The following is a 72,089-nucleotide window of genomic DNA, read 5'->3' on the forward strand; positions in this document are numbered from 1 at the left end:
AAACCTGTTATAGGAAGATTTGAACTAATTAGGAGATCAAAAATGGCTTCTTTTTTGAGCAGAAGCTGAAGGAGAGGTAGACTTGATAGGTTAAGAAGAGAAAGAAATGTCTCAGGACATGTGCAGTGGGAGTCGCAGGAGAAAACCTGATGAAAGTCTGAGGGATGGAAGGAAGTCCAGTATGAATGGAGCAAAGAACCGTGGAGTCTGAAGGAGGTGAGGTGAGCCAGAGACATAGAAGGCGCCAGAATGTGCAGGATCGTCAAAACCATGTTTTATCTTTAGCCTAACACAACAAATGGAAAAACTACTGAGGAACTTTAAATAGGAAAGAGACAAGTTTTTAATTTTTAAATATTATTATGAAGAGGGGATCACGATTGAAGAGACACCAGAGCGTATACACATAGATTAGTACGAAAGGTTATTGTAGGAGCCTGAGTAAGAGATAATGGCAGGGTCATTGGTGGAGCCAGCAGGGAGAGAATGCATTTGATAAATATTTAGGAGGGAAGTTGATAAGACTTGGTAATGGATCATCTAAGATGGGAGAAGAGTGGACAGGGGTGAGGAAGGATTCCTGGACTTTTGGTTTCTGTCTCATGTGACTGGATAGGTGGTGTGCTATTCACTGAGGTGGGAAACATTGAAGAGTGCCAGATTTGGAAGGAAAAATTATGAGTGCAGATTTGTATGAAGAGTCACTGAAAAGTCCATGAGAAAATATCATTAGGAAGTTGGATTATGTGTGTGGAATGCAGAAGAACATTTAAGGTAGTGATATAAATTTCCGAGTCTTCTTCTGCATATAGATGGTAATCCAAATCATGTGGGAAAAAAAAGGAAAGAGGAAAGTCCAGAAGACTGAACCGAAAGAAACTCAACAATTAATAGCCCTTTGGAAGAGGATACAAAGAAAGGCAGATAAAGGAGCAGGTAGCAGGATAGGAGGAAAACCTGGAGGATGTTGGGCCACAGAAGCAAAAGGAATTGAATGTTTCTATTAGGAAAGGGGGCTGGCAGTTAAATATTGCTGAGAAGTCAAGGATAGAAAGTGTCTTTCTAGTTGATTCATATAAATTTACTGCCAACTAAAATCCTTAAACGTATTTCAGAAGTAAACAAAAAACCTCAAAATCTTAATGGCTTGATAGAATCACGACTTATTCTTGCTCACATCCCAGCCTGATGAGATTTAGGTTGCTCACTTCAAAGAGGTGACTGAGGAATCACGCTGCTTTAAACTAGTGACTCCACCATCTCGCCACTTCACAGTCTCCTGGCATCATCCTGCTGGCAGAAAGGAGGAAGAGGAACATGGAGAAAGGCACACCTGATCTTTAACCACTTCATCTCAGAAGTGACACATGTCACTTCCACTCACATTCCACTGTTAGAACCAGTGCGAACTTAACTGCAAGGGAGCCTGGAAAATATAAAAGAAGAAAGACTTACCAGTGAGCATGTACAGTCTCCATATATCCCTGCTCTGCCTTTATGTAGTTGAAGTCTGAAGTCCAGGTAAAGGATCTGGAATATACAATCAATAGATCTCTCAGTGTTAGATTCAGCTGATCCATTTCAGCCCACAAGACCTTTGCTCTGCTTGCTAGCTGAAGTGACAAGCAGATCAAGTGAAAATAGACTTGCCTGAGTTCGAGATGTCGTTCTCACCAGTGCTTACACATGGACGTACTTTTGTAGTCTGGCATAGTGAAGGGCTCTCATACGTCAAGCCAATGATAATTCAAATAATCTAGCTCACTCCTTTTGCTTTTGTCATATGTATTTTGACTTCCTGTAAATTTATTCCACACATACAAAATTTATGTCAGTCAAAATAAGAAGACTGCTCCACCTTTATCATTCTCATTATAAATTAATAATATTGGTAATCTGATCTAAACATTACACTTGTCAGTAGGATTATATTTAGTCTGTCTTTGAGAGAACTGTACTTTCAGATGTGCCAGCCATCTGATGTTTCTGGACATAAGCGCTGAGGATCAGGCCAAGGCCCCTGTAAGGGGCTGCTAAGTGTCCAGCTAACCTCCCCAAAGGCTATCCTTGTTCTTTAACTACAACACTTTCCAATCATTGTCTCTCTATCAGTCTACTTGACATTGTTGGCAAATGTTTTCTTGAAGTTTGGACATATCATATCTCCTAAATTCCTGTAATCTAAGAGTTTGTGACATATACATTTAGAGCAGCTAAATGCTTCCTTACAACCTTTTTATTCTTCTTTGGCCTCAACTGCCTTTTTCTAATCTGTCTACTCTTTGCTCACATTTCCCAAGAGCCTTGTGGTTAGGCAAGGCCAATTGACTATTTTCATCCAACGAAACATGAGTGGAAGTGAAATATGAGACTTCTGTGCTAAGGCATTTTTTAAGAGTTGATGTGCCACTTCCACATCCTCTCTTCTGCCAAAAAAAAAAAAAAAACCTGAGGCACAGACCCACCTTGGACGTGTAATATTATTGTGCCATTTTATTTTCACAGCTTAGCCAAGCCTATCCTGACCGGTAATACTGTTGCTTGGAAAGTTTCTCTTCCAAGGTGACAGTTTTCTCATACTACATAACATAAAAACCTGAAATAGTCTACATTTGTTTTATGAACAATAGTATACAATGTGACAGTTTAGTCAAATGCAGATTCTGGAGTCAGAATGCTGGTATTTGAATCTTGGTAACACCATTTATTAGCTGTGTGATGTTGGGCAAGTTAATGACCTTTCTAAAATTTGTAAAAGTGAGAATAGCACCTCCTCTTAAAGTAGTTGTGAGGATCAAATGAGTTTAAAACATTTAGAGTGAAGCCTGATACATAAGGTAAGCATTTGGTAAGTGTTTGCTATCATTACTGTGTGTAATAGGATCTTCATGAATATGGCTATGATTAAAGTGTGAAACATTTTGATAATCTGATATAAGTGAGTGTTTTTGTTGCAAATAACATATATTTTTAAATTATGTTCATGAATGCTTAATTTTATTTATCCCAAAGAAAAATATTAGACCTAATCATGAAGTAGGTTATAAATAATTTCAAAGATAGATTCCCTCTTCTGATATGGATAATGAGCAGCTGTTCCACATCTGCCATCCTGTTTGGAGGTATATATGTGTTCAGCGACTGCACACAATAAACAGTTTTCAGTTTTTTCTCTGACTCTTATCTTTGCTAGATCATATTATGGGCAGTCTATTGAGCTTGTGCACACATTTCAAACATGCATGATTCCATTGTGACTTTAAAAGTTGACTTGATTTATAATTTAATTTCTATTGTTTTTCAAGGGATGCACAGCTAGTAACCAGCATCTTGTCGGTAAGATTTTAATATTCAATTTTATATTTGCTTTATGAAATGATTAATGAGAAAATGTATAAAAGTTGGGCTTTAATCATCATGAATATGAATATGTGAATACTTTTACCTCTGGGGTGGAGTAGGGTGGCCATGACTTCTGTGAAGGCTTCCATTCTAAGAATGGAGAAGTGTTATTAAAAAATATAAATGTGCAGTTTTTTTTCCCATGGAAAAGGGCTGAGAGTTCATGTAATTTAGTTCCCTGAATAGCCAAAAATGGTCTCTGCCAGTTTTTACCGTCCAACACTACAAGGCTATTTTTCATAAAGTAAACATTCAGCAACAGTTTTCCCAGATGGGATCACACAGCTATCACTCTGTCCTCTCCACACATGGCAAAGAGCTCCATGAAGAATTGACCTTCACATCCAATGTGGAAAGCAGGTGGGGCATGAATGTGCAAAAGCTCTCCCATAGGCCTAGTGACCAGGATAGTATGTCCTGCAAATGGAAAGCAGTGGCAGGAAAGGGCAAAAGACAATTCAGATAACAATGATGAGCAGCAGAATTTCTGGTTGGTTTTCTCCCAAGATTAGTATTCAGAAACTACCTCATTTCTACATATCTATTGTGCTTGGAAATGTGAGCATAATACTAGCCAGCTGCTGTCTACAAATCTTGGCTCTTGGATGTCAAAAAACTCTCCAACTTTGCTTTTGCAAACTCACCAACTTACCATAAAAAATAACTTTTGCCCTAACTATGTTTCTCATGTTCAAAAGATTCCCAAATTGGATCTACAAAATTATATGCATTTTAAAAATTCATCCTTTTTGCTTTTGCTTTCCTTTTTGTAAAGCGTTGAGCTCATTTTAACAAGTATTTTGTGGTATGTATTTCTGGCTTGTTCCAAGCCCTGAAAACTAAAAAATAGTTACTCAAGCCTAGGTTATACTAAACAAATTTTTCTATAAAATTGTCTATCATGAGATTAAACTATTTTGCAAAATGAAGTAATCAAAGATGAGAATCTACAACATACGTTTATTATGTGTCTGATTCTTTCTTTTATATCTCTGATCAGACTCAAGGATATATGTTGACAGAGTTTGTTCTCCCTAGAGAGATCTGTCCACCAGAATTATCCGTACCCTTAAATGTGTGTGTTGGGAGCTGGGGAAAAACAAGATACATTCATTTAGTGCCTTCTATGTATAGTCACTATGGTTTACCTATGTAATCGTATTTAATACCCTCAACGAATTACTGAGATAGCTGTAAGTATTCTCCTTTTACAGATGAGGAAATTGACATTTAGAAAGCTGAAGTAATTTCCTGAAGTTTGTGTTCAGTTTGGTGTGAATAAAAGCCTAAGAACTTTTTTACTGCTCCACACCCTAAGCCTTTTACCATTTCATTTTATTCTCTCTTTTAGACACCGCAGCTACATGAAGTTACCAGAATATTTATAATACAAATATAATACAATAATATAACTACTTTAATTGGGGTAGAGAGTACCAAAAAGTGCAATGGATTCTTGGGGCATAGGGAGGAATACCTAAACTCTGCATGAGAGTTTTCCAATCTGAGATGCGATAGTCTGGGAAACAAATTATAGAATGAGATAGTCTTTGGGCAACATCCTTGCTTTGCCATTTACTCTCAGTTTGCAAATTTAGGCAAAGTACTTTATGTATTTAACTTTCAGTTTGATATCACTGCAATAAGCACAATAAAACAAAATTAAATGCAGTAACAGTGTTGATATTCAAAATGTATGAAGACTGGTGCAGAATAAGGCATCCAATGATCAGAACCAGCCAAAATCACCAGAATAGCCCTATATATGTATATAGGGACCACTTTGCTCACTGCCCACAGACCCTCTCCTACTGCTGATAGCAGTGTGTAAAGTCAGAGGTGCAGCTGATACTGAGATAGATTACTTTCTAGGAATGCAGTGGTTGCAGCCTAAAGCATTTGAGAGGAGACATAGTTGAAAGCTATGTTAGTCTACTTTGGCACTATCAATTTCCAAATGGTAAATATAACATAGCCATAAAGTGAATGTCTTCACATTTTCTGGTATATCCTAGGTAAGACTTGTTCAATTAGACACAGGATGAAGAATCTTCATAGGGCCAAGTGAGATCCAGTGATTTGTCAATGAAGATTTAATTATGGTAGAGAAAAGGAACTTACGTATTTGTGTATTGCCCAAGCAGTATAAAAGACTTCATCCTTTCTCTGACTGAGTGAGAGTCAGCCACAATAAGCATGTAAGCCTCATTCTTATAACCCAGTCTCATATCCTTTTAGGAAAGAATTCTGCTTCAGCCCGTGGGAGGACTCAGTTTATCAGGGTGGACCACTGGAACCAGGGTGGCTACCAGCCCTTGGGATGACTGATATGAGTTCCAGAGCTTCCCAAGGCATATGGTCAATACCACACAAAGGGTAGAGGTCAGAGAGTACCCTAAATAAAAGAAACAAGAACCAGGGCCTACATGATTCTAATTAGGGCTTGGAGTACTCTGTCCGGGTGGCATTGCCAGCCCTGGTTGATTCTAAGCCCCACAGAAGGACTTATAAACTACATTAGCCTTAGCCAGGTATGGTGACACTTGCCTGTAGTCCCAGCTACTCAGGAGGCTGAGGCGGGAGAATCGCTTGAACCTGGGAGGCAGAGGTTGCAATGCGCCAAGATCATGCCACTGCACTCCAGCCTGGGAGACAGAGCAAGACTCCATCTCAAGAAAAAAAAAAAAAAAGGGAAAAGAAATTATGTTAGCCAGGGTTCTCTAGAGAAACAGAACCAATAGGATAGATAGATAGATAGATAGATAGATAGATAGATAGATAGATAGACAGACAGACAGACAGACAGATGGATAGATAGATAGATAGACAGACAGATAGATAGATAGGATAAGATAGTTTACTATGGCAATTGGCTCACCTGATTATTGAGGCCATGACGTTCCATGATGTGCCACCTGCAAGCCAAAGAACCAGGAAAGCATGATTTTGCCTTTGTTCAAGGGCCTGAAAACCAGAGGAACCAATGGTATAACTCTCAGTTTGAAGTTAAAGGCCTTAGAACTGGGGGAGTGCTGATGTCCAAAAGCAGAAGAAGATGGATATCTCAGCTCCAGAAGAGGGAATTAATTTGCTATTCCTCCACCATTTTGTTCTACTTGGGCCCTCAATGGATTGGATACTGCCTGCCCACATTGGTGCAGGTGGATTTTCTTTACTCAGTCTGCTGATTCAAATGCTAATGTCTTCCAGAAACACCCTCATAGACATGCCCAGAAACTGTGTTTTACTGGGCATCCCTTAACCCAGTCAAGTTGACACATAAAAAGTAACCACCATAGAAATGGTTCAAGTAGGCATTCCCAAAGTGCAAGACCCCTTGAGCTTGGGACTTTGTGTGAGAGTCTCATGTGCCTGGATCTAAAAGCACATATAAATGGTGTGCCCTGAAAATTAAAAAAAAAAAAAAAACAGTATACCTATTGCAGCACTATCATAATAACAAAGATATGGAATCAGTCTAAGTGTCAATCACTAAATGATTAAAGAAAATGTAGTATATATACACAATGGACTACTATTTAGCCATAAAAAAGAATTATATCACGTCTTTTGCAGCAATGTGGCTGAAACTGGAGTCCATTATTTTAAGTGAAACAATTCAGAAACAGAAAGTCAAATACTACATATTCTCACTTATAAGTGGGAGTGAAACAAGAGGTACATATAGACATAGAGTGTGGAATAATAGACATTGGAGAACTAGAAGGGTGGAAGAGAGGATAGTGATGAGTAATTAACAGATATAGTGTATGTTATTTGGGTAATGCATACACTAAAAGCCAAGACTTCACCATTATATGCATGTAACAATTGCATTCATACCCCTTAAGTTTATACAAAACAACAACAAAGTAAGAACTAAGTGCATTTGACTATTATGATCATCACCATCATGATCATTACATCAATATTGTGTTTGCCATTGGAAATGTGTTCCAACAATAAAAGAAGTGAGGTGCTGAGGCAAAAAGTATTAAAAAACAATTCAGAGTTTGAATTAAAGATGATGGGTTGACCTATTTATTTCTCTCTATAGCTTCTCACTAAAACAAATGCAAGAGGATTTTTAAAAAATCAGAACTCATCAGGACTAATAGAACTGGTGAGGAGCCAACAAAAACAAAATCTTGGAAGCTATAAAGCAGATGAATGAATGGTTAATCACTTAGGAGACTTAAAAAATTGGAATCCCAAGTCAAGGAGTGGGAAACTCTGAGAAGCAATCCAATTTCTACTGTCCTTAGGAATTAGGAGCAACTACTTCTGGAACTAGGATGGACTGAATACACAAGGACTGGTTGAATGTTAGATTCTCAGACCTCCTCCCCACTCCAGAAACATCACTGTTCAACATTTCAATCAACTTGCTCTCCACTCCCAACAGAAAACCGAGTTACGGCCGGGCATGGTGGCTCACACCTGTAATCCCAGCACTTTGGGAGGCTGAGGCGGGTGGATCACGAAGTCAGGAGATCGAGACCATCCTGGCTAACATGGTGAAACCCCGTCTCTACTAAAAAAAAACACAAAAAATTAGCTGGGCGTGGTGGGGGGGGCGCCTGTAGTCCCAGCTACTCAGAAGACTGAGGCAGGAGAATAGTGTGAACCCGGGAGGCGGAACTTGCAGTGAGCAGAGACTGTGAGCCATTGCACTCCAGCCTGGGCAACAGAGCAAGACTCCATCTCAAAAAAAAAGAAAGAAAAAAAAAAAACTGAGTTATTTCTGGAGAGCTAGTCTTTGGACTAGAGAACACGTGGCATGATAAAGTAAAAGTATTCAAGTAAACAATGAAACACAGTCCCCACTATTAGCACTACCACTAATTCAGCTTTTTTGTCCCATTTAATTCCCAGAATTCTGGCATTCAGACTTATAGCTTTCCAGGCAGGGTTTTGGAAGAATATTTTCTGGGGGATGTAACCAGACTGAGAGAAATCCCCTAAAGGTGTGACTCAGAGTTTTCTAGGTGTCTCCGAATATCTATTTTTCCCTTCTTCTACAATCATATAATTTTTTATTAAGCAAATGGCTATATGCATATTTAAAAAAAAATTGACACATTTCCCAACCTCCCTTGCCATGACCTGTGGCCAGTATTTCTGGCCAATGGGATGTAAGCAAATGCTGTATGTATAACTTCAAAAGGTGGGATATATATCCTTCCTTCCTTCTTCTTATTAGCTAGAGTGTAGACACGATGCAAAGGCTTCTTGGAACACAGAATGCACAGAAACATCCTAGAGACGGTGGAGCAGCAAGACAAAAGATGTCTGAATCCTGGACACTCTATAGCACTCTACTAGCCCAGATTTACATTGAATGGAAATAAGCGTCTTTCTTGTTTAAGCTTCTCTTCTTTTAATTCTCTGTTACCCAAAACTGAACACACATTTTAACCAGTACAATAATGTAAGATGTTTTCCACATGAAACAGCATAGCCTAATAACCATACAAAGAGGCATACATGTGCTTGAAGACCTCTGGCCAAGCACATGGAGTTAACAAATAGCTTTTCAGTGCCTCACTCTTAAAGTTAAGAAGTCAACCAAGGATTCCCAAAAACCTGAGGGATTCTTGAACTATCATAAGGACAGAGACCACAACAACTGTAATCATAACAACAGAAGAGAATATCTTTTATAAAAAAGATAACAACAAGAAAGCAACTTGGAGAAAATAGAAACTATGCAAGAAAAAAATCCAAGAATTATTCAATCTTTAAATAAATAAGATAAAATATTGGGTCCATGAAACAAGATAAAGATACCATAAAAATGGAACTGAGATAATTATTGGTTTTGAAAAGTTTATATAAATTTTTGTGGAGTGGATCATGCCTCTAATCCCAGCACTTTGGGAGGCCAAAGTGGGTGGATCATGAGGCCAGGAGTTCAAAACCAGTCTGGCCAACATGGTGAAACCCTGTCTATACTAAAAATACAAAAATTAGCTGGGCATGGTGGCGGGTGCATGTAATCCCAGCTACTCAGGAGGTTGAGGTAGGAGAATCGCTTGAACCTGGGAGGCGGAGATTGCAGTGAGCTGACATAGTGCCATTGCCCTCCAGCCTGAACAACAAGAGCAAAACTCCATCTCAAAAAAAATATATATTAATTTTTGTGAGTTGTTACAGGTTAAAAATATGCTTACAGAAATGAAAAATTTAGTGAGGATTTGAGAATAAAATGGAAAAATATCTTCCAGAAAGTAGAGGAAAACACAAAGAAGTGATAAATCAGAGAAAAATATTTTTAAAAATAATTAATTCAAGAATTCCAACATCCAAATAATAGGGATTGTAAAAACAGAGAACAGACAAAACTAAGGGTGGAAAGTCTTCAAAGAAATAATTTCTTAAAATTTCCCAGAATTGAAGTACATAAGTTGCCAGATTCAAGCCCATTTTGTGCTCAATGCAATACATCAAAATAGGCTCATATGAATTCATATCACTGATAAATTTCAGAACACTAGAGAAGAAAACAGACCCTAAGAATGTATAGTGAGGGGAAAAAAAAGGATAACACAAAGTTCAGGAGTCAGAAATTCACTAGACTTCTCAACAACAGCAGTGAATACTTGAAGTAATGAAGTCCTATCTCCAAAATTCTGATGCAAAATTATTTCCAATATAAAATTCTACACAAAGCAAAATGATTTATCCTGTGTGAGGGTAGAATAAAAATGCTTTATGTCATTTACTAACTAAAATTTTAATTTCCCACCTGCTCAGGAAGTTACAAAAGGTGTCTTTTACCCAGGAAAATACACCAAGAAAGACGAAGACCTAGATCCAGAAAAATAGAGAATCAACTCAAAAGATGTGAAAATAAACCTTAGGGTCATGGTTGTCTTAGGTCAGGTATCCTAGAAGCGGAGACTGAAACAGGAATTCATGTGCTTGTAATTTACAGAGGGATCACTTTCAGCAGAGAGAGAGAGACAATGGGGAGCAGAATAGGAAAGGGGAAGGAAGCAAGCAAAGATGTCAACTCAGCTGGAGGATATCTCAGCCTGGTCCCAAGGGCAGCTTTGGGGGCATAAATTGCACCACAGAGGTGGTACCACCTAGAGGCAAAGAGACCCAACTTTTGTATTTTTGTGTCAATCCACCATCGACTGTGGAGAGGTCCCAGCGGGAAAGGTGTAACCTTCTGGTTAAGGTTACTCTCATTGGGCTGAAAGTCATTCCTGAAGAAGAAGGCATCTTTGAGGCATTAGCATTCACATCAGTGGGAGGGCATGTGCCCCAACCCTATAAGGGGATCTAGGTAGGTTACCAAGAGAAACCACTTCAACAGTGAGAAAGCAGAGTACAAGTGCGCAACAGCCATTGAGGGCAAGATATTCAGACAGAGCAGTTCTGAGGACTCTGGAAAAGGTATTTCAGGAAAATAAAACTGTGGGAATGCTTAATGTGTTTGAACATATTAAGAAGAGGTCTGTATAATTGATAGAGAGTTTGTGTATAAATTAGTGACAGGTACATAGAGAACTTTGCAAACATAAAACAATAAAATAATTCCAGGGAAAATAAAAAGTAGTACTGAAGGATAAATTAATCAAGGATACTATATGGTTCAACCATGAATAGCATTTCAAGTGGTCATAATACTGAGCAACTGAATACTAATCTAATCAAACGTACCAAAAAAAAAAAAAAAAAAAAAAAACAAAAAAACAAAAACAAAAAAAACAAAAAACAAAAAACCAACTCTACTTGGAGGATAGGGCATTGGAAGTGGGGGTAGTGGAGTTAAAGAGTCCTAGAGGATTGTCCACTGGTGAGCCAGCACTTCTCTTCTCTGGTTACCTGGTAACATGCCAATGGGACCAGTGCTCCTCTCCCTACGGGGTCTATCAGAACTGGTTTGCCACTCCCCTAGGCAGCTGGTATCAAGCTGCAAGGTGTTGGTCTCCACTGGCAACAGCCCTCTTATGTACGTAAAAGCCCTATTGTCACATTGCCTGCCTTCCCCAACCCCATATGCAAAGAAAGCAACAGAGCTTACAGAGGCATTCCTCTCCTAGAGTACAAACCTGGCCCAAGTATACCTCTCCATGTGATGCCAAGGGTCTGCAGACTGAGGTTTCCATGTATTCTGCCAGTTCTTTTGCCTGTGAGTTCCAGCCTGCAGTGTTTGATGCTTGTGACATTGCCTGAGCCCTTCTCCAAATAGAAGTCAATATATAGAAGCCAAATAGAAGAAAATAAAAAAAAAAGTGGGAGTATAAGCAATTGTTTACAGCTATTTAGAGGCATTGAAATAAATGACAACAGAATCAATCAGTGCCTTGGGGAAGAAGGAAATGAGAAGCTGGGGTAAAGGATTGCTATTTTTCATAACACATAATGTAGAACTATTGTGTACACAAAACATTCATAAAGATAAAACCATGTTTTCAAAAAGGTTAAGCAAGTTGCTTTACTGTTGTACTTCTCAAATACTTAGTTAAGTAGAAAAATTCTAAGGGTGGAATAGTGTAATCAGCATTCACCAATCTTACTTGATTCCAGAATCTTTAAAAAATGTATTTCTTAAAACAATTACTTATTAACATCTACAAAGGCAGAAATGCTACCATTTGGTAAATTATCACTGTACAGTAAAGTACACAACTTTATAGAAAGCAGAAAATACCAAGGTCTATAGGAAAGACATCATCTAGCACTTGCTGTGTGCCCACCTGCTCTTGTCCTGGCCATTGTGCTAGAGGTCATAGTGTGTGCTTGCTCATTTAATTGGCTTCTGAACAGATCTGATGCTTTAATTTTGAGTCAGCCTCACAGCTCATTCATTCAAGGGAAATTGAGTGAGTGTCTGCTATGTGCCAGGCACTTCTAGGGGAAATTACACAAAATACATGTGGTCCCTGACCTCACCAGAAGATTCCACTGTACTGAAGAAGAAAAGGAGAATGGATATATACATATTCAGACAATCCATCACCGTGCATCATTTTACATTTCGTTTATGCAATCCATTTTTGTAGGCTCTGAAGTAACTTTTACATTAGCTTTCAGCTACTGCATGATTTGCTACAAGCCAGCTCAGTCCAGGTAGGTTAGAGCCAAACACTAGTCTCTTAATTCAAGAGGCATGCCCATTTGCATCCTACAGTCATAGCTTCAAGGATGGAGGGCGTCTACAACTTAAGTTGTATACTCCTTCTTTAGTTCTCTGACAGTAACATGACTGACTTGATTTTACCATGAAAGCTCACAAAGGTAACAATGAGATATCTTCAGGACATTTCAGCTTTAGCTTTTCTCAGTGATGGGCCTGAGTCCTGTTTTCCTTAGACTTTGGTAATAAGCTTAAGACATAAACTCAGATTTTACTGAGATCCTGAAACCTACTGAAAGGCAAGGACTCAAATTATAAAAACATCAACATTCCTTTTTCTTTGTTAGATAAAGTTTACTCAATTATTTTACCTACAGAAGTTATATTTCTTTACTAGAACATATTTTTAAAATTATAGCAAATACAATTAAAATAATCAACTATAATGCCTCATCTAAAAATATCCATCTTCATGCATTTTCTTGCAAGATTAAAAATAAAAAGTCTTTCCCATATAGATACTTGTCTTAATTTCTAACGAATTAAGAGAACAATGGCTGTGTGGGAAGCCACTGGTGGAAAAGCTGCAGGTACACACTGGGCCACTTTTCCAGGCCATGACTTACACTGCACTTGATTTCCAGGGAGCAATGCATGCCTCATCACTGTGTTGTTAGAGGCTATGGACCACTTTATGACTGTGAGCATCTTCCTTTTGGATGTAAGTACTGGAGAGAAACAAATCATTAGAGAAAGAGAGAAGCAGATGTGAGTTTTGATTGCTAAAACACACGAAAGACATAGACTGCTGGAGTTGTGCTTTGCTGCATGGAGAGCTGCTCTATCCCAAGAGTTAATAGAGTACAGGGGCAGAGGCGCGCCTAGGACATCAGCTGTCTGTCAGGTGGGGGAAGGGTGCAGAGCTATATGGATTCCTCAGCTAGGGGTCACTAGGCGCCCTTCATATGCTACAGGAGAAAAACGTTTAGCAATTGAAAACAGCTATGCTGGAAAACATGCCTTTCAATATAGTACTTTGGCTTTTCTCCTTTGTTTAATTTTTCTCCTTTGTTTAATGCTTCTAACATGTCATTTAATGTATTGATTTTCTTATTCAAACTACAGGTTAAGCATGTTCATCACAATCTGTGTCCATTTCTTCTTGGCTAATATTTTTAAAATAATAAATGAAGGCAATGTTTTGGGTTATTTTTTTTCACCTTTCACATTTCAAATCATTACAAATGGCTTGTGCCTTTTTCTAGATTACATTTTAAAATAATCATAGATAGCCAGGGATGGGAATAAAGTTATTGTTCTGAGAACTGCTTTACCATTTTTAAAACATCAGCACCAATTTTAATTTGACTACTTGCTAAACAATTACAGTTTATACTATCATTATAGCTCTAGTGTAATATCATTCAATGAAATCTTACTCCTCCAACAGGCATCACTACACCTAATGGTGGCAAGAAAGCCAAGACTGAGAAAGGACAAATAATTTTACCTTGATTGCCATAGAAGGATACCTATGAAATCCCTTTTGGGATACTATGCAGGAGGCCCTAAAACAAATGCCTCTTTGTTATAAAACTTATTTATTTGGTCAGTGAACTATGCCTTAAATTAGACGAAGCCAGCAGGCCTTAAATATAATCCAGCTAATGTAACCGGATTACAATGCAGCAGTTTGAATGTAGTCATCAATGCCATGCTTAAAATATGAGTGGCTTCCATCAACATAATATAAAAGGATTACCTCTTCCTCAGTGGTCCAGTTCCAGAAGGCATGGCCACATTTCCTACACCAATTTGACACCATAAACAAAAAAAGACCCAAAGGCCATGTCTCCAGCAAAGCTCAAGACAACAGGACAAACACTGGGACAGTGCTGCTATTACCGCACATACAAAGAGCTACTGGCAAAAGTGATGTTCTACTATCCTGATGAGGCAACGGTTTCCACAGGGACCACAGGTTGCTGGAACAATGCTGACACCTCTTTTCTAAAGGAAGTGGATCGAGTCCTTCTCAGGTAGAATTGCCAGTTAAAATATAGGGTATCCAAATATTTCATAGGACATTCTTATACTAAAAAATTATTCATTCTTTATCTAAAATTCAAATGTAAATGGGTGTCCTATGTTTTTCTTTGCTAAATCTGACAATCTTATTCCTGTGGTAGGGAGAAATTACTTCCCTTTTTGGATAGAAATCCTCCATTTTTCTCTTTGCTGAGTTAAGGGAAGACAGGAAGGGATATAAAAATTTTGCTCACAAGTCTGTGTTCTCCACTTGAAGACCCACTTATTCAGAGGAAAAAGAACTTAGAAAAATAGAGTTTAGTCGAACTTGTCCAGAAGTCTGAGAACTCAAAGTGATTGTATAGTCTGAAATCTGAGAGTTACATATTCTCAGCATCTACTCTCATCCATAAAATCTAACATTAAATAAATCAGCATAATGGGTCATGCAAATGGGAATTAGAAAGGTTCCACATTAGCTTTGATTTCACTGTTGGAAAATAACTTCTCCATGCTTCCATTTTATCTCCAGGGATTTGAATAAGGGAAAGGCCACCATACTGGATAACGGTCTAAGATGGAGTTGGGTTTTTAAAAAATCAGACCATGGTGGGGCATCTCAAAAGTGGGTAGTCTTTAAGCAAATGTATTATATTATTCATATTGTAAATGCTCTTTAGAAAAAAGTATTACCTTTTAAGGGTCAGGCATATTTATAAACAGGTGTAAAAGTTAGTTTTTACATAATCTGAATTGAAGAATGCTGGGAAACTCCTCTTAGGTCAAAGTGTTTCCTCTCCCTAAATACTACACTGCTTAAAAGATCAGCATCCAATATTCATTTTATCAGTTTCTTTGAATCTCTAGGAAGGGATTATTATAGCACTAATACTTTTAAATGAATGATTTTATAGGGAGACTGGAGTTCAGACAGCATAAACATAATTAATTTTAATTCAGGTCACCAGATAGTGCAAAAAAAAAGAAGGGAAGGTAATGGTAGGAGGTGAGGATCACACCCAAGAAAAACATCAGTTGCCCCATAAATGTGCCTGCAGTGGTCCTGACTCATGCTCTTTATTCCACTCCCAAATGTGTCACGCTTTTAGTTGAAGAGACAATCATTTTTATTTAACCATTCTCCTTTTGTCCCGCTCTCTGAGTACAATTCATTCACTCCTGGCCTTACTCTTGTCCAGTGTAGGCTGCCAAACTGGCCCAACTCAGATAACATTGTAGGGTTCAAAAGAGCTTTCCCTATTCACCACCAACTTGCTGTGTGACTCCATGCAAATTGTTTAACATCTCTGGACCTTGGTTTCAGCATCATACAATGATGAAATGTCATTAGATCGTCTGTCAGTCTTACCAAGAAAGGGAAGAGAAAAACTTACATCCTTGAAATCTTGTAATTGGTTCAGCAGAGGAGATATATTATCTCACCCCACCATTGCTTGACCCCTTACTAGCCTTATGTTCTGGGGAGATTTACTTCATCTCTCTTTGCCTCTGTTTTTGTCTTGTTTTATCTGTAAAAACAGGGAAAAATAATGCCTACTAGACTATGATGTCATGATAATAAAAGGAGTTAAATCAGTTGATATATAAAAGATGCTTAATACATTTTAGCTATTATCATAACTAATAATAGCTATTACTTTCTCCAAGAATTATTTTTCTTTCAAAGAAAAAAATTAGTTATATCAACAACCCTGAGATATTGTCATCTCTAGAGTGAGTTAGTTTTAACTGGCATTTCAAGAAGATGTAGTTATCTTTGTTTCCAATTAATAATTTTCAATAACAACTTTTGTTTTAATAAGAATTTTTAAAAAGTAAAAATTCATATTATCATCACTAACTGCTCAGGACAAATACTTTTTTTTAAATATAAGGAATTCAACAAACCAGAAAAAATAATCTTAATTTCTGCTCCCAAGTAATTCCCATATTTTAATACCTAGCCATAACACAGTCCTTATACTATTGAGCAATATACAAAGGAAAATCACACCTTTAATTTTTTTTTTGTTTTTTTGAGATGGAGTCCTGCTGTGTTGCCCAGGCTGGAGTGCAGTGGCGTGATCTTGGCTCACTGCAAGCTCCACCTCCTGGGTTCATGCCATTTTCCTGCCTCAGCCTCTTGAGTAGCTGGAACTACAAGTGCCCGCCACCACACTTGGCTAATTTTTTGTATTTTAAGTAGAGACGGGGTTTCACCGTGTTAGCCAGGATGGTCTGGATCTCCTGACCTCGTGATCTGCCCGCCTCGGCCTCCCAAAGTGCTGGTATTATCGGCATGAGCCACCGCACCTGGCCCACACATTTAATTTTAAATTAAATTTTGAAACGACAAATTAAAGTTGTTTCTTTCCTAGACTGACATAATAAAAACAGATCATTACTTAATGGAGTAGATTGTAGATAGATTGTAAATATCTATGACATAAACAAAGATTTCAACCACACTTCATTCTTTTCTTCTTTCAACTTCTTTAAGAAGTCTACTGTTTGCTGAGGAGTACTTTTCCGTCTCTGGTTGCACTTATCTCCACCACCACATTCCTGGTGCTGCTTCTGAATTTATCACTTACCCAAACCATTGTTATTAACCTGAGCTTCACCAGCAGTATTTTAAAACGTTGAAGTATTTTTCTTAATAGAGAATGAAGAAATCATTTATGGTACAAATACTGCTTTGTGTTGTCATGAATTTTCAGTTGTCTGGCATATATCTAATTGTTGCAACTGCATTATTTCATGTTATCATCTTTTTTCTTTTCTTTTTGGAATGTAGAAAATGTCAACCCTGGAAGTGGTTAATGTGACGAAAAGCACATTAGAAAAAAAAAAATCCACCTCCATCCAAAGTGATGGCATTAAGTGGAACCCAGTGTATCCTGGAGCACCTAATGCACACAAGATGTGGAGCATGTCCCCTGGTCAGAACTTTTAAATACTAAGTAGCAATGAATGGGAGGAATAAATCAAATGGAAGGATAGCTGGAATAATAAACAGTGAAGATGCTTCATACTCACACTCCAGCAAAGAAAGATGAAAAAATGATCGTGGCTGTCATGAGCTATTACTGAATGAAGAACTTCGTTTCAGCTCTTCTAACTTGAAAAATGGGAAAAAAGAAAGAAAGAAATGAAAAGAAAAAGAAAGAATGCTGGAGGAAAATAGCTTTTTTTTTTCCTTGAGTCTCTCAAACTCGTCAGTAAAACAAACTGCTATGTATCATCTGTTTAGTGACAGAAAATATATATATTGAGATCAAAGATAATCAAGGTACACCTGGTTATTATTTGTAAAGACTTAACTGTAAGTTTTTAATGATTAATTTATCTGCCACATAATGCTTTAATAGATCATGTGAAACATCAAGGGAGGAATGTGGTACTGCATTTCTAAAGCTTCCTTCTCTGTCTCTGAATGATAATAGGCATGGGAGTCATCATTAGTCTTGTTAGACGATGGTTCCTTTAGGAATCTCTATGTGTTACCTTTTAGAGGGAAGGTCAAAGAAGCCACCCCTGGGGACTCCCCTGCAGGATACAACTAACACAAGCATAAACTGTATGGAAATGGCTAAATTGTCTTTACTGAGACCTTGGTCTTTCGCATCAATCAAGTCCTTCTGAACTAGTAAAACAGATAAGCACCCTGCTGGCAAAAGTGTTACTATCCTTATGCTTGTCATGACTGGCACTACAAATTTAACAATAAACAGGCAGTTATTTGTCTTACTTCTTTAAAAAGCAAAATAAGTGTGCCGAAAGACATACAGTTGCAAGGAAAACTCATTTTAATGGCGAACAGAGCGACAAAAAAATTGCTAAGTGGTTTTGGTGTCACTCTCTTTCAGTCCTTCCTCAAAAGACCCTGTATTCAGGAATCCAATTGTAACTGCTATCAGTGCACATGGAGAAGGTAATATGAATCCGACAAGCCAAAACAAAGCAAACCAGGACCCCATGGCTGCCATGTGGGAGGGGGCAGATTTATCCGCCCTCACGTCTCAGCTTCCTGAGAGTGGAGCCTGTGTCAATGCCTCATCCTGACACCTAACTCATGGGGGAATTATAAGTCATCAATACCAATGACTGTAAAACACTTTGTAAATAAAAATGGCTTAGAAGTTCCAATTAACAACAGAAAGTAACCCTCTGGGGTGTACCAGAGAGAAATAACTACAGCCATAAATAAGCAATGGTGAGTTTAGGTTCACTTCTTATTTCAATGCCATTAAAAATGGACCTCCTTCCAATCTCCAATCTGAAGACTCAGCTATGATTTTTTTTTTCTCATTTACACTATACGGTGTTATGCTCATGAGTGGAAGCATTGAGGAAATACAGGATTGGGCATTCCCTGCTATTTTAATATGAATATTACGAACTTACATATTCTTATCTACCTTCATGTCAAAAACAACAACAACAACAAACAACCAGAAGTAGTATAACTTAACTTAGCTAACTGTATGGCCGCCACAGATGTGCCATTAACAGGGAGCATAGCAAGCCCAAGAAGTGGCTACAGTGCCCACCCTTAGTGTACTTCATGCTTGCCCCATTTAGAACTTTCACAGGCTCACACAATGGATTATCAATCTCACCCAGGAAGTATCCACTGAGCCTGTAGTATGTCCCAGGCACTGTGCTAATCACCGCCAATATATCTCACTTATACCTGTGAGGAAAAGAGGCTTGGGGAGCAATTTGATATGACCAAATTATAATTAAATTAATAGCCATATAATACTAAATGTCATGAATTATTCTAAATGCACTGTAGAAAAATCAACCCATTATTACTCAGAATAGCCCTGCGAAGCAAGTACTACTGTTATCCACATTTTAAGATAAAAAAACCCAGAACGATTGAATAACTTGCCCAAAGTCACAGAGAACTGAGACTTGAACCTTGGCAGTTGGACTCCAGAGTCCATGCTTTTCCACTTCTCAACCTGGAAAAAGAGCCCAAGTTTTTGGTTCCACACTTAGTGTCTAGGGTCTCTGCTTGATTTTAAAAATTAAAAAATAAATAAATATGGTAAGACATGGCAGCTTATCCTTCAGGTCCTCACATGCCTGTGCAATGACAGACAAAAAACTATAGGGTGATAGAAGTCGCAGGAATGTACAGAATAGTCAGGAAATGTAAATAAGGGAGCATTTAGCTCAGACTGGGGTCTTCAAAGAAATCTTAGAAGAAGATAATGAATTGTGGTTTCCATTTCCCTAGAAAATCTAGTTATATGTGCCCCTATTTTTTGGCAGGCATTCTTGCAACCTTTGGCCTAAGTATGCACAGCATGTTCACAGGAATAATTTCAAATATAATATGAAAAAAAAATTAGCACCACCCTTAGCTTCTGTTAGGTCTATTGTAAGATCAGGGTCCATAGTAGCAAAACTCAGGCTGCCATAGCTTGACCAGCAACCAGGGGCCAATCCAGGGTACTCCGCTGCCCCTCTGAAAACATGTTGGCCATGGGGCATCTCTAGAGCAGCTTTAGCTGTCTGTTGAGTTTGGCTGACTCTCCAATCACCACAGAGGTCCTGATGGGCAGAGGTTCTGACTATCCTTCCCAGATTAAGCATGAGGGGAGGGCAGCAGTTGTTCTACCCTGCAGGGACCATCTCTACAGCAAACATCACCTCCAAATCAGAGCTCCCAACCTTGCAGAAAGACCCCACTTACAGGTAGACAACTCAGTGGGGAGACGGTGTTTGGGGAAGATGAATTGTAGGAAGAGGAAGGGAGAAGGGAGTAGCAGATGCAGGCAGAATCCTCAGCTTCTGCTTGGTCCTTGATTTATCTCCGTGGAGGAGACGGACCTCCAGGAAGAACAGACCTCCCTTCCCCCTCCACCCCTTCAGCACAGCAGTGATGCCTGCACAGAGCCTGTCCCTGCCATACACCTATCAAGAATACAGCAAAGCCATTAAACATACCAATCTTTACTGACTAAAAGACTGCCATCTTTTTAACCTTTTAAAATATATGGTACATGCATACAATGAAAAGCAATGATGTTATAGATTTATTGACATGGAAACATGTTCACTATGTATCACTGAGTGAAAATAAATAGGTTATGAGAAATAAATACCAAATCCAATTTTGTAAATGGTTATATACATATAAAAAGACTGGAAAAATATGCATCTGGATGTTTACAAAGAAGGGATTATTACAAGTATTTTTTTTCCTTGTGCTATCTGTCTTCTTTATGAAGACAATGTATTATTTATTTGTTTATTTACTTTTTTGAAAGAGCTATTTTATCTTTTCCGCAGGAAGAGGGAGATTTTTATTTCTTATTTTTTATTTTTTGGAGATGTAGTCTCACTCCATCTCCCAGGATGAAGTGCAGTTTTCTGAACACAGCTCACTATAACCCTGACCTCCTGGGCTCAAGCAACCCTCCCACCTCTGCCTCCCAAGTAAAAGGGACCATAAGTGTGCACTGGGACCACAGGTGCACACTGGGACTATAGGTGCATACCGGAATCATAGGTGTGCACCACCATGCCTGGCTAGTTTTCTTTTTTTTTTTTTGTAGGGACAGGGTCTCGTTATGTTGACTAGGCTGGTCTCAAACTCCTGGCCTCAAGCAATCCTCCCATCTTGGCCTCTGAAAGTGATGGGATTTCAGGTGTGAGCCACTGCACCCAGCCAGGAAGGGGGAGATTCTTAAATAGGTGGCTGTAGTATCAGTTATTATCAGTCTTAGTGGTTTGATTTGATTGAAATAGCTCAGGCTAAGGAATAAGACTTTAATCACAGGGAGAGAAGTATGTTGATGAACTGGATTTGTCAGCTCTTTCCTAATGACTAAAATAAAATGTGAAGTGGTTATTGCCATTTAGCATATCCTCAGAATTCAGACTTTATGACTTCCCTGTCACTCACCAAATCAAAATCAGAGTATCCCAAAGTAGATATGTTAGAAGAAGAAAAACCAAAAGATTGGGTAACTCAATCAATTTGGGAAATGTTGAGTTAACTAGTGTTAAATAGTCATCTTTCTTGCAGGACTTCTGAGAGCCTCATTATGCTAATGTATATTGTATATTTCCCACAAAATAACAGTCTTTCCAACTTTATATTTATCCATGGAATTCATTTTTGCCAAAGCATCACATGGGACCAGTGACAAGTGAATGCTGTATTGCTTGGCAACACTGTTCTAAGTAGTAATCTAGAAACACCTGTAAACACATATAGTAACTCCCTCAGGAGAATTTTTAAATAGTTTAGCAAATATAAATCTATTATTTTCATCAAAGATGCTCTAATTTCAGAAATTATGAGATTAGTCATATTAAGTCAGTTCTACCAGGTTGCTTCACCAGCACTAAAGAGTTTCATATTCGTGAATAAATGTATGAACTCAAAATCTGTGACATCACTTTCAAGTAAAGGGGACCAGTCTCTAAACAAAATAAAATGTACACCTGTCACTGCCATTCTTCCGAGTCATTACAGTTTATAAATTTATAACGCCATGAAAAGCTTTATTTATGTTCATATGGTGTGAAAATTGCAAGGAAAACTTTAAATTAATTACCTTTTTTAAAAGAAAGCAATTGAAATTTATCACAGACAGTAAGGGAATTTATTTACATGCCATAAAGCTTCTGAAAATACAGTCATGAAATATGAGTTAGAAAAAGTAGCTCATGCCCTCACATGTCCTCAAGATGGAAAAGCAAATTAGCGGGCCGTAACTGCAAACCACAGTCTTGTGGTTTTCGTCTCTCTCCGCGGCTTAGATGTTGCAGGATCTCAAAGGCAGACTTGACTCAACAATATGATCTTTTCTTTTGGGTTTACTCAAAAATTTTCCCCAGAATCTACATGATCTGCTCTTAAAACAAGAAGCTGGCCAGTTAAGACAGTTTATCATAGTTTCCCCTCACACCTCAGGAATAGACAGACACCAGTTGAACGACATCTCAGAATCCATTTAGCTGGGGGTGAGGAGGGGTGTTTCTAGGACTGGGTCTTTTTTTCTCTCTCTCTTAGAAGTATCATTTTATTTCACTGTGAAATAAGCTGATTAGTATGTAGAAAAGCAACAGTCCCTTGATTTCCACAAATGCGTTTTGATTTTTTATTCTGGGCTTCAAGCCTTTCCTGCATACGTTTAACCGCAGCCTACTCCGTCAAAGGTACATTTACTGGGCTGAGGGTTTGGGGGGTGGGCTCCTCCCTGGAATCTTGCTTACATTTGCATGTGAAAAGAAAGAAATGCTTTTGAGTAATTAGTCATCTGAAATTCTGCACCATGAGGAAAAAAAATTGCTTTTGGATATTTATGGAGAGAAAAATCCATATGGACAATGAATACCCTATTAATGCATTGGGGGGAAGGGACAGGGATGTAGCACATTGTGTTGAATTGCATCCAAACAATGATAAAAATAATATTGCCACTTCCTTATAAATAGTAGCTACAATAGAAAGTAGCACAAAGCTGTCTTATTTACAACTTAAATTTCTTATATTTATTCTATTATCTTAAAAAGCCCTTTCTTTTTGACCTAATATGTTCATGCCATATTGAAGAAACTCATGATCAATATGTATTGATTTGATCACTAATTGCATTAATTTTGCTTTAGAAATTAGAAAGGCTCTAATGAAAATGTGAAGTCACTTCAAGATAGTACATTATGGGCAGGCTAATTTAGCTGGGTTCTGTGCATCAGATTATTTCATTATGAACCTTCAATTACCATACAAACGAATGAGATAAATAGCCTTTTCTGAGCAGATTTACATTTTTGAATTCGTCTATAAATTTCAAGAGCTTAAGTTAATTTATAACCTAACATCATATTTAATATACAAATAGTTCAATCATGAATGCATTATCTGCATAAACCCTTACTCTGGCCCTTCACAATATGCTTTGAACAACATTTGAAACAATCACTGTTTTTTAAATACTTGCTTGTACTACATTTAATCTCTTAAAGAAAAATGTGAAATGAATATTTTTGTTAAAATCTTGCGTATTATTGCTTAGTAATTGGCGCAAGGAAACCAAGTGATGAAGAGGTATGCTGTTCAAGATTTATAAAACCCTAGAAATGTGAAATAGTCAAGCTGATTTTGAAATTGAGTGCAGATGCTAAAATAACATCCCAAGAAACAAGAGAACATAGAGCCTTTTACATTCTTAATGTATTTCTGCTGTTTAAAAAAACCTACCTGTACAATTGATTTAAATAAAAAAGACACCAGAAGTAGATATTTTTACCTTGGGGTGGAGTGGTATTGTGGTAGATGGCAGAAATGTGGCCAGAAGGCAAAAGCAAAGATAATTTTAAGGGGGTGCCAATAATTCTGAGATATCTTGAAGAAAAGCAATGCATCAAAATAAAGTGTAGGTAATATTTTGCAAATAAATATTTGAAAGTTCATTCTTTTCCCAGGCTGTGTATTTATATACACTGAAGAAAATGAAATAGCTAGCACTAATGGATATTTCATGTGGTCCTATAAAGTTTTGAAGTGGTGCTGATAATAATAATGGGCAGAACATGCCATCTACTTTTGCTGTTTAGTATTTCATGATAAAATCATGAACACACAGTCTTGGCATATAATTCCTGCTGTTATTATTATTGTACGCTTAGGAATTTTAAAACCTCTAAAATAGTGCAATGGTTCAATTTATACCTTCCTTCATTATCCTTGTTCAGTGACGTTATAAGACCCTCATAGCATGATAACCAAAAATCAATGAATTATCACATAATTTAGGATAAAGTATATTTCACAAGCAAAGGCCTTAGGAGAGAATATCAGGGCTGAGGGCTCAAAAGAGATCAACTAGCCCCTTGGCACTCAATGTGCAGTCTTGGATGAGCACCTGGGAACCACTGTGGACTCTCTGGCTTCACCAAAGACCTTTGAATCCAAATCTAAATTTAGTATGATGCCCAGGAAATTCATGTGCATGTTAGAGTTTGAGAAGCACTTGTTTAGTCTTTCATTATCTTTGTATACACATGGCAACTAAGGCAAAGAAACCTTGAGAACGCTGTTCAAGGTGGCAAAAATTAACTCTTATCTATGGCTGAAAGCTATGGTGGTTCAAGCGTGGTGCTATGTAGATCCCAGTCAAGGGTCAGGTCTACAAAGGTTAACTCTGCTGAACTCCCAGCAAGCTTTGGGAATTGCTTGTAATGCTTATAAAGAACATGTTTGAGAGTATATTGATGAATGAATACTAGTGCAGCACCATTCCAAGAACAATCATTCTGAATTTCGATTTTTCAGAATCATTTAATCAGGCCAGTTCATGAGCGAGTGCCAACATCCATCTACCCTGAACTACCTTCTAGACAGAAAATTCAAAATAAGAGAGAATGGTTCTATTCTCAATTTACCCATTCATAGGAAAAGTGTGAGAGTCAAGCATGACATGTTTGTCAATATTTCACCGGAAAAATTAAAACAGCAAGGGGCGATAACAAGTAGAGGAATTTTTAGTGTGGCTACCTGCAGCTGAGTATGTATAAAGCAAGTAAACAGTGGCCCAGTATAGACACAGCTGAGGGCACTTAATTAGTGACAATTACTACATTGTTCTAAGCTGCCTGCAACCTTGCTCTCTACCTTTAGATAAACTCATTTAAGTAAATACAATGTCAAGAAAATGGACAAGCCCTTTGACTTGCTAGAGAACCATGGAAATGCTGTATTCTATCAATTAAACATGATTCTTTCTTTTTATTAAGGGGAATTAGATCTAACATTTGCTTCAAAATTTCATACAGCTATTCACACATGTATATTAGTTCTTTAGTGTTAAATGTGTAGCAAATAGATTTTTCTTTTCAAAAATTTATACTAATAATGATCACACACTAAATCTTAATGGTTGGAGCCTTTCAGAAACTACTTACCTAGAAATACGTTTTAAGAAATAGTTTTGCAACTCACTGTTATAAAATATTTTTAAAGGGGTAAACAATTTGGATGCTTTTCTAATTCATCACGTTAGGTGAGAATGGTGTCCAGGAAATAGTTTGGAAATGCTTTGGAAAAGTCACAAATGAATTACCTTTTAAAAGTTTTTCACTTAACAAACATGTATTCAGAACCTAGTATATAAATCTTTATTTAACAAACCTCTTTTTAGCAACTAGTACACGCTAGATACTGTAAGCAGTAAGACATTGTATCAGCCTTTAATGATCTTATAATCAAAAAAGGCAAAAAGAATAGTGCATAAATAACTGTCATACAAAGAGGAAGGACAAACTACAAGTCCAACTTCTTCAGTCCTACAGCCACGGCATTATCAAGAGACAAGTTCCAGGCATGTTGTTCTCCTCTAACATCTGCACCAAATAACTCCTATGTGATCTGTGAGTCAGAGGATGGTGACAGCAGCTCCTCCAGCTCCCTGCCTCCTGCAAAAATGAGCAGAACCTTGTGCATTCACCCTGACAGATAAATGTCTTGTATTTGCTGCTTTTTTTCTGGGAAATGTGGTGCATGTAAAGTGAATATACTTTTATTTGGGGCATTAGTCATGGAATGTGGGGGAGTAGGAGATGTTTGACCTACTTAAATATACTTAAGTATACGAGTTAATTTCTTCACAAACGATTTCCAAAGTTCTTTTGTTTGACTTGGCATAGACCCCAGGTGACACCAGGCACGCACAGGAGCATGGGAAACAACGCTTTGTTGGTGGTGGATTCCCTCATGGTTTCACAAAGGAAAGCCATTACAACTCAAGGAAGGTTTTAAGACTCAGTGTTTAATTTATGAAACCACATTTTAAAAATCCAAGCAGAGTAGTCATTTAATGAGTTCAGAGAGTAAGCTGTAACAACTTTAAGCTGGAATTTTACTGTTCTTTTATCACATGAAGAAATGAACATTTTCTGTCTGTTAAGGGTTTGAGATAAGCGCCTTCCACCAGTTGATACCTGACACTTGCAATCAGCTCACAAGAAAAGGATGCTGCATCTAAAGCTAGGTTAACTCTTCATTAACAGCTCAATCTGATTTATCCATGAAGTCCTGCCCATGAAGTTTACAAGCACTAGGAACATTTCTCCAAGTTACACATGAGAGTTCCGGCCCCGAACCCTAAGTTACACGTGGATCTGGAGCTAAGGAAGGCTTTGAATCTCTGGAATTCACCCTCCTTATCTGCACAATAGGGGCTGCAGTGCATGATCCCTCACAGCTTCATCATAGTCAGGGCAGAGAGTGAGATGCCCCTGTGTCAGTGGTACGGCTAGTGCTCACTGCTTGCTTGCCTTCATTCCTTCTCTAGATTAACCATAAACGATGTCAGGTTGCTGTCTAAGTCCTGGCAGGGCAATGTATTGTGGTTTTCCACAGTCTTCACAACCAGCAGAGGGAGCGAAAGTGCACAGTAAGTAAACTTTAATGAAGTATAAAATCTTTTTAAAAATTCTATTTCATTAAAATAAAATCTGCTAAATGTGTCTGGGTTGAGAAATTTGACATGCCTGGTATATTTGCCTGCTGTCTGTTAGTGTTTGTGCGTGGGAAGCCAGAATTTAAAAATTATGGCCACTATAGTTAATAACAATATATTGTCTTGAAAATTGCTGAGACTGGAAGCTTCCAGCTGTACTGAGCTCTGCGTCTTCCCCAGTGATTCGTCACACTGCCAATCAAGTCCCTAAGGAACTTGTCTCCTCCAGACTCAAGTGCATTCTGTCCTGAAGAAGTCTGGCTTTGATAGGAGCCCTGTTCTTGTAGGGACAGAAAAGAAAAGGAGTGGAATGTGGTCCATCTGCCAGAAGAAAAGTTGGATTGATAAAAAGGGTCTCCAATTTGGGCTGCTGCCTAAAAGACTTTGGAAATTGTAGTTTTACTCCAGTCCCCACAGAGGAGCTCTTCAACAACTCAACAGTGAATCTGTGCTCAGTGGCTCAGCCAACCAGCAACTGGCTCTGCTGGTTAGCCTGGCAATTAGTACCATTAGTGGTCATGCCTGGAACTGCCCAGGCCTTTGTGCCACTTGGGTTGATGCCCAGCAGACATTAGTACACCCCTTACCATTTCATCAGGAAATCTCCATGGACTATCAGTTTCATTTCTCCTCAGAGAACTACAGGGAAAGGTACCAGAACTTCTAGGATTTCCCTGGACAAACCTGGTATCTCTTCCCCAAGTGTAGTGTATTCTGGTCTAGGAGATGTGGACCCTCTGGGATATTTTTTTAAAAGAACGATGATATCTAGTATTTTTCCATGAGAGACACTGATCCATTTGGTACCCAGAAGGTCATGCAACAGAAATTTGATCTGCTGATTGGGAAAGACAAAGGTCTGTCCATCTGAGTTTTGATGTTGATGTATTTGACTCTACACTGGCTCCAGTCACAGGAATCCCTATTGTAGGGGGACTGACCCTTCAAGAAAGCATCTATATGACTGAGGAAATACATAGTACAGGGTTGCTGTCAGCGCTGGATCTTGTTGAAGTCAATCCTCAACTGGGCACTTCAGAGGAAGGGGCAAAGGCCACAGCTAGCCTGCCAGTAGATGTAACTGCTTTACATTTGGGTCAGACAAGATGTAACTGCTTTACGTTTGGGTCAGACATTGCCTATGGCCAGATTTTCAGTTTCCCGGTCAAGTCAGAAAATGAAGTGTGTGTGAGAATTTAGGAAAGACTGAACCATTTTGTTTCACAATGGACATTCCAGAACTGTAAGGCATTTGAGAGGACAGGTATTAAGTGGTTATCTGGGTTAATATTGCCTTAATGGAAACATTTGCACATTCTCGCAATTGTAAAGTTTCCCCTCTCCATTTTGGTGACTAATAATACTACTGTAAATGTGTGTGTGTATATATATACACACGCACACACACACATATACATATTTTGCACTTCACTGGGTATTAATGCATTGTAGTGTTGTGTAAATTTAAAGATGCACAGCAGCATTTGGTACCTTGGTATATCAAAAAATGCTAAGAGAGGAGATTTTCAAGTATTTTCACCACAAAAAAATGATAATTATGTGAGGTCATGCATATGGTAATTGGCTTGATTTAGCCATTCCACAATGTGTACATATTTCAAAACAATATGTTGTGCCTGATATATACAATTTTTATTTGTCAACTTAAAAATTAATTAATTGGAAAAAAAAGTAACAAGAGAAAGGAGATTAAGTCCACCCACACCTACTATTCTGCTGTCTAAAGATAAAGGAGGAGCCAGAGGATGCTGGGCCTGCAGGGAAGGAGGAGACGCATATCAGCGTCCTGGCTGGGAAGAGAACTCAAGCCTCTCCCCTGGACCTGCTTTCCTTTTCTCACTCACTTACATGAAAACAGGCTTGGGATCAATAAGAATAATTCTGCTCAAGCTTTCCAACAGAAGAAAAACAGAGTAACCAGCCATGTTTTGCAGTCCTCACAGCAATCCTTCCCTCCAGCTAACTTGCTTCTCATCTGCTACTTTTCATAAAGATAACGTGCTCCCGCATCTCATGATGAAAGGTAAAGTCTTTAAAGTAGTCCGTCGGTCACTAGACCTCATGGCCTCCCTTCGCCCCGCGTACCTCTGGGTCTCCTCAATTCTCCCACAGCGCCAGTGGCCAGTGTGCCTTTCCTGAAGCATGTCAGGCCGCTTCACACCAAAAGCCTTTGAACTCACTGCCCCCAGAACTCTGTTCCCCTAGAAGTCTGCATGGCTTAGTCCTTCTTTGTCTACCGAATGTCAGCCTTCTTGATGCCCTATTTTAATTGTAAACTATCTGCTTTTCACTTTTCCTCCTGCCTTATTTTTCTTTACCTGACATTTGATACATATTATATGTCTTACTATTTTCCTTATAAGTTCAGAGGTTTCTATCATTTTGCTCACCATCATTCAATGAATGAATAAATGAATGAGTGAATGAATTTTAAACTTAATTACATATGCAGTGTTTGAAAGAAAGAAAAGCAAGTTTCCTTTAATGAAGGTATCATTATGTGCATATTATGGTTCTTTCGGCCTTACTCCCAAATAATTTTTTAATCGGTAGCTTCAAGATTGCTACATTGATTGAAATTCTAATTACTTGGCTGTGAGCACAAGTGTGCTCATAACTTTATCATGTTGCCATAAATATCAGTTATTTGGTAAGATAATGCTGCATTCACCTCCTCCTACTATAATGTCTAATTATCTCTCTTGGGCTCTCACATTCCATTGTGAAAAACTAACATTAGCTCATATATAATAGTCATTCATAGTCTTTGCATGTTTGGTATGTGTGACCAAATGCCCTTTAATAGGTTCCATACTAATATTATATGAATATTAGTGAATCATCTAGTATAAATTTCTACAGGGCCTCTTAAGTAAATATGTATTTAGTTGGTTATGTTTTATGCATATTTAGAATTTGTTTGCATTATCCAACTTCACATGTATTATTTACCCGGTGGGAATATTTCGCTTTCTGCTGCTCTACTTTATCCTAAGTATAAATTCACATATGTTTTATAATATTCATAACACTAATCCACCAAACAATCTTGATATCTGGTATATTATCATTTCCTTAATGAGGTGTTATCTATAGCAAAGTATTTGCTTAATCACTCACGTTTTGTTTGCTTGATTTTGGCCATTCCTCACTCAAGACAAGTATCTGTTGAAAAAAAAGGATGTCTCCAGAAAGTCAATGAGTCCTATAAAGAAAATTGTAGCAGACATTTTCTGAAGAAAAACTAATGTGTCAAAGGTAAGTAAACCATAATTAATTTCTTGGAAGTTTTTTTAAATTTTCTTCCCCAGCTTATAAAAAGAAACCTCTCTGGTATGTTGGTCAGGTTGAAACCTAATTGCATAATCTACATTATTTCATTCTCAATTGTAGTTGAAACAACTCAAATTGATAAGTGTTTGCTTTCTGTTTTCACATTTTTAAAATCTAATTTTTGTTTAAAAAGTTGAGTCTAAAGAACTAAAATTCGGGACAATTTAGAAGCTAAAGGGAGTGGATTAATAATTTGGTTACATTTTGCTGTCCAATCAACATCTCATGGGAGTTTAAAAATAATTTTAGTTATTTGCTTTTAGCCCTTCTTACATAAGGCTAACACAGTGGACGTGTCATAGACCATTATTCCAACTAGTCTGATGGTTTGTTTGCAGACTATTTCATTATGTTCTTCATTTTTTTCATTAAAATCTTTATGAAAGCTAAGTGGCAATTTCATGTTGGAGAAATGAAGCAGTGAAAATGGCTATCATATATCCATCATTTAAACAGAGTACTTGGGGTGCCGTGTTCCAGCACCGCAGCTTAGTGTGCCAATACTGTCTAGTATAAACATCTCTTAATAGGTACCTGGGGCTGGAGTTTCTCTACTGTGTTTAACCTAAATGAGTACATGAGATTGCTATTGAAAGTGTGTTTATATCTGTGTGGAATACAAATAAGTTTATTGTTGTGGAGTCTCTGTCTTAGAAAACAGATATTTAGGGTCTCTAAACTTTTATTTTGAAGTATCTATAGACTGACAAGCAGTAGCTAAAATACTACAGAGAGATTCTGTGTACCCTTCACCCAGCTGCTCCCATATAAAAAATCCTATGCAACCGTAGTGCTTTATTAGATTTTTAAAAAGGTATTATTTTATTAGAACAGTTTCAGATTCACAGCAAAATTAAGAGGAAGGTATGGAGATTTCCCATACACTTCTTGTCCTCCTCCCACATGCATAGCCTTCCCCGTATCAACATCCTCCACCAGGGTCATACATTTGTTAAAAATGATAATTCTGCACATCATAATTGCCCACAGTCCATAAGTTACATTAGGGTTCACTCATAGTGTTGTGCATTCTATAGCTTTGGGCAAATGTATAATGACTGGTATCCACCATTACCTGACTATTCAGAGTGGTTTCACTGCCCTAAAACTCCTCTGTGTTTTGCTTATGCATCCTTTTCTGCTACCTTCAACCCTTGGCAATCACTGATCTTTTGTTGTCTCCATAGTTTTGCCACTTTCAGAATGATTTGTAAAGTGAGGAGACCTGATGGGCCTATTCCTTCTGAAGCAGGATAGTTATATAGATTAAAAAACCAAGCCCCACTGATTATCTCTTAAAACTAGCAACTAAACCCCATGATTCCTTGGGCAGTTCCAAGATTTCAGGTGCAGTATTCTTTATTTATATTTGCTTTGCTTAAATATTATCCAGCCTATAATTTAACAAATCAGCAAAAGAGAAAAGCAGAGAGAAATTAGCAGAGATATCGTCCCCCAATTCCCTCCCCATCTCTTTATTCCTCACCCAAAACAGCACTTCTGGAGAGAAGTTTATGAGATCTGTAATTTCTGGACCTATCAAAAGTATTAATTTGTGAGTTTCTGGGTCTTTGTTCTCACTGTCCTTCAGAACGAGCACCCCAGGAGGATGAAGGCCAAGTCTGTCTCAGTTCTGTCATCTAACGAGTGTCTTGAATTTTATAGCCAAGTATTATATAACTGCTTCTGTATTAAAGATTGCGGCTTTTTAAAAGTTGATTTGTATTTTTTTTCTTGAATAGAATAGAGAGAGTTATTCTCTCTGAGAAGATGGGTTCTTCCTTGTCTGATGGACTTCAGAGCTTAAAAATAAGGCTGATTTGAAAGTAAATTTGCTCTCCTCTTTTATTTTTATTTTTTTTGGCCCTGCTTCCAGGAACCTTTACCCTTTCTCTTCTCTTCCCTCATAATGAACCTGGTCTCTTGTCTCGTTCTGTATGTAATCCCCTGGCTGACTCCTAGCTTCAGCTCTAGACTTGACACCAAAACCTGTGAACAGGGGAATTGAAAGTAAGCTGTATTCTCTCACCAACTTTCTCTGATTTCTAGGCCTCCTTCAGATTTGACCCCAGGCTGCTTCTACTTCCTGTCCACGTGGAGCAATTGCAGTTCAGCTGGTTCCTGAGTTGCTACTGTCCAGCCCCCATGTGCACGTGCTGGTCTAAGAAGAGGGCAGGGATATTGAGAAAGCAACAGGGAAGGGGCAACAGTGACCATCTCTGCCCAAGTGTGAAGGCCTCCCTGGCCCTCCAAAGAGATGTACAGACTTGATGAGGAGATGCAAAGGTCCTTCTTGGTGCAGAACTTCAATTATCTCTGAGAATCTGCTTCAAAATAAAGTCCCCCATATTGAAAATCACTGATCTCACTTCAAAGGATAAAAGTAATCTTTACTAGAAAAGTCACACACACACACACACACACACACACACATACTGCCCCCCTACCACACACACACAGTGGTAACTATTGGTAGTGATACATGTGTTAATTAATTTTGTTGTGGTCATAATTATACAATGTATATGTAATTAATTCATCCCATTGTATACCTTGAATATATGCAATTTTTATTTATTAAATATTTTCTTAAGGTCTCCTAAAGTATGTCTTTTAACTCTTAAACTATTTCAGCAATATCATCTTTTCTTTCCTTCATGTTCTTATTCTTTCCCATTTAATTTAATTTTTAAGATAATTTTTCTCTCTGTCTTTTCAGGAATAACGATCTTAAAGTTTTCCTTTAAAAGCAGTGATTGCAGATAAAGAAGCCGAAATTTTTGCTCTTATGATACAAAACAGCATGGCTTGTAAAGAATTTTCCAGTGTCATTTGCCCAGGAGGTGCCCTGTCCCCTCCAATTTTGCACCAGCTCTGTATTTTTTCTCTGTGACCTTGACAACAATTCTTCGCATATTCATTCAATACCTCTTAACTTTCCTGGGTGTCAGATAAGGCACTCAGGACACAGTGGTGACAAAATAGATAATTAAGGGAGGCTTACGTCATAGTTGGGGGAAACAGTCCATAAATAAGTAATTGAACAATAAGCAAGATAATGTCAGAATGAAACCAGGATCAGGAAGAAAATGAATCAGAATGATTTCAAAGAGCATTTGAGGGCAGGGGAAGATGAGACTCTTAGATGGGTGCATCTAAAAGAGGGAAGGCCTCTCGAACATGTAATGTCTGAGCTGAGTCCTAGACGATAAGACAAAGCAACCATGAGAAGATTTTATCTGAGAGCATGAGAAACAGGCTGCAGAGAACATCAAGCACCTGCCTTCTTCAGACATCTGCTTCCCCACAAATAGCAATCTATTTTACCTGCAGAGAATTTTGCAGTTGCTCTCCTTCCCTCTCCCTCTGCCTCTCCCTCTCTCTCTGTCTTTCCCTCTCCTTCTTCATCCCTCCCTCTCTCTCTCTCACAGTGTGTGTGTGTGTGTGTATGTGTGTAAATCTATGAGAAACAATTCATCTGAGAAGTCAACATATAAGTTAAATTTAAGACAAATATAGAGGAGAATAAGATTTGAGGGAGTAACAGAGGTAAAATAACCTTATTTGATTAACATTTTATTTCTACCTTAAATAAAAAGAAAAATGTTTCTATTTACAATTATTTGATACGTTTCTGTAAGTGCATAAAAGCCTATAAGCTATCAAAGTTCATTCTATTAACTAAGGAGAACTCTTAAGAGCTATATCTGGATAATAAAACAAATTCATAAATTAGCAATTTATAATTCCCCATTGTAAATGATCACTCAGCGGATCCACATGTCCGCATGGGGACATCTGGCAATCAAATTAAATATTCCCATTTCCAGATGCAAGACGTAACTAACTGGTCAATTGCCTTAAACATTTTGGCCTTATGGTTTATTTTTTAAAAATCATTAGAAAATAGATAATGAAAAAAATGTGGTTCCAAAAGTTTTTCATTTTTCTGAAAAATACTTCCATTATCACTATTTTTAGCAAATTTGATTTAAAAATCTTTTTTTTTCTAAGCTTTGAGTTAGGGAAAATTTTAAAAGACTATAGGAGTTGGGGAAATTTTAATATCAACCAAAAGGGTTTGAAGCAGAGAACTAGGATAAGAAAGGAAGTGAGGGGTGAGCAAAGGTCTCAAGCCAAATGGGGCAGAAGAAAGAGCCCAACTAGTTGTGACAAATAGAGGGAGAGCAGCTGCTGACCAGCCTCATGACCTTATTTATTACATGGGCAGGAGAGTTGGCCAGTGATGGAAAAGGAGGAAAACCATATCCTCCCTTGGGGACAAGGTATAAAGATCAAGGGATCTGTGAAGTCTAGCATGTCCCACAATGATGATGATGGTGATAATGACCACAGCAGTCCCTAGAGTGTGACACCAAAGTGAAGGGGAGGACAAACACTCACACGGAAATGAGGAGCACTGTGCAGCAGACGGAAAGCCTTCATTTGATTTCAAGCTCTTTTGACAGGAGACCTGTACTTATTCCAGAATGAATTGTCTTTCTTCTCATCACATCCTTTGGAGAGAGCAAAAGTTAGGGAATGTCCATGGGGTTTTTTGTGACGATTCTTTGTACTGGGGATGGGAGGTACCGATGCATTGGCAGCTCTTCACTTCCCCCATGAAAATATACTATATCCCTCTCAATAAAAAGAAAGCAGGGACAAGAAAGTTGTGGTAGAGGTAATTATCATAACGCCAAAATTATTCTGAGGAAAAGAAAAAGCCACTTCAGAAATATTCTCTCCCTTAACTGTACAAGGTGTCAGAGGAAGCAGATGTTTTGGCTGTTACTCAATCTCCTGCTCTCTCTTTCTCTCCTCGTCATCTTCCCCATCACTTCTCCATCATAAATTAATAACAGCATTGACTAATTTTATCATGTTTTGAATCAATTTTCATAGATCCATCTGTTTATTTGAATAAATGTCTCTGATATACATCATCTTATAAACACCCCAAAATGTAAAACCTTAAGCACAAGAAGAAAGGTACATGGAGAATTTGTGTTCCAGGACTAATGCTATTATTGTGGATTTTTTCCAGAAGAGGCTGAGCTATGCACACCTCAAGATAGACTCGGGGATAGGGCTTTATTTATTTTTATTTTTTGGTTATTGCAAGGAAATTAATTATGAAACTGGGTAAAAATTTTTTCTCTTATTTTACAAACAATAATACCCATAAAGCATGCTAAGTGTGAGTAACAGGAAGCCAGTCATGCACGGATGCGTAATAGGGAATAAGGACCCCACAATTCACGCTTCCTATATAAGAGCATACTTGATGGCTGCAAAGGTTTTAAGATCCGAGATACAACTAAGACGAAGAGTTTAAGGAACGCAGTCACAGCCAGTGTTATACTGGGCTTAGCAGCTGCCACTGAGTCTCTACTTGTGAAAGGTGTGAAAGCGAAACTAAGACTTTAGTTCCCTCAGCCACAGTCTCCCTGAAGGGCAGCAGTTGGCATCGAGTCACTTTTGCAAATGAAGTGACTCACACTGAGTAGAAACAGTCAGCCAGGGCAGGAAGGGCTGTGACTCTTCATCAGTATCTCAGGGACCTCGGTCTCTTTCCTTCCTCTCCTAAGGTAAATCATTTGGAAAAGTCTAGATGTTTTCTGAGTATGATAAACTATGAAAATAAGCACTTAATTTATATTTCTCCTAGCATCATTCCACTTACTCTTACAGACTCTTAAATTGGATGATACATTACTGAAGCAACAAAGAGTCCCTAAACAGAAAATGCCTTTGAAATAAGGTATAAGTTAATAAATACCAATTTAATTCAATACTAGTTAAATTTTGCTGTCTTCCCTGCAAGATCATTGGATTAGAGAAGTCAGAAAACATTGGTTTTATTTTAGGATCCCTTATTAGACAAGTGACCTTGAACAATCACTTTAACCTAAGTCTCTGTTTCTCATTTGTGATATAAAATTAGTCACATTGGCTCTGATTACCCATCGGGGCTATTGTCAGTATCGCATCAAATAACGTGTGGAAAAATCACTCATTATTAATAAAATACTATTTAAATCCAAGGCCCTGTTCTTAAAACAAGTTCTCAAGCCAAACCTCACTTTTCTTGCAAATCCTTCGTGGACCTCTCTTTTGCCCAGGGTGGTAGAGGCTCACCTCTCCTTTAGTAGCACCATCCTGAGCTGGGCATGTCACCACTCCACTGAAGATGACACTGCTCAGCCTCTCCAGTATGGCTGTGTAACGAAGTTCTTGCCAGTGGTACGTGATCACAGGTGCTGTACACCACTTTCAGGTCATTTAAAGGATGGCTCTAGTCCTCCCCTTCCTCACCTCCCCTCTTGCTCACCAGATTATAGTCATTGTAGAGGGAGCTAAACAGCCATCTCACACCACAAAAATAGAAGCAACAGATGAGGCTGGCAAAGCAGTAGGACTCAAAGAACCTGAGTCACCCACACTGTGGAGTGGTTACTAACAGCCTCAGGGTGTCTTGTTCAGTGAGAGAATAAACTTCTATTTGTTTAAGCTACTGTATTTTGGTCTTTATTATAAAAATGTCTTAATGGATGTGTTCCAATTAATTTTATCTATCTGTACTGTAGTACTCATCACTGTATATTATTTTACTATTATCTTCTTAGCTTACTTGTTAAGTCCTTTAGCTGAACTCTGAGAGCAGGGACCATCCATTCTTGTGTGCCCAGCACTGAGAACAACATCCAACTCAGAATAGACTCTATAACATTTAAATGAATTAAAAATCATTTTTTTAAAAAATAGGAATGAACAAATAAGGCTTTTGAAGGAAATCTACAACTTTGCATTCTAGTTAAAATAGTAATTAAAAAATTTCAGGACTTCAATGCTGTTCATTTTCTGCCATTTAATTTTCATAATAATGCTACAGTTTGATGCTTCTTGAAGCCCAGTCAACTGTTTCATATTATATTTCCCTATTTCACTAATTTTAATTTTGACAAAATTTAGTAGTTATCTAAGAATAATATTTCTAGGAGGGTGATAGGAACTCAGTTCTCAGTGGGGTAGGGATACAAGTTTGTATAGGGTAGTACATAATATAATATATTGTGAAAATGCTGCAGTAAAGTTAGGTATAAATTAGTTAGGATTTATCAGTTAGGATACTACTATAAGAAAGGTCAAAATAAAAGCATCTTAAACAAAAAGAACTCGTAACTACAGTGATATGACATTGGTAAAAACCCAACTATTATCAGTGTTTAGGGAATAGGATTTAAATGCTCATTTTCTACTTATAACTAGATATATTCATACAAGAATTACCTGTAATAGTGAAAGAAATAAGGGAGACTGGGAAAGAGAGAGAGAGAAAGAAAGAGAGAGAAGGAAGGAAGGAAGGAAGGAAGGAAGAAAGGAAGGAAGGAAAGGAGGCAGGGAGGGAGGGAGGGAGGAAGGAAGGGAGGGAAGGAAGGAAGATTCATTTAATAATAGAGAAATGGTAGTGTATCTATCCAATGGAATATTATTCTGTCATTTAAATCTAGCCGTAGAGGAGTTGTTCTTCCTCCTGAAGCCAGTTCCTTCACTTGTGCTTTAGATTTGGCCCTTTCTCCTCTCTCAGAAGTCATGCATTACCAATTATACCCTTTCTCCTTAAATTGCCCACTTCCTCTAAAATGGATTCTTTCTTTGGCATTTCAAGTCCTATTATCCTAAAAATAACCCCTCTGCCCAAGAGCCTCCTCTAGCTATGCCCTACCCCCCTAACCTTTCTTAGCCAACCTTACTGAAGGTGCTCCACACTCATGGTCACCATTTTCCCATCACGTATATGCTTCCAAGTGACCTAGGAAATGAAGCCTTCAGAAATCATGAACTCTGCACCTGCTTTAAGAGGTTCTTCCCAGGCTCAGCTATAAATTTCTTCAGTTGTAAAATAAGGCAATTCAGAGTTAAAGCTGAAAGGGCTTTCAAAGAGTCTACCTCTCAGTAATATTCAGTGGGATGATGAGGGTGATTACCTCAGTACTAGCCACATCTTCTGAGTTTCTTGTGTGTTTGATCCTTGGAACCACACTTTGATGTGATTGCATCCAGTCCCATGGCTTTAAATACCATCTACATGATGATCTATATGATCATCAACCACTTTCCTTAACTCTGGAAGTGTGTATTCAGTTTATGCCTCTTCTTTGTTGCTCCAGGCTTCTGAAACATAACGTGTCTAAAACTGAACTCTCAATTTTCTTCATTAAACCTGCTTCTCCTGCAGTAAATGGTAACTCCATCCTTTGAATTGATCCACCCCAAAATCTCAGCATCACTCTTGATCATATCTCATGATTTCACTACTATCGACCTTGTCTAAGCCAATATCATCTATCTTGTCTACACTATTGCAATAACCTTTTAACTGGTGCTCCTGTTTCTGTTCTTACTTTCATCCCTTTCAGTATCTTCATAGCAGCAATTTTTTTTTAAGTCATGTCACAGCACTCCTCTGCACAAAGTCTTTCAATGGTTTTTTTTTTTATTTATTTCACATGGAATAAACTCTAAAGTTATTTCCTAAAGGACCCTCCATCACATTGGACAGTGTTTGATTTTATCTCTCACCTACTCTGCTTTGGTCACTTGGATATGGCTATTCTTTGAAAACAGCCTCACACTCTTCTGACTCAGAGCCTTTGTATCTGTTATTTCCACTTCCTGGAATCTCTCCCCAGATATTGGCATGGCTTACAGATTTACTTTCTTCAAGACTTTGCTGAACGCTATGTAAAATATCATACCTATATCCTGTTTACTCTGTAGGCACCATCTTATTTTTTTTTCATAGCACATATCACCACCTGACATATTCTCTATATTGATTTATTTATGTGATTTTTGCTTGTCTTCTTCCACTGGAATGTAAACTCCCTGACAGCAAGGAATTTCTCTTCTTTTTAGTTTTTAAATAACTGAGCACATAAATATTCTTGAATGAATAAATACATTTCTATTCATCTAGGGTTCTACTAGAACTGACATGTACATCACCTCATCTGACAGTCTGTTTTACACTTAATCGTCTTAATATATAAATATGTTCATCTTATTTCAAACTGTAGCAAAGTAAAAAAATAATAATACCTTGAAATAGTTGGTGTTAGCATTCCTTTGAAGAAAATAACTGTCTTTTGTTTGGGAAAATACCTGATAAACTGGTTGTGGTGAAAAGTGAAATCATGACAGCAAGGTTTGGCAGAAGGCGAGCAAAAAAGGGATTAAGTTGCTATGCAATTGCAATTTGGAGTGATGGAAAGACAAACAAATACAGTGGGGGAGAAACAGAAGAGTATAAATAAGGAACAGTTGGGTGAATTGGGAGGCATGGCAAAGGGTTTATGACATCTAATTGCTAAGTTTACATGGCTTGAGTTTTTCTGATATAAACCATTATCTCCCCCAAACATTCTATAAAGTCTGCTGCTTCCAAAAGGGTCTTTCATTAATGGCATGTGTGTGTGTGTGTGTGTGTGTGTGTGTGTGTGTATGTGTGTAAATAATGAAACAGACTGCATTGTGTTTGGGCCATGCCAGGGTGAGAGTAAAGGAAGGACAGGGTATGGTGGGAGAACAGAAAGCAGTATGGGCAGGACATAAATGCCATAGATGACCCTGAGTGATTGAGCCCTGCTGGAATCAGCAAGTATTTTCGTGAGAACATTGGGGTCTGAGCCAATCTTCCGTCATACTTATGGGGCAGAAATGCCTGAGGAGCCCTCTGTGTTCCTTGACCAAACTTTCCTTGCATTTAAAGACTCTCCTTTTATTTATGCTACTCTTTATAGAAATGTCGTGACTCGAAGACAGAAATTGTTACTCTTGAATCCATTCCAGATTAAATAAATAAATAAATAAGGACAAATTTCTCCATTATCATCTAGAAAGTTATTTTTTTTCCTTCTTTTTATTTTTCCTCTGTACTTGCTTCAATACCTTCAGGATCCTTTATTTCCCTTAAAATAGAGAAGAAAGTTAGAGCGAATATGCCAAAGCAGGTCTCAAACTGAGTACATGAGGACTATTTCTCATTGCCTACATATATCCCTCCCTCATAAAAGATAACAATGGACTTTTCATGTATTACAAACGGTCTTGCCTTGCCAATTCACATGTAACTTTTGGTCCTACTCTAATTATTAGACCTTCTAATCAGATCAAGAGAACTATTTTTCTAAAAATTAGAGGCATAAATGATGTTACTTTTGCTACCCCATCCATAACAATGCTCCTCACTAGAATTTTCATATGAACTGTGTAGTAAACTTGTCAGTAATTTGAATTGCATTGCAGCAAACTCTCTGGAGCCTTTCTAGGGAGATATAATGGGAAACATTATTTGAAACAAGGATGCCATTTTCTGGAGCTCAGAAATCTACTTCGAAATAATAGATGTTGCTGCAAAAGAATTTGATGCTGCAAAACAATATGTTTAAAGTCATAGCTAAATACACTTAACCCATCACACATCTCAGAATTAGATAGTGTCTATATGCCAGGTTTATACTATTGTTTAAAAATGCATTGTGTGACTTGCAGACCTACAGAGGTGGCTTGAAGAGAGCCTCTTCCCTCTTCCCTCTTCCCACTGTGTGAATTGTGCTGTTGATTAGCTGCTCCATGAGCCTAGAAAAGCTGCCAGTTAATGCCGGGGACCCCAAAGCTGAAGGAAGATTTGCAGCTGTGACTGGCCTAGATTCTGGCAGTGCCAGGCTTGTGATCTGTTGGAGCTGCTGCTGCATGTGCTGCCTCTTCTAGCATTTTTGAATTGGAAAGAAGATGGAACAGGGAAAGCTGGAGATCAGAAAAAGGAGGCTTGGCTCACATAATAGCTATTCCCTTAGTCTATGCAGGCTTGAGATCTTCCCTTTCTTTAAACAATTCATTTCTGTGACCACCACTCCCCCACTGACCCTAACGATTCTTTTTTGCCCTCATTTACATGGCCCTCCAACTTAAGAAATTATTATTATTATTATTATTATACTTTAAGTTCTAGGGTACATGTGCACAACGTGCAGGTTTGTTACATATGTATATATGTGCCATGTTGGTGTGCTGCACCCACTAGCTCATCATTTACATTAGGTATATCTCCTAATGCTATCCCTCCCCGCTCCGCCCTCCCAACAATAGGCCCTGGTGTGTGATGTTCCCCTTCCTGTGTCCAAGTGATCTCATTGTTCATTTCCCACCAACGAGTGAGAACATGCTGTTTGGTTTTCTGTTCTTGTGATAGTTTGCTGAGAATGATGGTTTCCAGCTGCATCCATGTCCCCACAAAGGACACGAACTCATCCTTTTTTATGGCTGCATAGTATTCCATGGTGTATATGTGCCACATTTTCTTAATCCAGTCTGTCACTGATGGACATTTGGGTTGATTCCAAGTCTTTGCTATTGTGAATAGTGCCACAATAAATATACGTGTGCATGTGTCTTTACAGCAGCAAGACTTAAAATCCTTTGAGTATATACCCAGTAATGGGATGGCTGGGTCAAATGATATTTCTAGTTCTAGATCCTTGAGGAATTGCCACACTGTTTTCCACAATGGTTGAACTAGTTTACCGTCCCACCAACAGTGTAAAAGTGTTCCTATTTCTCCACATCTTCTCCAGCACCTGTTGTTTCCTCATTTTTTTATTTCCTCACTTCCATAAAACTTTCCTCTTTGTGCAATGCTACCTATTAGAACACTCTAATCCAAAGAAAAGTGATTGAAAAAATTTAGATTAGTCAAAATGGCATCTTGATTTTTATCAGTTGGCTTTATTCTGAAATTAGATTCTTCCCTTGATGTATGTTGGACTGAAACCTCCTGCCCACCAAATAAGGTCGTATTTAATCACCAAATTATGCCCTATGGTTGTGAAAATCACAACACTTGTTTTCATAGGCAGGCTCTCAAATGCCCAAATCTTAATTTGGCTAAATTTTATCTGTTTGATATTAAACTGAACTGAATGAGGAATGAGAGATCTGGTTCTTTACTTATTGTCACCATCTGTAAGCTATTTTATCTATAACCAAAAGAAGGACAACACACACATACACACACACACACTACTCTGCTCATTATTTGAGGGGCAAGAAATTTATTAGTTTATTATTAACTTTATTGTTCCCAGCTGAAAACCTTAAATCATATTATACAAATACATTCAATCTCTCAAACTAAAATTAGTAGGAACAAAATAAAACTTTATAATTCATAGACCAAAAATCTTCTACTTTCAAATAATAATTTTTGTAAATGATTTTTGTAAAAATGTAAGCAATATTATTTTTGCTGCCCAGCTTTAATTCTTCTAGGGACATGAAAGGAAGAGGTCACACACAAAAAAGTCAATTTACTTTTGAAATGTTTTCAAATGATGAGAGAAAGGAGACTATATTATAAAAATAGGATATTGAGCTCAAATGAAGATGAGTATAGCTGTGGCACCCAAGGGGTGCTGGTTTTTTGAAGCAGCGTGGGGGCAGGTTTTATTTGAAAATATGTAATGAAGTTTGCCAGAATACAACAGCCTGGGGACTATAATTAAGAGATAGCATAATAATAATATTGATTTTTAAAATTATAATAGTGTCTCTCTTGACAAGACCTGCAAGACAAATCACCAAAACTCCAGACGGTTCTTATTTTCCCTTTCTTCTGAGTAGATTTGATCATGAAGATCACTCACCCGTTATCAACTCTCCATCTCTTAGAAGCTTCGGGAACATGCAGTGTGGCTTTCCTGGCCACCACCTCTTCAGCAGTGTTCTCTTTATGCTGTGACACAGCCAGTTGTTCCCGTTGCTAATCCATCTTTCCAGGAATGGTTCTAGAGATGCTTCTTCTCCATTGGGCACTATCCTTTGGTGCGGATAAGATTCTTTCTTCAACCAGAGGTGAAATTCTCTGCACCAGACGAAAACATGGAGCTGACTTAGGGGTCCCAGTCTCCAGCAAAAGCCCCAGCATTAAAGTCCTTTTTTTGAGTCATTATTTCCTTTTTTTTTTTTTTATAGCAACCCATCTCCCTAAAAAATATATAGTCTTCTGCAAGGGCTATATGAAAGTAACATTGATTTGTTCGTTATTTCTTCATTATACAACGTTGATTTAGAATCTACTCTGTCCCTAACTCCTTCTCACATCATTGATCTAGACAATAAGCTCCCCAAAAGCTTATTTTCTAATGAAGGGAAGCTGGTAGGAAAAAAAATAAATGTATTAAAGTGATCCAAATAGTGATATATCCAATGTAGGAAATTAAGTATGGAAGGAGAACTTTCAAGGGAGTAGATGTGCAGTGTCTTCCAATAGGTGGACAGGGAAAGCATCTCTGAGGCCCACTGGTGCTGAGGCCTGGGGAAGGGCAGGTGGCAGCATGCTTGCTGCTTTCCTTTGAGAAGCAGAAGGTAGGTTAGTGTGGCTGGAAAACAGTGAGGCAGAGAAGGGTGCAAAAGGAGGTCAAAGCAGTCCAGACCAGGGCTTAGGAGGCCATAGCAGGAAATTTGATTTCTGGTTAGCAGTAGTGTGAAAGAAGAATAACCATATCAGCTAAATCAATATGATTATATGACTAAGTAATCTGAAAAGAGAATTTGCCAATAGGTTTACATATCAATGCATGGATGGAGCTAATCCCACATCTAAGCAATTGTCCACCTTAGCAATTGCCACACCTTAGCATTTCTTATAAAATGTATATAGAAAGAGTTTCAGGCACAGGTCAGCTGATGTTCCTATTAAAAAAAAAAAAGCAAGAAAAAATAGAAATAAAATTACATCCTTTTTCAATACATAGGGCAAAAAGATAATATAATTTCATTTTTCAAGAGCAAGGTTACATGCATCAGTCTATGAATTGGTATAAGAAAGTATAGTTTCTACAAAATGTGTCACATACAGTAAAAATTTTCATTCATTTACGCAATGCATGTCAGTATCACTGAAAAACATGTGCCAATGTGCAATGCCATGATGTACCCTAACCAAGAAAGCCCTAGGTTAAGCTATCTTCACAAAGGAATAAGTCACAGTTTTGACTACTCTAACAAAAAGAACGTTTTTAAATAGAGCATGTCATTGGGCAAATTTTGTTCCATTAACTACTACTTCTGCCTATGAATGACTGCTTATACAAAAGCTGCTCTTCCAACAGTTTGGTGATTGGGGAAAGGGATCTAAATTTTGAATTTTTTTTTTTTTTTTTTTTTTTTAAGACGGAGTCTCTCTCTGTTGCCAGGCTGGAGTGCAGTGGTGTGATCCCAGCTCACTGCAACCTCTGACTCCCTGGTTCAAGTGATTCTCCTGCCTCAGCCTCCCAAGTAGCTAGGATTACAGGCATACACCACCACGTCCAGCTAATTTTTGTATTTTTAGTAGAGCCGGGGTTTCACCATGTTGGCCAGGATGGTCTTGATCTACTGACCTCAATGATCCTCCCGCCTCGGCCTCCCAAAGTGCTGGGATTACAGGTGTGAGCCACAGTGTCTGGCCCGAATTTTTATTTTCTCCATCACTTCATTACTATTTGGAAAGCCGAGTAACAACAAATATTCTGAAGCACTCTAGGAGCTTGCTTGCAATGTTAAACCAATGAGTATTTAGGAAGAGAAATATAATCCACATGTTCCTGATTGACTTATAATTAAATCATTTGTAAGAGCCATTTGATGTCCAAAATGCCTTGTAAAATTTTTTTATAAGCTTTGTTTCCTTCAAGCAAAAAGATCTATTATTGTCAAGAGTAAACAAAGCTTAAAGGCACATCTACTTTAACAATAACAACAGCATCAAAGCCTAAAAAACAAATAACCAACCAAACAAACAAAAATCAACAAAAACAAAAGCCATTCAATAGCATGATGAAAATGCACTGTACCTCAAAAGGAGACAATATTCTGGCTCCAGAGCCATGCACATTGACAATCCTCTAAGTTTTGACCCAGATATAAATTGCTGGCCAATCTCATCTCATTTACCCTTTTATAATTGGATGGGTAGGACAGGGAACAGAAACTTAACTTTAAATGCAAACAGCTGCTACAACTGACCTAACCCCAAACAACTCCAGAACGCCTACTCTCAGACCTTGCCTTGATCTTGGACCATTAACAATAAGACTAAGAAATTTTTGACAGGGAGACAAATTGAAATTTTCCCACATTTGTAATAAAAGCAGAGTTCTTTTTTTAAAACTATACTTTTTTTTTTTTTTTTTTTACTTTGTTCCATGTAGGAACAAAGTAGGAAGGAAGTATTTATTTCACTCCGTATGGAACTTCAGAGTAGATTGTCCTAAGCAACCCTAAAATTTAATAATCTTCTTGTGACCAGCTTGCCAATAGAAAAAGCATCTTATAGTTTGTTTGGCCTGTAAGTGAACTTGGGCAAAGAAACAAATACAGGGACAAAGATTCAGCAAGAAAGTTGAATCTTTTTAAAAAATAAAGAATATGATTGCCAAATATTTAAAGACTCCACATTTAGAATCGAATCATTGAATATGTTTTTGGTAAAGGATATATGTAAAACTTAACACTAAATGTTCCATATTTTTAAAATAATGTATACAAAAACACATTTTTAAAACCAAATTGTTTACTATTCATGCTCAAAGTATTTGCAATTCACTAGAAACCTAAAAATACTATTTTCAAAAAGTATTACATAACAAATTCCTATTCATTGTAGAAAATTAGGAGATACAAATAAATTTAAAGAAATAAATTCAGATCACCTGTATTTCCACCATCCTGTAGTAACTATTATTAACATGTGTATATGTATGTGTGTGTTTATACATATGTGTGTATATATACATATATGTATATATGTATATATATGTGCATACTTTTTTCCACCCACACTTATAAATGTAGTTTTTCTTAACAAAAATAAGATGCCTCTATAAACGTTTTTGTAATTTAATTTTTTTCCTTCAGTCCATAGCCTGTCAACAAATATTAAACTTTCCCTTCTTTATAAGATGGTGTCTGAGTAGAGGGGTAGCTAATGTATTCAGATAGTTCTACAATCCATAGAGACCATCTTTCTGGTCTCTTGTACAAGTTTGAAGTCATGCATCCCCACTTGCCAAGTCTGTAGATGATAAACCCTTGATCTATTTTCTGGCATGGGCCACTCCCAGGGGTAGGTCTTGTGGCTTGATGATGCCCTACCCTTGGCACACTGATGCTTACCTCTGAGTCCAGCTTTGGGCTGCCTTTTTGCCTGGTATCACCTCTACTCCTTTGAAGACACAAAGTCTTTAAAATTAAGACTTTAATTCTCAGTTGTGCCCACTGTTCTTCCCTGGGCCTGTGACAATCTCTGACTCTTTGTCAACCACATACAGCCTATGCAGCCCTGACCCCTCTATGCTTTAAGCTAGCCATGTTGCCATTTCTACTCTCCTCCTGGTGCAGGACACTCTGCAATTCTCCTGAAGGGGTAGCAAATGAGAATCAAAGCACATGCTTTTGGCTTCCCATTCAAAAATGTGCTCTTTCTGTGGTGCTCAACCCATAAGGGCGGAAAAAAGGACATTCACATTTGACTCCTTGCCACCGCTCCCTTTGTTTCTGGGTCCTCCTCTCTGGCCCCAGGAAAGTCTTACATAATTTTCCGGATTTTTTTCTGCTTTATCATCTACTCTGTGGTCAGTCCTTTAAGCTCTGACTCATTGAAACGTGCAATTTTTCCCATTTCTCATTAAAGCATGGCTTTTGAAAATCAAAAGTATTTGCTTTTAAGTTACTAACTCTCTATGGATTAATAACCTCTGTTTTGAAACGTAAAGTCAAGCAATGATTCCCTTATTCTTGGCAGTCCCCCACCCACTTACACATGGCAATGAATTCATCTGATCCATTCGGTAGAGCAGCTGCTGAACAACTCTAAAAGGGAATTATCACAAAACACATTGGTTTGATATCTCAAAAATGGCATCCCTTATATCATTGGAAGTGAAATTGTTGAGTCAAAGAAAATGTATATTTTAAAGACTTTAAGTAGATGTTAATTATCCTCCAGTAGACTATTCTGAGTGGCCTTTTAAACCTAAAAAAGTTAATATAAAAAGTGAGTATTAGCATATTTTCATATTTGTCAAATAAAAATGATAAATAGTATCTTATTATTTTAATTGCTAAAAGTATGAACAAATTTGATAGACAACTTGGTAGTTATATTAAATCAATCATTTGATAAATATATATAGGTTCCATACATGTGTTAGGTAATGGGAAAAAAATCTACAAGACATACTCCAAGACTCACATTCAAGAGGCTCATAGGCTAATGGGAACACAGCTATAAATAAGTAATTTCCTCTGAACATCAAAATGAAGAGTGATAGGAATAAACTTTAACACATTCAATGTTTTAAAAAATTCCATGAGTCATTGGGCATGGTGGCTCATGCCTGTAATACCGGCACTTTGGGAGGCCGAAGCAGGCTGATCGCTTGAGCCCAAGAGTTCGAGACCACCCTGGGCAACAAGGCAAAACCTCATCTCTACTAAAAATACAAAAAATTAGTTGGGCTTGGAGGCACGTGCCTGTGGTCCCACATATTCAGGAAGCTGAGGCGGGAGGAGCACCTGAGCCCGGGAAGTCAAGGCTGCAGTGAATCTAGAGCATGCCACTGTACTCTAGCCTGGGCGACAGAGTGAAACCCTGTCTAAAGAAAGAAAGAAAAAGATATTCCGTGAGTCCACATTGATACTTATAAAGGGTTTTTTCCTTTCCTTTGTTTTTAAGGAGGGAGAAAAGGAAAAGTTTTCTTTATTCTTGTAAAAAGTCAACTAATAAATGTAGAGGGAATTAAAGACATAGGAAGCAATTCATTTAATAGCATCTAGCATCATAACAATAATTGATTCAGTTAGGAATCATCATTAGATGCTCTAATTATGGGATGAAAATGTTGAGAGCAGTATATGGAAAAATTGAGTTGAAGGACACTCCATTATTAAATTACTAAATTTAACATCAACAGTAATGGGAAAAAACTGACATTATGTACCTTTGATGTGATGTGATAAAGAGTATAAAATATCATCTATGTATATTCTTGCCAAAAATGTTTAACCTAAATTAACCATAAAGAAGCATTCAAGTCAGACAAATTCAAATGGAAGCACATTCTGTAAACAACTGCCCAGAATTCTTTAAAACTGTCAACACCACAAAACCTACTCTGTGTCAGTCCATTTGAATTACTATAAAGGAATACCTGAGACTGAGTGGTTTATAAAGAAAAGAGATATATTTTGGCTCAAGGTTCTGCAGACTGTAAAAGCATGGCACCAACATCTGCTCAGCTTCTGGTGAGACCTCAGGAAGCTTACAATCATGGCAGAAGGTGAAGGGAAGCAGGCATATCACAAGGCAAAAAGGGAACAAGAAAGAGAAAAGGAAGCTCCTAGACTCTTTTAAACAAGCAAATCTCGTGTGAACTAAGTGAGAACTCACTCATTACTATGGGGAGGGCACCAAGCTATTCATGAGGGATCTACCTCCATGGTCCAAACACTTCCCACCAGGTCCCACCTCCAACATTTGGAATCACCGTTCAAGATGAGATTTGGAGGGGAGAAATATCCAAACCATATCACACTACCATTATGACCCCTCCCAAAAGGCTATGAAACTGTTCTAGATCAAATAAGACAAAAGATATATACCAACAAAATATAGCAAGTGACTATTGATTGTATCCTGAATCCAAAAACAGCTTTAAAAGAAAGTATTGGGCAATGGAGGAATATTTAAATAGGAACAAGTATATTAGATAATAGTTTTGTTTCAATATTAAATATTCTGAATGTGGCTGTGAAGGAAAATGTCCTTGTTATTAAGAGATGTACTCTGAAGTATCTAGGGGTGAAATAGAGTGATATTTACAAATAACTTTCAAATGGTGGAGAGAGAAAAAGAGGAGATGGAGGGAAAGAGAAAGCAAACATAGCAAACTATGTGAATCTAGGTGAAGAGTATATCCAACATACTATTTGGTCACATCCCATACTTCTGAAATTATTTTGAAATAAAGCCTTGGGGAAAAAAATAAATGATTGTAAAAAAATAATTCCCATACACCATGAAAATGGCATGAGAAAGGCAGTAATTACAAGCAGAGATGGCATAAACCTTTCTCCTCTTTTCTTCTCCGTGTACCTCTACTTCTTGGTGACAGTACACTATCCTGTGCCTGAAACACCATCTGATGCCAATGACTACCAAAGTGATATCTCTAGTTCTGTCTTGTCTTCTGAAGTTTTTGTGGCTGAATCCCCATTGCCTAGCACCTAGTAGGTCAAATGCTTAAATGCTTGAGAATGAATGAATACATTCTGCTTGGAGGAGAGAAGGGTAATGTCATTGAGTAAGAGATTCTTTATCTAGATCTTTAAAAGTGAGTAGATGTTAGTAGTAAGGTGAACGGGAAGATGACCTGTACATCCTTAGTTGACTCTTTCTCTAATGCCTTGGTTTAGACAATAAATGATCAACACAAGCTGAGGCAGAGAGGTGGGGCAGGGGACGAAGTGGAGCGTGCCCATCCTGCATGATAGTAATGACAGATCCTCAGCTAGTTCTTTTCTGTGGTAGAGTAGACCAAGAATTTCCAACTGATTTTAAGAAGAAACTGAAAGTCTACAGATTTCTGGGAATTTTCTCAATAATTAAAAGTTTTCTTTTAAATTTATTTTAAGTTCTGGGATATATGTGCAGGATGTGCAGGTTTGTTACGTAGGTAAACGCGTGCCATGGTGGTTTGCTGCACCTATCAATCCATCACATAGGTATTAAGCCCCTCAGACTCAAACAAAATAAGTATTCCGGATGAATGACACGGTTTGCACTCCCAGATCTGAAACATGATTAGTAGCAAAAGATATGTAGGACCAGCAGAAAGAATAAATCTTTGAGACTCTTGTGAAAGATATGCTATAAGAGATAGAATCAGGTTTTAGTGGAAGATTATGTTTGATGAGAGAGACAGAAAAAAATGATCAATGGTCCAATCAGAAGAAAGGAGACAAGTCCTAAATAAGATGTTTTTTAAAAAACCTGTTAGTCATTGGGGCACAAAAAAACACATAACCTCAAAAGAGGGTCACACACACATACACAGCAAGATAGCATCACCTTTAAAAGTGAGCCCTGCTTAAGTGTTAGCTTCCCAGACCCCCTCTGCTCTGAAGGGACCTGGGAGTGCAGTGGAGCCTGGCAGAAGGGGTGTTTGTAATAGGAATTGGAGAGTGGGGCCTGTCCAAGTGGAGCTGGAGCAAAAACTTCATGTTGAATCTCCCTGGGTTCACACAGATCGTTCCAGGAGTCCTGCTTCCACTGGAGAAGGCAAGAACTGAAAAGCAGTGGGCACGGGCACTGGAGCTTGACAGCACATTCCCAACTCTGTAATCTTCCCTCAATCACCCCCTCACCAATTTTGCCTTTTGTTTTCCCTAAGAAACATAGAAATGTTTGTCTAACTGAAGGAAACATTGATAGCATATGTAATTTGCATTATTTTGCTTTTTTGGTCTCCATATTTGCAACTATTCAATAATTGTTATTGAGCATGTGCTTGGTGCTAGACACTGTATTAGGTACTAGAGGCACAGCAAAGAGCAAGACAGATCATTAAATAAAAATATTACTTGTATATAAAAATAAATCTTACAAAACTCAAGTCATGGTTTTTTCAGGAAAAAAAATAGAAGTATGCTTAGACAAAATCTACAGGACAAGAAGATTGCAATGAGTTAGTGTCAGAGAACACCAATTTAAATTTTCATTCAGTCATTCACTATTTTTACAATAATTTATTGATTATTGACTATTGCTCAGCTGTGGAAGATACTAGAGAGAAAAAACAAATTTTTACTCTTTAAGAGTTCACATTCTAAGGAGGAAGTTCAACATTTATATAAATAAGTAATTATGATATGTATAATAAGAATAGAGATTTGAGCAAAGTGTTTAGGATCTCAGTGAAGGAAGAAATTAATTCTGCCTAAGGGTCTGAGACGTCTTCTCTGAAAAGTAGAGAAGAAATCTGGATTTCTTTGGTGACGTACTAAGGAATGATCATAAATTGTAAATACTGAATAGAAAATACGTTAAAGAGACTTGTAGAAATTAAGAACTGAAGGGGAGTGGTCTCAGGAAGAAGTTTTATGAGGTGGGAAAGAGGACCTGTGCTGTACAGTACTAGGAAAGAGACAAGGTTGACTGTGGGAACTGTACATAAATGGGATGTCTGGCTTTACTCTTCAGTCACATGTGAGGCTTTTAGAACAAAATGTTAATAGAAGATGTGGGGATATTGATACAAATTATATCCTGATAACTTGGGAAACAATTTGCATCTCATCATTTTAAAATCCCCATAATCTTCTCAAATCAGGCTAAGAACGCTCAGGATCGATTACACTTGTGTAAGAAGGTGGTGGGATAAAACTCCCTGTGATGGATTCAGGCAGTGTTTTCCCACACTAAGTGGAGTACCAAGGGTAAAAGGCAAAACAGCCTTTAACACAGGCAGGAAGAAGCTGCATTGTAGATAATTTTTTAAAAAATAATAAAGCTGGCCGAAAATTAGTTCACTTTTTGTTATCACCATGAGTGCACAATTCTTACTGGTGTCAGTGATAAAACACTTCTTCCCAAAATATGTTCTTTAAGTTCCAAGCAATTATTGTGATTGCTGTTTGAGTTCTAAAGTGAAAGCTATAAATGATCATATTTTTTGTTACTTCTCTTTTAATAGGCATTATTTTTAACATGGAAGTTAACACAGAGTTCCCAGTTTTACAGCTATACTGGAACACACACACAGACTCATCTATACATGTTCATTTAGAAAGTTGTTCGTAACAGGTTAAAATTATTCAAGCCTGTGTAACTTATGTCTGCAACCCCTAAGATACTACAAAGTCTTTCATTTAAATAGTAGATATGAACTAAACAGGGATAGCTGTGTGGATTTTTTCTTCTCCGATATTTTTTTCATTACAAATGAGGTTAACCTCACACACACACACACACACACACACACACACACACACAATTTGCAAACAGCTAGCGTTAGTCTTGAACGATGAGCAGTGAAAACCAAGCTTTAAAATCCTTTCTTGATTGGCTCACAAAAATTGTGAAATATTCCATTTACTATTTCATAAAAAAAGAGAATAAAATTTTGAGAACAAAATTCTCTTCATTGTCTGTGTTTATTTTCTGGCCATGAGTTACTGTTTATTTCTTAATTATTCTGAAAATAATTATGTTGTAATGAGGAAAGGATGTTCATAAATGATCCCCTCTGAGTGTCAAGAATGCTGGGCACATTAGTGAGCTGAAGCAGCTAGAGGAAGTTTAAGCCAAAGAAGCAAAAGACAGCTCTTCCCTAAAAGTGGCTGTCTTCAGACAACTTGGTTTCCTAGAACTCATGGACTTGAAGGTGAATGTGGTTGGGGGACTCACGGTTTTAGTGGAAATTGAGTATTAAAATTTTCAAAACACTTGAAACTCCATTTGTAAAATTCTCACAGGTAGACATTCCATAAACAAAAGGTGTTAATATATTACCATAAATAACTCAAGTTATTATGATTACTCAAGTTATACTGTATGCTGATTTAAGGTACCTTTTATCAGAGAAGAGAAATAAAAGATCTTTTGCATCAATGAGAATGCTTGAACAAATCACTCCTGTGAATTAACATGTCACAGAAGAGAAGCAGACTCTGATATAACAGATTCAATGGATAAAGAGGAGGGACACAATTCTGCATCACCAGTTTGAGATGTACTTCCAAAATCCACCTTCTAATGGACAGTAAAAGCAAGGCCATGTGGAAATAGTCTATAACACTATTTAAGGGATATTTTCTGTCATTGGTTACATTCAGCATTGATTTATCATTTTGATTTCATTAGTGGTCCCTATGACTTGGATGCTCACATTCTGCCTGAGGAACTATAATTAAATTTTGTCAACCAAGCTAATCTGATTTTTGCATGCATTATAACTTCCAGATCTTACCTACTTCAAGAGTCCTATGCCGTTGCTGCTGCTTCTATTGCTACTACTACTAATAATGATGTGTCCCACAACTTTAAAAAGTTTTTAAAAGTATTTAAATAAATAATTTCTCCCCAAGTTTCTTAAAATTAGAACTGGGGGTGATATAAAAATAATAAATCTGGAGGTATACATATTAAGTGCTCATGCTGGCACTTCTCTTCCCACACCAATGCAGACATTACTAACCACTCTTTAGCACTAAGCCTAGATGCCCCTCTGAGTCTTTCACAATTATCAGTGGATGTCCAGGCAGCCACTAACCTATCATGTTGTATTGGCATTACAAGAGAAAATATAGTTTCTATTCTTGATATAGTATAATTTATAATTTTACAGATAAAGAAAAGCTCAAAAATGACTGCACAGCAAATTAGTTGCAGAGTTAAGACAAGAACATGTCTCATCTCCTGACTCTCAGCCCAGTATACCCTTTCTACTGTGTCACGTGTAGTTTTCCATAACATAACACCCAAATGACTAATCAGATTCTGGTTTCAAAATTTAAAAGCTCACCATGACTTTTAAATTTCATTATTCAGAAAGCTGTTCTAATAAAGAGACTTTGGTCCAATATATTTACTACCTCATCTTTACACAGCAAGTATAATCAGTTATCTCCAGGGGGCAGAGGGTGATTTCAGCAGTTGCTGAAATACATGCATTTATAAAGACTGCTAGCATTTTTACATCCTACAAAAATGCACAGAACCAATCCCAAAACATCACCAGCCCTCAAATAGAAGGATTCTAACTATATGTGAGGGGTAGCTGATCAAAGTCAGCTGAGACTAATAAACGTGAAAAAGAAGAGCTGAAGAGAAAGACAGATGCCGATGAGTACTTTTTACCATTTAAGACAACTTATAATTCTAACCATTCTGCTAAAAACAGACAATGGACTGATTGCTATTGTTTTACTGATTAACTATTCTCTCTGCTTTTTCCCAAAAGGCACCCTGGCAAACTTTGCTTAGTAAATATTGACACCTGTACACCAAGCTGGCTAATGCCATTGGCTCTTCAGCAATCTTCCCATCTGTTGCCTGAGAATTTTAAGCAATGTATTTTGGGACTCTTGCTCTCTTTCCATTGTAAACTGTAAAAAATGCTACCCAGAAGCTAATCCGAAAGCCACATGGCCCTAGAGGGGCCTGTAGTAAGTAAAGGGAAATGTAGTCTAATATGTAAAATGCATATCCCACTGGCCTCCGCGGCCACCCCGTCTTTAGTTAACAGCATGCCGGGGTAATCTGCTTAGTTACCAAGTGGGGCTTTTTTCCCTCTTCCCTATGAGATCACCCAGACCACGATCAAAGCCCAAACACACTCTCTGCCAGCTCTATTGTTCCCCAGAGTGGGATTAATGACTAATTATGTCAGGTCACTCATCCAGATGGCCTCTCAGATGTTCCTTTGTCATTGTCTGACCTTCCATATGCCCCTTTGACCTTGAGGTTTATTTCCATGGAAACATGAAGCCTCAGTTTCCTTGCTGAGATTGCCAAGAATTGGCCAAAAGGAGGGATACAGGATAATCTACCCACACTTTGTATTCTGCTTCCATCTCATGCCTTGTTAAATCCAATGAATAGATAAAAAATGCTATCTGGTCCCAGCTGAGTGATGACCATGGTCATGATTCTATGTTACATGCTATGTTTTTTAAATTAGCAGACAGCTTTGTACATGGAAACGTGCATTCAATTTGAAGAACATCAATCGCCATAATGTGATCTTTTTATCTCATTAATGTTAAGCAAGGGTAATAGAATGGAATTACAAAATATCACTGTGAAAGGAATACAATTCAGAGAATTATAGATATCCTCCATTAAAGCCCTAGAGATGTTTGGATAAGTCAACTTGTTCAGTTTCATAAATTAAAGATTCTTTACTCACTACCTTTTCTGGGGTTTAAATTCTAGCCTCAGATGTTGATCTTAATCTGAGGAAGGATTTTAAGGTGGTTAGTAAAATAGAGAAAATTTCCTCAAAACTACCAAATAAGTAAATAAAAATAGAACAGGAGACTGACTCATGAACTCAATTAAATAAAAAAGGTTGGATATGTATTTGCATGGGATAAAATGTATTTCACTTCATAGTTTAAAGAAGACTAAGGAATAATTTAAATACCTAAAACGGGGAGGCTAATTCACCTCTTCCAAGTTCATCCAAGAATAAAATGTCTGTCTCTTCTATACATGAATTCATACAAGCCCCGAGGTCTCACGGAGAATGCAAACAGAGTGGGAAGTACTCACACGTGCCCAAGTTTCCCTGGCAGGGTGGCAATTTATTAATCTTCCCTCACCAATGGTTAGGAAGCTGCAGATTCCAGCTGAGAGTTTTCAGTGTATTTAAGAAGAAAATTAGAGAGCTAGGTGAAAGACAGGATTTTGTTCCTTTCATTGTTCTTGAAGGGCCATTTTTGCTTTCTGAATCCAGAAAGGAAGACTGGGTGAAAAGAAAAAGTCACCCTGGTTAACAGCAACCAATCCCCTCCACTCCCCTTCCCAGGGCTCTAAGGCCCTTTGGAAGCAGTGACAGTGCCTTGCTCATTGCTAACTACAGTCATCTTTAATACATCAGTGCCCAGCACAGTGCGTGGCGTAATCTAGATTTCTAAGAGCTTGCTGAAGGAGTGAATGTGAGATAAACGTTAGTGTCAGACTAGATGGACCAGAAAGTTTGACCTTTCTCTTCTTTTTTTATTCCAATAACACAATCATAAATTGTCTAATTAAAAAATGTTTTGTATATCCAAGTTTAGCCTAAAGGAATACAAATTCAAAATGTCACAGAGAAATCCTTTCTTTCCATTAAAAGAAGACAACTTTGCTTAAAGAATGGTAACCATACAGTAGATTTCCACAGAGTATAAAAGGACACTATGTTCCTAATCATTTGAGAATGTGGCCAGGAAACTCCTGCCATGTTTCAGACTCCATGCTCTAGGCCTATGTAATGTCCCCATTCCACATGAGATACTCATTATGCCTTCTGGATATGTCATCACCACTCCCAGACAAAGATCCTCTCCCTTCTCAGAATAGCACTGCTAGATATATGGCTAACCAAGAGCCTACACTATGGACGTTGAGTGGTGGCAGGTGACCTGGAGACAGTGGCACTATAAATCTGCTACTTTCCAGATTATTCAATAATGTAATTAAGTGGTGTTTATTATTTCCAATATGTGGAAGATAGATTCCCTCACCCCACACTGGGACCATATCTACCAAAGTAATTTTTAAAATTCCCAGGGAGAAATGCTTTGTCTTTCATATGACTCATAGACAAAGAATAATATTAATAAGAAACACGTCCCAAATGTTGACATTCTACCTCAGTAGAATTATTACCTGAACATAATTTCAAATCTCCCATTATCTGAAGCATCAGATCTGACACTTGTCTAGGTCCCAGTTTCCTCATCTGTAAGTCATACAAACGTACCCTGCTAGTCCTTGCAATAACTACAAGTCAAAATAATTCTCCCAACAAGTCTTAGAATTCTTATGTACTGGAACTAAAATACTCATGGTTGCCTAAAAGATTCATGTGAGTCAGCTAGTCTATTAGAATATTGCATCAAGGGGGAAATTACTGTATCAAGGAATAAGGAACTGGAGATTGGTATCATCCAAGTATTGCTTGTTTGATATTTATGGTCCTTGTAAGTTGCCTTGTAAGCAGTTTTATATCAATGAAAAAAAAAATACTTGTGAAGTATCTATAATGTGTCAGGCACTGGCTTAGTTTCTGGAGATACAATAATGACAATCTCAAGTTGCTCTTAGCCTAGTAAGGAAACTGAGATGTAAACCCAAATGCCTTGGGAAAACATGGGACAACTTCCTGGAGGAGGTGATATCTAAGCTGAGTTGAGCCCTAAATAAGGGCAGACATAGAAAACAGGGGAAGAAGAGTGAGAAAAAGCATCCAGGAAGAGGGAGCAGTTTATGCCAAATTCTTCAGAAAAACATGGCAGGCCAAATTTAGAGATTTGCAAATAGTTCAATATGACATAGGTAGGGAGTGATGAAGGTGAGGATGGGGAGGTGTACAGGAGTCCCATCATCAGAAGCCTCATCTTAGAGAATCTGCAGCAACAAGAGATCGATGCAGGCTATGCCAGGGTGTCCACAAAGGGAATGAACTGTCATCAGCTGGAGTGCCTCAGACCCCTGGTTGGAATTCAAGAGAAGAATTTCAGTCTAGAGAAAGGGATAACTGGACCAAGTCAGGGACCCAGTCCTAGAAGGCCTAGATTACTAGGCTTTCCAGGCAGAAACGTGGGCACTCTGAACAAGAGAGTAAAACCATGAAGAATAAAAAGATGAAGCTCAGATCTCACTCACTTCTCCCAGACAAGCACTTGGAGCTGAGTTTCATAGTGCTGAGCTAGTTTCTTCTCTCTTTTTTTTTTTTTTTTAAGATGGAGTCTCACTCCGTCACCCAAGTTGGAGCGCACTGGCATGATATCGGCTCACTGTAACCTCCGCCTCCTGGGTTCAAGCCATTCTCCTGTCTCAGCCTCCCGAGTAGCTGGGATTACAGGCGCCTGCCACCACGCCCAACTAATTTTTGTATATTTAGTAGAGACGGGGTTTCACCATTTTGTCTAAGCTGGTCTTCAACTCCTGACCTTGTGGTCCACCTGCCCCAGCCTCCCAAAGTGCTGGGATTACAGGCGTGAGCCACCGCGCCCGGCAAGCTAGTTTCTTAAATCTCTCCTTTCTAGGATGTGAAGAGACACTTCTCAAAAGACATACACGTGACCAACAAGCATATATAAAAAAGCTCAACATCACTAATCACCAGAGAAATGCAAATCAAAGCCACAATGAGATACCAGCTCACACCAGTCAGAATGGCTATTATGAAAAAGTCAAAAAATGACAGATGTTGGTGAGGTGCAGAAAAAAGGGAATTCTTATACACTGCTGGGGGATGTAAATTAGTTCAGTCACTGTGGAAAGCAGTTTGAGATTTCCCAAAAAACTTAAAATAGAACTACCATTCAACCCAGCAATTCCATTACCTGGTATATTCCCAAAGGAATATAAATAATTTTGCCAAAAAGACACATACACCTGTATGTTCATTGCAGCACGATTGACAATAGCAAAGACATGGAATCAATCTAGATACTCATCAATGGTGGACTGAATAAAGAAAATGTCATACATATACACCATAGAATGCTATGCATCTATAAAAAAAGAAAGAAATTACGTCCTTTGTAGCAGCATGCATGGAGCTAGAGGCCATTATCCTAAATGAATGAATAGAGGACAGAAAACCAAATACCGCCTGCTCTCACTTATAAGTGGGAGCTAAACACTGAGTACACATAGACACAAAGAAGGAAACAATAAATACTAGGGCCTACTTGAGGGGGGACAGTAGGAGGAGGGTAAGGTTAAAAAAAACTACCTATTAGGTACTGTTCTCACCACCTGGGTGATGAAATCATTTGTACACCAAACCCCAGTAACATGCAATTTACCCATGTACCAAATGTGCACCGTACTGGCAAACCTAAAAAGTTGGAAAAGAAAAAAATATCTCTCCTTTCTAGAGAGGGGGATTGAGTGAGGTTGGAGAGAGCATAATGAACTCTTGAGAGTCAAATGAAGGGGGCCATGGCTGTTAAAAGAAGAGAAAGGCAGAGGCAGGGACTTACTAGGTTTGTCTCTTGCAAGCGTGTGAGACAATGGAACACAGACAGTAGAGATACAGTTTGAAATCCCGGATCTGGAGCTGATTAGCCATGTGATTTTGAGAAAATTACCTTCTTCACGTTTCTGTGCCTCCATTTTCTCATGTATAAAATGAGAATAATAATACTTTCTTTGCTGGGTTATTGTGTATTAATAAATCAAAAGTAATAGAAGCAAAATGCCAGGCATCTGGAAGGCAGTCCATGGTGGTAGTAAATAAGCAGTAGTTTTATTACGAGAGTGTGTTAATAGTTATTCTCGGCTGGACACGGTGGCTCACGCCTGTAATCCCAACACTTCGGAGGGCTGAGACAGGTGGATCACCTGAGATCAGGAGTTGTAGACCAGCCTGGCTAACATGGTGAAACTCTGTCTCTACTATAAATACAAAAATTAGCTGGGTGTGGTGGTGCACACCTGTGGTCCCAGTTACTTAGAAGGCTGAGGTGGGAGAATCGCTTGAACCTGGGAGGTGGAGGTTGCAGTGAGCTGAGACTGAGCTATTGCACTCCAGCCTGGCTGACAGAGCAAGACCCTGTCTCAAAAAAAAAAATAATAATAAAAAAAAAAAATATATTCTTTGGGAGATATTGGTTGGCCACAATGAATTATAACTAACAATTATCTTTACACTTTATCTGGATCTCTTTCATAGCATTTTCATTCCACTTTTCACTAGTAATTATGCACATATTTTGATAATTCAGTTACTATTATGTTTTATATTATGCTTTATCCATTTTACTATCTCCTAGAGTAGATATTACAGCTTTTCATGGGATGAGTGCCTGGTTAACCCCTTTGGGCCTAAAATATGTAGTAATCATAGGGCCATTTGTAAAAGCTGCTTAAGTTATTGGTAGTTAAGTATTTATTCCTCTACTCCTTCAATACCCATTGGTATTTATTGAGTAGCAATTTCATGCCAAGCCACCCCATCCATCACTAATTCCTACTTTTTCTTTTTACCAAAGCAGTTAGGATTTGTTTTTGTTTTGTTTACTTTCATTAATATTATGGTTCTAAGGAATGATCAGTTTATGAATTTTGTAGTGTGCATTTGTTAAATACATCACAAATGCATCTCTGATTTGGCTGTTTAAAAGAAAACAAAGAATGAAAATTGTCTGCCCAGGTACTATCATAAGAATCCAATGGCATGAGAAACCAATGGTGGGGATAACCCATAATAACTCATAGTCAATGAACCCCTACCCAGTGCACAGTTCAGTGGCTCTGCATTATTATTGTTTTAGATGCCTTAAATTTGCTATATTAGCTTAGAACATAGCCCAGAATAACGGCTTAATGAACTGGCTTTACAAATGGTCAGTACAAGAGCAACAGGCTCTGAAAGACACATTACCAGATGTGTTTTTCATTCCATTTTTAAATGATGTCTTTTTGGGGTGGGAGAGATGTTTTCAAGGCTTAATACAATTTTATTAAAGTTTTCTCAATGGTAAGCTTTAAATTATATAGGCAAATATTAATTCCATGATACACTTACTAAGTTAAAAAAATGATACAAAGTATCCAGGATGATTTTATGTTTGATGCAGTAAGTACAACACTGAAAGTAATCTAATTACATTCCGCAGAAATGTCACTTATATTAATCTGTTATCCCACCTTCCATAGCAGGGTAACTTTCAACTCGCCTTAGCTGCTCAGACTCTCCTTTGGTTCTTTATCTGATTTGCTGTCTAATATAAATAAACTTATTTACTTGTATTTGAGAGAAGATGAAGAAACAGCAGAGAGAATGATTCAAAAGTCACCTTTAAATATACGAACAGAATAGTTCCTTTATCAAAACTCTTTCATTCATAGGTTTGCTAAAGCCCATGTGCAGATACCTAAAATTTCAGTATGATGAGTTTCTAGCTGCTATGCATGTAATCAACTTGCTACCTTCTTATATCTTTAACAAAATTACAGGTATCCAATAAATCCACAACAGACTGGATTTCTGCATAACAAAGTCTGCCTCTTTGACATGGAAGCAATTGGATTCTCAGTAGTTCTTTACTTCTAAAGTTCTTATTTTGTTAAGATATCAGGTTTGATTAGTGAAAAAGAAAGGCCGTGTTTTAATGGTAACATTTTTGTGTGAAATAAAAACATTCACTAGAAAAGAAAAAATTATGAATAAATGGTACTCTAAGCCTCAAGTAGAAAAGAATCTGGTGAAATGATTTTATATTTAGAAAACCCCATCATCTCAGCCCAAAATCTCCTTAAGCTGATAAGCAACTCCAGCAAAGTCTCAGAATACAAAATTAATGTGCAAAAATCACAAGCATTCTTATACACCAGTAACAGACAAACAGAGCCAAATCATGAATGAACTTCCATTCACAATTGCTTCAAAGAGAATAAAATACCTAGGAATCCAACTTACAAGGGATGTAAAGGACCTCTTCAAGGAGAACTACAAACCACTGCTCAGTGAAATAAAAGAAGATACAAACAAATGGAAGAACATACCATGCTCATGGATAGGAAGAATCAATATTGTGAAACTGGCCATACTGCCCAAGGTAATTTATAGATTCAATGCCATCCCCATCAAGCTACCAATGAGTTTCTTCACAGAATTGGAAATAACTGCTTTAAAGTCCATATGGAACCAAAAAAGAGCCCGCATTGCCAAGACAATCCTAAGTCAAAAGAATAAAGCTGGAGGCATCACGCTGCCTGACTTCAAACTATACTACAAGGCTACAGTAACCAAAACAGCATGGTACTGGTACCAAAACAGAGATATAGACCAATGGAACAGAACAGAGTCCTCAGAAACAATACCACACATCTACAGCCATCTGATCTTTGATAAACCTGAGAAAAACAAGAAACGGGGAAAGGATTCCCTATTTAATAAATGGTGCTGGGAAAATTGGCTAGCCATAAGTAGAAAGCTGAAACTGGATCCTTTCCTTACTCCTTATACGAAAATTAATTCAAGATGGATTAGAGACTTAAATGTTAGACCTAATACCATAAAAACCCTAGAAGAAAACCTAGGTAATACCATTCAGGACATAGGCATGGGCAAGGACTTCATGCCTAAAACACCAAAAGCAACGGCAACAAAAGCCAAAATTGACAAATGGGATCTCATTAAACTAAAGAGCTTCTGCACAGCAAAAGAAACTACCATCAGAGTGAACAGGCAACCTACAGAATGGGAGAAAATTTTTGCAATCTACTCATCTGACAAAGGGCTAATATCCAGAACCTACAAAGAACTCAAACAAATTTACAAGAAAAAAACAAACAACCCCATCAAAAAGGGGGCAAAGGATAGGAACAGACATTTCTCAAAAGAAGACATGCATACAGCCAACAGACACATGAAAAAATGCTCGTCATCACTGGCCATCAGAGAAATGCAAATCAAAACCACAATGAGATACCATCTCACATCAGTTAGAATGGCAATCATTAAAAAGTCAGGAAACAACAGGTGCTGGAGAGGATGTGGAGAAATAGGAACACTTTTACACTGTTGGTGGGATTGTAAACTAGTTCAACCATTATGGAAAACAGTATGGTGATTCCTCAAGGATCTAGAACTAGAAGTACCATATGACCCAGCCATCCCACTACTGGGTATATACCCAAAGGATTATAAATCATGCTGCTATAAAGACACATGCACACGTATTTTTATTGCGGCACTATTCACAATAGCAAAGACTTGGAATCAACCCAAATGTCCATCAGTGACAGACTGGATTAAGAAAATGTGGCACATATACACCATGGAATACTATGCAGCCATAAAAAAAGATGAGTTTGTGTCCTTTGTAGGGACATGGATGCAGCTGGGAACCATCATTCTCAGCAAACTATCGCAAGAACAGAAAACCAAACACCACATGTTCTCACTCATAGGTGGGAACTGAACAATGAGATCACTTGGACTCGGGAAGGGGAACATCACACACGGGGGCCTATCACGGGGAGTGGGGAGGGGGGAGGGATTGCATTGGGAGTTATACCTGATGGGTGCTGACGAGTTGATGGGTGCAGCACACCAACATGGCACAAGTATACATATGTAACAAACCTGCACGTTATGCACATGTACCCTAGAACTTAAAGTATAGTAAAAAATATATACAATAAAAGAAAAAACATTGTATATCCTGGAGATGAGTTACACATGACTAGCATGTTTAAGATAAACAGCTTGATAAATTTCACTACACTGGGTGCTACAGGAAAAAGTTCAGAACGTTTTTTAAAAAGTGAACTTCCCAGAGGAAAAGAATTATAAAATGGACATAATTGGTTATTTGGCAAATAATCTCCAATTTATTTAATATCTCACTCTTTGTTTAAATGTAAAACACAAACAAAATTTTCATTCATATTTTTTCTTTCAGGAATAAAAATATCCTGTGCTAATTCACTACCGATTACCAGGAAATTTTAATATTTTGTAAGACAACTTGAAAAAAAGGTGCTGCAATTAAAAATGTGCTTATGAAATGATGGTTCTTTCCTCCACCTCCTTGTGCCTACTCCTGCAGTCACATCTGCTTTCCTTGCTAAAGAAATAAGGCTGTGGAAAGAAGAGCTTACACAGTTGAGGAAGAAAAGTGCATTCCTTTTTTGTCTGGTGCATCATCAAACAACCTGTCAGCTACATTCCAAATGCAGAATCTTTATTTTGCATGATGATTCTAGGAGGCAGAAAGCCCAGCTTGGCTGACTGATCCCAGGTGGAGTTTGAAGTGCTGACAGCAAGAGAACTAATGTTTAGATTTATAAACTGAGTGAAGTTGATGTGGAAATCATTGCAAATGAATAAATATAGAGTCTTGCATTATCATTTTTATCAACTCACTTTGCTCACTATAACCCTTTCTATGTAATTACTTGCAATGAATGTGAGTTGTACCTACAACGGACATATGTACTTACAACTGCCACATATGTATGAAACATGTAGCCTCTTCAAGGGAAAGAAACACACCAATTTATTCAGCATACAGATTGCAAATACAAAAGGCAGGCCAGCATCCTATGTAACACGGAATGAAGAGTTTGTGGCTTGTATAATTCATATCCTTAAATGAGTCAAGGAGTATTCATACCCAGGAGTGAAGATAAAACTGGCGTTTTATTGATGGCATTATATAAATGTTAAAATGTATATATTTTATATACTAAAAAAGGAAGATAAATAAAAGTTAAATCAAAGAAAAATAGGTTGTTGGTGTAGTACTCTATCTTTCATATTGACTGGAGTATATATTAAGTTGAACTATTGAAATTACATTGACATAATAATTAAAAGTGGATTCATTTGAGTGAAAACCTATATTTACTAATATTAATAGTTTTATCCGTCAATGGCTATCAACCTTCTTATCTGTTATTTATATCTGTTGTTTCCATGACTTATATGCATTATTTTTTACAAGATTTCCTTATGAATAATTTTGTATTTTTTATTCCTGGATAAAACCACTGGTGGCCAGATTTCACTAATAGTCCTTTGACATGAGGAGAGAATCCAGCCATAAAGGACAAAGCTACTCACAGATGCCACTGAATCTCTGCTATACACACTGTGCCCGATTTTTTGCTGCTCTTGCTTGGCACCTGCTGGTTTGGAATGTCAAGGCCAGAGTGCATGATGACATGTAGATTGAAGTTAGGGGCAGATGCTACACACTCCTAGTTTTGCTGAAAACGTTACTTTCAGGTTATTTGAAGGTGTATTCAAGGGCACTACGCCCACTAAATACACACATAAATGCATGTGTAAAAGAATCGCACCTTCCTTCTGATGCATGGATGTATTAAGCAGTAATATTAATAACATTTTAAATATAAAATTCTATAACTCAGCTAGGATGACATGAGGTTTGATAGATGACATCATATGTATTGAGTACATATGCTTTTTCTTGGCACATTGTATCAAAGAGTCTCAATACTTTATGAAAGGTATGAAAGAAGTGTATAGCTCTTCCTACTACTTGTACTTAATCCTGGGGCATCACTTTTTAAAAATCTTTATAATGGGCATTATTATTCTTTATCTCTAATATAAGAAGTTTCAAAAAAGTTTATACTTACTAAGAAACTATAATTACCAACAAAGTATTAATATAAATAACATTATAAATTATTTATTTTAAAGTAATACAATAACTATTATTCCCTTTCTGGGAATATGAGAATATTTTTATAATTTCTGTTCTCTAGCTGTTAGATGTCTTTCCTGATTTCAAACCATAAAATCCTACTGGATTTCATACTGTTGTATTAAAAAATATAACGTTATGTCTTAAAGCTTTACACAATTATAAAAAAGTTGAATGGTTTCAACATTTATTTTATCAATTAAATCTGGGCTTAGAGTAAAATAATGTTATGTCTTAAAGCTTCTCTGCAATTAAAAAAAAGTTGAATTGTTTCAACATTTATGTTATCAATTAAATCTGGGCCTAGACTAAAAATGTGGAATGCTTTCAAAATCTAGTATCATCCCTAAATTCTGTCTGATTCTATAGAGATATGTCCAAGACAAATTAAGGATACAGTAGTGAAACATATTGGGAAAATAATCACTACTAGCCTAACAGGGAAGACATCATGGTTCTTTCTAAGTTTATTCAAGAATGTGACTTTGGACAGACACAAATTTTCAGTGTCTTGGTTGCTTTTGCATAAAGCAAAAACCTCATAAAACTACAGCTTTCTTCTCCACAAGGTTAAGCAACATTTAAATTAAAATACAACATAATTACGAAGCATTGATATCTTTAAACAACTCAATATTTCTCAATCAAGGGTCTATAATAAACAAATAGTGATCAATAACATCATTAAATGCATGCTGGCTGTGCATAAATTACATATTAATACAAATACACACTATAAAATTGTGGGTATACCTTTTCTTCTATATGGACAAAGAAAAAATCTAACTAGATTTGAATTTGAAAACTTTAGAGTTACACTGCAAATAGTCCCAAAATTATAGACAAAATTACCAAGTGTTATTTAATTGAACATTTATTAATATCACTACTTCAAATTCCCTCTTGCCTTTTATCTTTGCAGAAAACAAGTATATGTGTGTACATATGTGTGTATTATTGCATTTTAATTTAAAGAAAACTACAAAGTGAATCACATTTCTGAAATATTTCCTTTAAAAATGTGGCTCATATGCATTTTTTGAAATGCAAGATGTTTAACTTTCTCCAGAAACTTTTGCCCAAGTCCAACAGATATGAATATTTGCTATATTTTGATCCTGAGCAAAAAAATCAACACCAAGTGGTTTAGATGTTTGGTGCTTGGTTGTGTAGATATTTTGAAGCTTTATTTTTACAAATAGCAATTTTAAAATGTATGTAATTTTGGTAGATATTGTTAATTTTACATTCAACACCTGTCTCTTTGTAAGTGGTCATGAAGATTATGACAGTGGCGAGTCCTGTATGTCTGGAGGACTTCAATAAGAGCCCAGGTGATCTAGAGCTGTTGCAGATGGAGAGTGGTGGGAAGAAGTAGAAAAGATTACAACTGTGAAACAACTGTAGAGCATAATTTCTGCCTCAAAGGGCTTACAATTTGGTGGAGTAAATAAGACGGGTTAGTAATGATGACCTTTGTCAGCCAAAGTAGGGAGCAAACACCTACTCAGGAGAGTAAGTTCAGGAGAAGGAGAAAGGACTTGTTTGAGGAGGGATCAGGAGCCACTTTGCTGAGGGGATGATGTTGGATGTAGACTGTGGTGGAGAGAAGGGTTTGGACTGAAACAGTTGAAGATCTCAGAATGGGTTGAGAAGAGCAAGGATAGGAAAGGCACATGGGAAAAAGATGAAGCAAATTGTTCAAAGTCTGACACTGAGGTCTAGTATTATTCCCACTGTGAAACATATTAGCTGTTTCCTCTCTGTCCTGTTTCAGCGGTGCCAGCTCTTTTCCTGACTGGTCTTGCCTACACTGTTTCTTTTCCAGTAGTACACGAGTATAACCCTGAAATGTTACTTTTGCTTTCCTCGTGTTTAATTTTAGGGCAATAATTTAATGTTTAAGTCAAAAACCTGGAGGTTCCCTAATTATTTCCTCTTCATCTTACTCCCACAAGATTGATCACCAAGACCTGCTGCTTCCAGCCTCCAAAACTCTCTCAAAATGTCTAACTTTCTTTTTCCCCTCATCCCCTATCCTAGTCCAAGTCCTCCTCTCTCACTGTATGGAATTTTTCCTAGGTCTTCTCACTCCAAATAATTGCACCCCTTTAATATATTCTCCATATAGCTACCAGAATAATAGACTGAAAACATTACGTTTCACTTTTCTTACAACAAATCTAAAATATATAATGGTCCTTGAAACCTTACATGATCTAACCCCTGCCTGCCTCTTCAAGCCACCTTCTCAAAAATTCTCTGCTTCCTTAGTCCACCAGCCCTTTAGGGCTTTGGGCAATTCCCTCAACTGGAAATACTTCTCTCACCTACCATACCGGGCCCCTCCCAACCTGGATGACTGTCCCACATCTTGCAGGTCTCATCTGCGTGTCCTTTCTCTTGGCGAAACTTCCTTTGCCCCTGCTTCCTGTACCTGCAGCCTTGGTTGGTCCCTGTGACGCTGTCCTACAGCACACTGCATTTCTTTTTCTCATAAAGCTAATCACATTTATGTATTTCGTGTCTTCTAGGTCATGCTTGTTGTGTTGATTGTTTTGTACCCACTAGTTAGCACAGCGCCTAGCCCAGAGTGGGTACTTAATAAATACAAATTGATCAAATAAATGGAAAACCTAGTTGAAATACCAACGCTTTTAATGCTTGGCTGGAATATTTGCAGATTGCATTAAATATACTTGCATATTTCTAAATTTTGTCTTTCTCCTAGTATTATTTATCTTCAATATAACTACTGAAGTAGTGCTCAATGTCCAGTATTAATTAATTTCCAAATAAACTCAAAATATTCAGTTTTGACAAGTTTTGAAATAGCTGGGGGTTAAGAGAGAGAGTAGAAATTGTCTTTAGTTGGACTTGGAAAGAAATTGGAAATGTACAATCTGGGAAGCAGAGGTCTTTATGACAGAAATATTCAAAGACTAGGATGGAAAAGGCATTGTTTTGGAGTAAAATGAGATACCACAGTTTACAAAACCAAATTAAAGAAAAATTTAAAACTTGAAAAACTTAACAGTGATGTATATGTGGCAAAGACTGGAATTTCCACTTGTTTCAATCTTTAAAACAGAAAAAAAATTAGGCAACTTACATTAACACAGCCTATAACCCAGCATTTTCTCCTCTAACTGTATCTTTTTTTTAATTTTTATTTTACTTAAAGTTCAGGGATACATGTGCAGAACATGCAGGTTTGTTATATAGGTATGCATGTGCCATGGTGGTTTGCTGTGCCTATCAATCCATCATCTAGGTTTTAAGCCCTGCATTCATCAGGTATTTGTCCTAATGCTCTCCATCCTTTTGCCCCCCACCCCGTAAAAGGCCCTGGTGTGTGATGTTCCCCTCCCTGTGTCCATGTGTTCTCATTGTTCAACTCCCACTTATGAGTGAGAACATGTGGTGTTTGATTTTCTGTTCCAGTGTTAGTTTGCTGAGAATGATGGCTTTCAGCTTCATCCATGTCCCTGCAAAAGATATGAACTCATTCTTTTTTATGGCTGCATAGTATTCCATGGTGTATATGTGCCACATTTTCTTTATCTAGTCTATCATTGATGGGCATTTGGGTTGGTTCCAAGTCTTTGCTATTGTAAATAGTGCTGCAAAAACATATGTGTACATGTGCCATTATAGTAGAATAATTCACAATCTTTTGGGTGTATACCCAGTAATGGGATTGCTGGGTCAAATGGTATTTCTGTTCTAGATCCTTGAGGAATCACCACACTATCTTCCACAATGGTTGAACTAATTTACACTCCCATCAACAGTGTAAAAGCATTCCTATTTCTCCTCTCCAGCATCTGTTGTTTCCTGACTTCTTAATAATAACCATTGTAACTGGCGTGAGATGGTATCTCATTGTGGTTTTAATTTGCATTTCTCTAATGACCAGTGATGATGAGTTTTTGTTTCATACGATTGTTGGCAGCATAAATGTCCAACTCCATCAAAAAGTGGGCAAAAGATATGAACGGACGCTTCTCAAACTGCATCTTAAAAAAACTTTTGCACAATGCAGCAGGTGGCATGCACAAGAATGTTCACAGCCCAATGTTAAGGGTAGTGAAAGAAAAAATATTGGAAACAACCCAAATATATATCAACAGAAGAACAGATAAATATGTTGTGGTGTGTCCATGTAATGGAATACTCTATATCAGAGAAAAGTTAATAAAGCTACAGCTACCATGTGAAGAAGGGTGACTTTAAGAAACATGATGCATGGGAAAATCAAGTTGCAGGCAACATAAGCAATATAGTACCATTTTAAATATTCAAAAACAAAAGAAAAACAATGCATTTCTTAGTGTTCCTATCTCTCAGAATTTTTCAAAGAAACAGTACCAATAGGATATATGGTCATGTGCCGTATAATAACATTTTTTCAATGACATACCACATGTAGATTGTTGGTCCCATAAGATTATAATGGAGCTGAAAAATTCATATCACCTACTGACATTGTAGCCATCATAACACCATAGTGCAAGGAGTTATTCATTATTCACATGTTTGTAGTGATGTTGGTATAAACAAACCTGCTGCACTGTCAATTACCTAACAGTCTAATACATACAATTATGTACAGTACATGATAGCTGATAATGATCATAAATGACTGTTACTAATTTATATATTTACTATATTATACTTTGTATCATTATTTTAGAGTACATGCCTTGTAATTATTTTTTAAAAAAAGGTTTACTGTAAAACAGCCTCAAACAGTTCCTTCAGGAGGTTTTCCAGAAGAAGACATTGTTACCATAGGAGATGACAGCTCCCTGAGTATCATCTCCCCTGAAAACCTTCCAGTAGGACAAGATGTGGAGGTAGAAGACAGTGTTATTTGAAGATCCTGATCCTGTGTAGACCTAGACTAATGTATGTGTTTGTGTCTTAGTTTCTAACAAAAAAGTTTAAAAAGTAAAAAATAAAATAAAATTTAAAAATAGAAGAGTTTATAGAAAAAGGATACAAAGAGAGACAATATTTTTGCATAGCTGTACAATGTATTTGTTTTCAGCTAAGTGTTACAAACGGTCATAAAGTTAAAAAATTTAAAAGTTTCACCATGGAATACTATATAGCCATAAAAATGATGAGTTCATGTCCTTTGCAGGGACATGGATGAAACTGGAAACTATCATTCTCAGCAAAGTAACACAAGAAGAGAAAACCAAACACCACATGTTCTCACTCATAAGTGGGAGTTGAACAATGAGAACACATGGACACAGGAAGGGGAACATCACACACCGGGACTTGTTAGGGGGTGAGAGGATGGGAGAGGGATAGCATTAGGAGAAATACCTAATGTAAATGATGAGTTGATGGGTGCAGCAAACCAACATGGCAAAATATACCTATGTAACAAACCGCATGTTCTGCACATGTACCCCAGAACTTAAAGTATATTTTTTAAAAAGTTTGAAAAAAAGTTGCAGTAAGCTAAGATCAATTTATTATTGAGGAAAGAAAAATTTTAATGAACTTAGTACAGGCTAAGTTTTCAGTGTTTATAAAGTCTACAGTAGTGTACAGTAATGTCTTAGGCCTTCACATTCACTCACTACTCACTCAACCTCCCAGAACAATTTCCAGTCTCGTAAGCTCCATTCACGGTGAGTGCCCTACATAGGTGTACCATTTTTTATTCTTTATGTTGTATTTTTGATGTACTTTTTCTATGTTTAGATACGATTGAATGCAGAAATATTTATGACTGTATTACAGTTGCCTACAGTATTCAGTACAGTAACATGCTACATAAGCTTATATTCTAGAAGCAATAAGCTATACCATACAGCCTAGGTATGTAGTAGGCTATACCTTCTAGGTTTGTGTTGGTACACTCCCTGATGTTTGCATAATGACTAAAATCACCTAACGATGCATTTCTCAGAATGTATCCCTGTCCTTAAGTGATGCATGACTGTATATAGATATATATGAGGATACTTGTTTTATGTGTTCATATTATGACATATTTTATATATTTTATTTGTAGCATGTTAATATTATTGTACGAATTTGCCCACACAGTTAGGGAATCCAAGAGATCACACAATCTACCATCTGCAAACTGGAGAACCAGGAAAGCCAGTGGCGTAATTCAGTCTAAGTTCAGAAGCCTGGGAAATGGGGCGTCAATGGGGCAAGGAGCACCAGTGTCAGAGGGTGGAAGATGAATGTCAGCTCAAGCACGGAAGGCAAATGTGCCCTTCTTCTGCCTCTTCGTTTCAGTCTTTCAAAGGATTGGTCATTTCCACCCACACTGGTGAGGTAATTTAATTTACTCTGTCTGCCAATCGAAATGCTAATCTCTTTCAGAAACACCCTCACAGACACATCCAGAAATAATATTTCGCCAGCTATATGGATACCTGTTATCCCAGTCAAGTTGAAACTTAAAATTAACCATCAGAGAGATATATACGTATCTAGTAGAATAGAAAGAGGATGATTTTAAAAATTGGGTTAATGTGATCTCTTGGGTGGATGTATGGGATGCAGAAGAAGTAAGAAGGATGCTTCAACAATATTGATACTGTTCTGCTCCTTAAGTTGCATGATCAGTTCACAGATGTTCATCTTATTATTATGTTTTATAATTTACATATATGTTGCATATGTCCTTTTGAAGGTACCGAAAACTTTAGACTTTTAAAATTAGAATAAAAATC

The 72,089-nt window shown here is 37.5% G+C and overlaps 1 pseudogene; it reads left to right on the forward strand.

Moving 5' to 3' along the window:
- Positions 1-14,341: 14,341 nt before the first annotated feature.
- Positions 14,342-28,212, forward strand: LOC126953426 (arginase-2, mitochondrial-like; annotated as a pseudogene).
- Positions 28,213-72,089: the final 43,877 nt, after the last annotated feature.

This window comes from Macaca thibetana, chromosome 4 (assembly GCF_024542745.1).
Source record: "Macaca thibetana thibetana isolate TM-01 chromosome 4, ASM2454274v1, whole genome shotgun sequence".
Classification (NCBI taxonomy): domain Eukaryota; kingdom Metazoa; phylum Chordata; class Mammalia; order Primates; family Cercopithecidae; genus Macaca; species Macaca thibetana.